Genomic DNA, 69,748 nt, shown 5'->3' with positions numbered 1-69,748 from the left:
CAAGCACTGACTTTTCTCCTGGAGAAGAACAAGGGGTGGAAGTCAGGCTTGAGCCAGGGCAGTAGCCTTGGCGCTCTATCGCCTGGCTGTTTGGGGCATGGGTCTTCTGCTGGCCCTCCACCCAGGAGGGAGGATGAGCTTCCAGATATTGATTTGTGAGGGGAGAAAACATGGCTCATCCACCAGCAGCATTTAGTGTGATTTCTGATCCTTTTAGGCCGGTTAATAAATTCCATCCGGGTCATCTGCCCCAGCTACGAAGATTACCAGGAGTGGCTCTACTGCCTGAAAACAGCCCAGTTTCGAAATGCAGAATCATCGCTCTCGGGATCAGAAAGCTTCTCAGGATCAAAGCTCCCCCACCTCGGGCAGGTAATAGGCATTGCAAGGCTGCATGGAGATCGATTTGTAATATCTCTTCCGGCCACACCTCGGTTGTTATGTGAGAATACCCTGAGGGACACGACTTTGCTTGGAGCAGCACCCAAAAGCAGGAGAGAAAAGTCTTTGATCACTGCAGATTAGATGCATATCCCTGTATAAATCTAGGGCTCTGTACTCAGAGTGGTCTTGGAAAGAGGGCAGCGTATGAAGTCGTGTCTCCCTCCCTCTGTCTTGAGGGAGGATAGGAGCCTGCTGTGGCCTGCAGCCAAAGGAGACCCTGGCCACAGGTTAGGATGCTTCTGTGCAATCGTCCTGCTGCAACAGCGCTGTGATGGGAATGGGGATTTGCAAAGGGAGACAAAAAATCCTAGCTCAGCATTTGTAGCGAGAATGTGCCAAGGCCTTGGAAACTGTCTGACTTGACTTCTTCCCTTGCTGAGTGTCTTTTACCTGCTGGATAAAAATCCTGGCCCAGCAGTAGGTGAACAAAAGTCTTTCGCAGCAATGAGTGGGCAGTGTCTAACATGCGCTGCGCTCGTGGGTCTTTGTCCAACTCCTGATGGCCTGTCACACAGACAGACATTGCTGCTGGCATAAGTGTGGCACTTCTGTTGGCATCCCTGGCAGAAGGTGATTGAATAGGCCATAGCTATTTAATTACTTTCCTGTCTCTAGAAGCTAGCTTCTCAGTCATGCAGGGTACATGCCATAGCCACGGCTGTGTGGACCTACTGGTGGCAGCACAAAGCTCAGTGCAGGATGGAAAACCTGCCTCAGAAGCTGAGTATTAAGCAGTGGACTGAGCTTTGTGGGGAAGCTGCTAGATTGCAGCCCCCAAGCTAGTGTCAGGGGGTCTGCTCTGCCTTGCAGTGACAGCGGTGCAGATGTACTCCCAGTCCGGTAGGTTTGACACCAGAGCCCATGCTGGCCCAGCTGTGTGCAGTGTACATGGCCACTGCCCCCCTGAGCATCCAACCCATTGCCTTTCCCCAGAACCATTTGCTGGGGCCTGAATAGTGCAGACAGCAATAACCCTGTGCCACCTGTGGGCATGGGATGTCCCTGGCCATGGGCGGTCTCTCTCAGGTCATGGGTAGGAGAGTAGGGAACAGGTCAGTCTGTGGATGTCACACTACTTCCCATTCGCTGTTTTTCTCCCCTACAAATGCTTCAGTTCCCAGGCAGTGGTAGGGGCTCATTCACCTCAGATGGCCGGACAAACTCCTGGACGTCGGGGGGGAAAGTCACCACCTTAACCCACCTCTCCCAGAACAGCGGCTCCCTCCCTGATGGAGGGCCCTTTCCCACGATGCCCGAAACCAGAGTGATTGAGGACTCCTTTTCTCCAGGCTATTCCCAGCCTCTGCATGTAAGTGGGGTCTCCTGAGGGCTGGGGCTAAGCATGGGGGTTGGCTTTGACCTGGCTTAGGAGCATGTGTGCTTGCCGAGCATGGGCAAGAAGAGCTGAATGGCAGTAACTCACCAATGCATGGCCCCGAGGTGGTATTTATAATAGAGCCCCAGTTCGATGGCTCCTGGTGGAAGGGGAGGCATTGAGCTAATGGGAATTGAGCACTTGGGTCATCAGGGCCCCTCATACACCACCATACACCATCCTGAAGCAGGTTCTCCTTTGGGATCGCGGTGGTGAATAGCGTCACAAGAAAGCACTTGGCATGAGTTGGAATTGGCACGTGTGTGTGACATTTTCAACGTACCACTACTTTCAAAGCCTGCCAAAGGCACAAATGGAGGGGTTCCAAGGTCAGGAGAAGCCAGGGTTAAATTGATTCCCCCCATTCACCCATAGGAGCTGAGGGTTGGCCCTTAATAACACAGCATGCTGTTTTTTAGCTCTGCCTCCCATAATGCCTAGGTGGGCCCACGTGCAGCTCTCAGGCAGGTTTCCTATCTCCACTAGTCCCCTAATACCGCCTCTGCATGCCATCCTGGGTGCAGGTCTGGAGGCATACTAGTATGTCATTAAGCAAACACTAGTTGGTTGGTAAAGAGCATCAGAGCACTAGTCCCCGATGCCCATCTCTTTATGACCTGAGCATCACTGTCCCATCAGTGCAGTCACCAGGGACTTACTCCACCTCGTTCTACATGACTTGAGCAATCGGGTTATCACTCCTTGCCATGGGCATGGGGTCTGCAGTCTGGCCAAGGCCACTGGATGTTGCAGTGGGCATGGGGAGGGACCTTGGTGAGCTCATGGGGCACGTGGGTGGCATGCGTCTGGAGCATGTTACAGCAGCTGACCCAAGCATTTGCCATCTGGTTGCAGTGCCTGGCGAACCCCAGCTGGTCAAAGCAAGAGCTGAAGAGGGGCGGCAGCACCCGCAAGTCCAAGGGCAAATGCGGCCCCTCCACACAGCAGCCCCCGCCATGCACGCAGGACGCAGAGGGGAATGCATGCCACCTTGCTGCTGAGAACCCCAAAGGCGAGCACTGGTCCCCTGTGTACAATGAGCCGTGCTCTTCATTGAGCTCCGAGCAGCGCCAGGCTCCCCCCCTGCGTCTGGACTTGAGCAGTGTAAGGGCTTGCGCTGCCCGGGAATCCGGATGGTCTGGGTGGGGAGGATTGTCTGGACCAAAGCGGCTCAGGCAGCTTTGGGCCAGCAAAACCAGCAGCTCCTGCCCTCCAGGCCAGCTCTGCAGTTAATGGGCTGGGTGTCTCTCGTGCCACAGCAGTAGTCGAAGAGTCAGGGGAGAGTCATGGGTGCCTTAACCTCTCCTGGCAGCCTGTACGATGGGGGCCTGGTCTTGGGAAGAGGGCAGTGGTGCGTTCTGGGTTGTGCATGAAGCCATGTCTTCCTCCCTCTGTCTTGAGGGAGGATAGTAGCCTGCTATGACTTACAGCCAAAGGAGCTGCCGTTAGCTCAGGCAGTTCCTGCTGGTGCTGAGGGTGGTGGTGGAAGGGTCCAGGCGCCCGTGGTGGGCAGTGACTGAGGCAGGGGTCTGTTAGTTCAAGTGGCAGGTGGAGTCCTACTTTGGGGAGAGCTCCACTCCCGCCTTTGCTAAGCGAGTCGCAACACGGGCAGCGGGACATGGCATTGACTTGGGGGCTCTTCCTTTCAGCTCACTCGCTGGAGCCTGGCCGAGAGTCAGCACTCCATGGCATCCAGCTCCTCGGAGAAGATGCCCCTGCCCAAGTCCCCACTGTATGCAGACCCCTACACCCCCAACTCTCCCACGGTACTGAGTCCTGCAGGCTCCGGCTTCCTGGAAGAGGTAAATGCATGCTCAGTGGTAGACCTGTGTGGGGCAAGGCACAAGGTCATGTCCATGACTCACCGCATGCAGCTTCTGCTCCGGTTACCCCTCATGGGGCAGGGGCAGGGGTCCTGCCCTCTCTTCTGTTCTGCTGCAATCCTGGGCTAGTCCCAGAGACCAGGGCATCTGGTGCCTAAATCTTTCTGTATACAGCCAAGTTCTCTGGCTGCTAAACCCAGGTCGAAAAAAGCCTGGGGCAGGTTTACTTTCTCCCAATGTGGGCTGACCCAAAAATGAGCAGGCATGGTCTGAGAGCTGGGGGAGAGCAGGCTGCCCCAAGACAGGCGTAGGTCAGCTCAGGAGACTGTTTTCTCCAAAACCCAGGCTTCAGGGTTGGTGCACGAGCCCATGTCGAGGAACCAGCCTGAGCTTCTGCACCTCTCCAGTGGGCAGGTGCTGTGCTGGAGCCTGCAGCTGCCTGCCACTGTCTTGCTGAGAAGCAGCAAGTTGTCTCTGACGCTTGAGGGTCTTCTGTGACACACTCAGGGCTTGGGTCCCTCTTGTCCTCAGCCAGCCCTTGCCTGGCCCTCTGGAAGCACGTGTTTTTTCATCCCCCTCAGGGGCCGAAGGCTGGCTGACCTGGGCTTGCTTCTTCTCCCCCATCTAAGGGCAGAGTGTGAGCCCGATGGGAGTGTGGTATAGACCCACAGCTTAATTGTGTGGCAGAGAAGTAGCTTTAGTGTTGGCAGCTTCCAAGACGGTGTTTGTTCTTCTCTTCAAGTTCCTCAGGTGTCACGGGCAGACCGGCTCAGAGCAGGTGAACGGCTGCCCGCCAGCCCCCGGTCTCCATCACCCACCACTCCAGCCTTTACGGAGCAGCCACTGGACAGAATCACCGGCAGCCCAGAGATACAGTGTCCCCGGCCCCTCCTGCAGCCCACTGCTGGGGCGGCCTCCCGACAACACCTTCTTCGCAAACGCGAGTGCCGACGGCAGGGTGAGGACCCGCGCTGGCTCCGAAAGTGCTGGGAACTCAGGGCGCGGGGCTGAGACCAGCGGGTTGTGGCCCTGGCTGTGGGGGAGCACTTTGCCCCCAGGGAACAGAGCTCACGAGCTATAGAAGCATCTTTTGGCATCACCCTCTCGTGTCCTGTAACGTGGGGTTGAGGGAGATGCTTTGTGGTGGCCGTGGCAGCCCTGGGCATGCAGATTGCTAGAGGCAGCATCCTTGCTATACATAGCAAAGTGGGCCTGGAGAAACAGGCTTCTGACCTTCATATGTGGGCATTGACATTGCAGTCCTTAAATAACCTCAGAATGGGTCTCCCCTCTTCCCCCATGGCAGCTGTGGGCACACCAGAGTCCAGAGACCTCAAGGAACTTGTCCAGCTCCCCCAGAGGCTGTGGCAGGACTGGGAACTGAGCCCTGGTCTGACTTCCAGGCCAGTGCAGCACTTTTCCCCTGAGACACTCCTAGAGAAGTCCATTTCACCAGCCCAGGTGTTGGGAAGGCTCGAGCGTGACCGAAACAGGATGCTGGGGGATCCAGGGGAGCCCCATCATGCCAGAAGGATGGTGACTACAGTGCAGGGCCTTAGGGGTGCAGCGGGACTGAGCCTGGGGCTATGGCTGGGTGCCCCCGACAGACGGGAGGGGGGAATCTGCTAGGACCGGGAGAACTGCTGCTTCCCACGGGGAAATATCCTGGCATAGACCCTTCATCACTGCATTTCTTTCTTCCCAGGTTCCCCCCCGGAGGGAAGAATACCTGGGATCTTCCCTGCAGCCCCCAGGTGAGCCCCAAGGAGGCAGAGGACCTGTCCTGTCCTATGCACGCACGTTCTCCTCTAGCTTGGCCTGGCCCAGCGTGGCCGTCTCCTCCTCCAGCTGTCCCGCTGCTGTCACTCAGCAGACTCCGAGCAGCTGCCGCGTGCTGCATAACCCAAGCCCGGAGCATAATGTCTGCTGCCTTCCGCTCACTCTCCCTGCCTGCCATCTGTCCGTCTCACGCGAGGCTTTGCGTTTGAGGCTGGTTTTCCAGAAAAGGCATTTAGCTATAGTTCCCCCAGAGTTGCCAAGACCCATGATCCCATCAGACCTCGCTTATCTGTTCCCAAGGAAGTTGCAGAGCTATGGCTGGGCGATCGCTGGGGGCAAGTACCCTCAGGGCAACACCTCCGCTATGTGTCACCTGGTGTCAAAAGCTGTAGGCACAGAGCATTGCTTTGGGAGGGAGCTAGTCTGTCTAGGGCAGGATCAGGGCTCTGGGGGGCATGCATCCTTGTCTCGATATCAGATACCAGATTTCTCGGTGCAGTTTCTGAATGTCCTTGGGAGGGGGGAGGTCAGGCTTATGGTATTAAGCCCACAAGAAACCAGGTCATCAGGTCAGTTTTCCTTTCCCAGGCGAAAATGCTGGCGTATATGACTTGCCTGGGAACAGGCACACGTGGCTCGACTCAGACTACCACGACTATGCCGAACTCCAGAGCTTCCAGAGCGAGCTCAGTTATGACAACCTCTGGGAGGCCGAGGCGAAGGACTTGCATGTCCGGCAGGGCCTGCCAGCGTCCGGCCCTCAGTACTATCATGTCTGAGAGCGGCACACCCCGGCCGTGCTCCTCGCCCCTCCACAGCCTGTTCTTCCCTGATCAGCTGGGACGATTCTGGGGTGCGTAAAGGGGGAGGAAGGGCCCCCGCTATGACTGTCCGTTTGTGCCGAGGCCTGTGGGCGCCGGGTTCTCCGATCCCGATGGAGGCCACGTTGAACTGTTCCGCCACATTTTAGTGTGAGGCCCACAAGCCTGTGGAAGAGACTCTGAATCCCAATGAAGAATGAAGTCCCTGCCTGCTTGCCAACATAAGCGCTGCACGCAGGATCCCTGGGGACCGGTGGCATCCTCAGGAAACCTGCTGTCCAAGCTACTGGAGGATCAGGGCCAAGGGACAGCCGTTCTTCTGTGCAGCAGAAAAACAGCCAAGGTGCTAGCTGAGTTGCATTGGATCAAAAAACAAATGTGCGCGTGGAAAGGTCAGTGACCCAAAGGCCATAGAAGAGGTTGCTGGCGTGGTGAGTGTCTGTGCAGTATTAGAGCTATGGAGCAGGACCCTGACTATCTGCCTTTTCAGTGGAGTCTTGGTTGGTGATTAGTATTACAGGGCACCTTCATACATTGAGCCCAGCCAACGAGCCGGATCACCTGCCTGGCTGCACCACGGCCTGTGCGAAGGGACATGGACGCGCGTGGTCTCCACACTCAGTGCTGCTGATGGCCGCGCTCCTCGCTCAGACTCAGGACAAGGGGGACAGCTAGCCATTGAGGTGCAAAGAATCCTTGAGCCCTGCTCGCGCTCGCCAAGGCAGTGCAAGGCATCTCCTCCCTGCTGGCTGCTGCTCCACCTTCCCTGTCAGCACTCACTTGGATGCCAGGGCATCGAAGGGCATCTAAGAAGGGCATCTAAGCACCTGGCAGACATTGAGAGAAGGACAAAGAGGAAACCTGTTGCCTGAAGCATGCTCGGGGATGCCACCCAGCCTTCCACCCTTCTGCCCATGACCAAACTGCATCCAACCCGTTCCTATGAACGGGCAGGGGGAAAGAGGAAATCCTCTTAAAGCAGAACTCAGCAGGACCCTTCTGGTGCTTAAACATCTTCAGCAAACTTCACATGCTGAACTCCTTCACCCTAGTCCGCCAGGGCCCTTGCGGGAAGGTGCCAACAGGCCTCGCTCCAGAGGGGATATAGAGTCTGATCACTCCCCAGCCTCTGCAGTGCAGATAGGCTCACCAGCAAACCAAAGGACTTTCCCTGAGGCCACACAGTCTATTGTTTGCTCCCCAGCAGCCTGTAGCATATTAAGGAACTCTTCTTTTCCCCCCTTTCACTGGTACCCATGAAACAAGCTAGGAGACTGTGGTACTTGAACTCTTTTACAAGGCATCGAACAAAGTTTACACATACGGTTTGAGTGGAATATTTGTATTTAATGTGTAAATGGAGGAGAGTTTCCAATCTATTTAATCTTGTAGCTCTGAACTGCAGCTCACAAGCCCATGCATCTGTGCCGGGTGAGATGGGTGGCTCTTCTAAGCGGTTTTGTTTTATTTCAGGTTCACTTTCATATTGGGAAGGTTTATGTCTAAGAATAACAGCCTGGAGAGGATCTATTTATTCAGAACAGATTTGCACTGGGGAATGTCAGAGCACATAGTTTTCTTATGTGCAGCTGCACTCTGGTTTCAGCAAACGTTAACACCTTGCAGAGACCATTTTTCCAATCTGGGTTGGGTTTTATTTTGGGGTTTTTTTTTTTTCCTTTTTGTACAGCAGAAATTGCCATGAGTTGAAATAACTTACTGTTGTCTTCTCTGGTTATTTTTCACAAGGTTGTACCATTCTAATAATATGCCTTCCTTCAGAAATGAGTCTCTCTCTTTATTTGTCCTTGCCTGGTTTAACAGAAGAATTGTTTTTTTACCCCTTTATGATGCCACCCCAGCACCTCAAGGACAAAATAGCTGTTCCTTCCATCCCAGACTGTGAATCACCGGGTAAAGGGAGGCTCTTCAAACTGCTGACAGTGTGGAGGGCTCAGGTTGGATCAGTGATTTGCAAACACATTATCTAGGAGCAAACTCTCTAGTGTATTCTTCGGGAGAGAGAGGCTGGAATTTGGAACTCCAAAGTTTATGGGCTGTTTTTTCCACTCCAATGTTTTTGGCTGAATGGGGCTTTGCAAGTAGCAGGCAAAGAATTGCTCAATAGATTTTCCTGAAGGACGTGACTTTGCCTGCCTGGGAAGCGTGCGGTTATGAGGCTGGGAGGGCCTGTGCTACCTGCACTCCAGCACCGTAGGGAAGTCACACTGGGTGATGTTCATCACTGAGCAGATGCCCAGCAAAAGGGCTGAGTGGGTCATGAGTTGTCCAGAGGTCTTTATCTGGGACTTTGTGCGGCGGTGAAAGTCACTCAAGATGTGCGTTCCCTTTCTCTCTCTCGTTCTCAATCAGCTCTAATACCCCTGAAGCTGCACCAAGCCAGCTTTTTGGCAGGGGAAAATAAAGACGTCAATGGAAGCAGTCCCACTAGAGATTTTCCTTTGAGTAAAATTAACGTCCCAGGCCCAGCTGGTGAGAGGGCTGCAAGGCAGGTACTTGGCTAACGATCAAGCTGGGTAGGCAAATGGTTTGTCTATGGACTCTACGACACATCTCAAGTCCTCAGGACAGGGCTGGTGACTTAGACCCAGCCTTGTTTGCAATTCATTTGGGAATAAGACTTTGCAAGATCAATTTGGTCCCCCTGCCTCCCTGATGTGCTGGTTCTTAGGGTAATTTCTCCTCCTCCTGTTGTACTTTCAACTTTGGTTCAGTTTTCCTTTCCTGTGGTTTTCTGTCTGCCCTTTAGCCGTTTGACCCTAAATAAATGTCACCTTTTTACCTTGTTCTCTTTACAGCGCGGAGGCGCTTCTGTGGGGAACAGAAGTGTGGGCCGGGGAGGGGGCTGCCTCCCAAACAGACTGCTCAGTGTTGAAAGAAAGGATGTATGTGCTGGGCGATTTCAGCACTGAAAATTAAGGGGGTTGCAATACTACAGGGCCTAATAGAAACCAGCTGACAAAGAAAGGGGTGAATTTGTGTCCTTCCAGTTACTAAGGTATTGAAAAGATTCACCAAACTGCACGATAGAGCCAGTTAATTGCTGATGGATAAGGAGCAAGTACCCCTGAAGTGGCTGCATTTCAGTGACAGGATGATCGCGAATGCCTACAACAGGCCCTAGCCTGGGGTTCAGTACCTTGCCCAACAGACAAAACCTCACATTAGGGATGATGGTTGAGAGGTGAGAGCCGCCCGGCAAGGGGCCCACGCGGGAACCGGATCCCCCCTCCCTCAATTCCCTCGTTCACCTCCTCTGCAAAGGTTGCTCTGGGCAGATTCTGCACTGGTAAAACTGGCTTGGGTGGAGGTGCAGTTGTTTTTTTATCTGAGCTATTTAAGTGGTACAAGTGGTATAATGGGAGTGCAGTAACCTGGTGCAGCTTGTTCCCTGTCCTGTATGGGAATACATTCGACCGGTAGAAGGATGTTTTATGTTAGTAAAATTTAGAGTGAGGGGGGGCTATGCTACTTGACCTACTCTGGTATAACTATGGTATTACAAAGCCTCGGTAGGTCCTTAAAATGGCTCCAAGACACCATTCCTTGACTTCGGGTAAAGTCAGAGCTATATCCCATCTTTACAACAAAGCCCACTCTCATGCCTCCAGTACTACTGGTGTCCCTGTAGGACCCTCCGAGCCCGGTAGTGACAGCCTGATGGTGGTTACCTGGCTGGAGCCACTACTGTAGGCTGCAGCTCCACTCACATCGTCCTGTCTTGTGACTGCAAACCCAGTGCTCTGGCTCTGGCTCTGACACATTTCTCAGTCAGTCCAAGGTTTATAAATAGCTAATTTCTTCGAAGGGATACTAGCTATCACCATGCAGAGGGCCCCTAAACTGAAAGCACAGGACCTTTGAAAACACTCCTACCTCCAATCCTACCATCCTCCAACCCTCCAGCCTGGGTTGCAACAGAGAAAAATGTCTTAAGGAGGTGACCCAGCAAACACAGTACAAGGGCAATAGATTTTGTAGCAAGCCTGCACATGTCCAACTGTTCTGGATCACCTTTTTTAATTTGATCTTGCAATAGTCAGCCTGAGCAAAGGTGGAGCTGTGATTACAGTTGGAAAATATTTGCAGCCAATAATTTATTATGGGACCAAGGCAATCAAAGACATGAGTCCTGGCCCAGCTCCCCAAGCAATCATGAGATTGGGCTGGAAGAACAGGAGTTATTTTTTCTTTTAAACGCATTGGGGTTCTTTCCTTTGACGTGGGGTTTCTGAGCTTTATAAATTGCACTCTGCTTCTACTTTTCAAGGTTTCCTTCCAACAGCCATGAGAAATGGAAACTTACCCCTTTTACCAAGTGGAGATGGTCACATAATCACATGACTCCGGGAGCACAGGCTTTAAAGACAAAACATCGAACATCAGGAGATTCAGGCTCTGATCATTAGAGTTGGCAGCACTGAAACAACACCCCTGCCCTCTTTCCTGGGTGGTATGCAGCTGGGACCTGCCTCTGAGAGATTTATTTCTTATAAATGTATTTGTGTCTTTTGAAGGTTTTAGGAAAAAATTTATGCAAATACATTTTAGCCTTTTGGTTGCTGGCAAACTTCAGCTCTGGCTTCTAATAGTGCTCTTTGTGCTCTGTAATTGGTCAGCCACAATTTACGTTGTCACGTCTCCGTTCTGATTGGATGGTTCCCCAATCCACCAAGACTGCTCTGTTGGGCTATGTGAACTCTCGCTGCGGGCAGATGTGTGCGAGTGCTCACTCGCACGATCCACGTGCCCTGCTCCCATTCTGACAGCCAATGTGCTCTGAATCGCACTCTCGCCTGAATGCCCCTGGAGGGTGAATGAAAGGGCCTGGTGAACGCTGTCAAAACCCATGTGCGGCTTTAATTGAAGGGAAGCTCGCCGGCTCGTTTCTGCCGGGGTCCCCCAGGTCTCGTTACAGTCTGCATGGCCTGTCAGGCTGCAGTGCACTATATTACCTTCCTATGGAGAGCTCGGGAGGTTTCTCACGGAGCTACTGTATTTTAGGGGTGTGTGGCGGGGAGGAAGCATGATCAGGCACTTACAGGGACTGGGAAAACAGGGCTCCCGGGTTTTGTTTCTAGCTTGGCTACAAACTCCTTGTGATGCTTCAAGTCAGTTCAACTCCTCGCGCCTTCTTCATGGGCAAAGCAGGGATGTCTCATTTGGTAGCAGCTAGGGGATTAGGTAATGCCTGTAAGAGGCTCTAAGACCCTCGGTGGCTGGAACTGCAAGGAATAATGCAGAGAGCCCCTTTGCACTGTGTGGTAGAGCCCCTTACCTGCACCCAAGGCAGCGACCGCCAGTTGTGCCACCGGTGCTATTGCTGTAAAGAATGCAAAGCCCACACGCAGCCCTCGGGCTGGGGAGGAGTCCGCTGTGCTGGTGCCAGGAAGGAGGGAATCGGCATGGATGTGAAGGGAAGTTGCTTGCTTTCCTTGGACAGTGGGCCCTGACTGTGTGAAGCAGGACTAAGAACTGGGCCTTGCCCTCACTCCCAAGCAGCTCCAAGAACTAGGTTGCTGTGACACTGTTGAGATGCCCATTGCTACTGGAGCACATCCCTTTAACTGCACCCATGGCTGATGGGGCTCCATCAGTGGTTCTTTGTCTTTTTAGACCTGAGGCCCCTTGCAATAGGCCTGGCAGATGCAGCTCTTAGTTTTCACTCCACTTGTGACTACAGAAAAAATAGAGCAATTCCTTTGTTGCAAAGACCACTGCAGATCAGAATGTCTTTCCTCGCCCTAGACTCCTAGTTGATATCTGCTTTTATCATGGGAATCATGTCTGCACGGTGCTATAATTGCACGGTACCCTTGGAAGGATCTTGAGGCATCCTGGTTGAAAATCACCGGGCTAAATCTGCCCCCACCATGAGCACCCTGTCCCGTAGCACTTTGATATGTGCAGCTCACTCCAGGTTGGCTGGAGGAACCCACTGTGCGGATCGCTCTCTTTGGACAAGGCACCCAGGGGATGAAAGGACCTGCAGAACTACCTCATGATAGTGCTAGAAGGTAACAGTAAAAGCCACCCGTTTTCTGTAGGCAAAGGCTATGGTCAGTGCTCCCCCTGCTGCCCTTTGTAGACCAGGCCTGGAAATCACTGAAGAGCGTGGCTTGTCTAATGGCTGCAAAGCCTCCTGGAATAGGCGGGTGACTCTGAGTGACCTGGCAGCCGTCTCTGCTGGCACCTCTGCTCTGATCCTATTACAGGGAGATTAAATGATAACGAAGAGGCCATTGCTTGGGCCGTTTCTCGCAGGCAGCTTGGTTGGAATATTGATTGCTGCAGCATGGACCATTCCTGGACGGAGGAGAAAATGAGGATCTATTCTCATCCAGCGATTGAGTGTTACATTGGATGCCTGAGCCCTTCTGAGCAGGGGCAGGCAGATGAAATACGGAGGTAATTACTGAGCGTGCACCTGTCTGACTTTTTCATGTGCTTGGCAAGATGAGGCATCAGATGAGAGTGCGACGTGTTAGGTTAGGAGGCAGCGTGGGGTCACATGTCTCCCCCGCTCCAGCCAGAGGCACTCTCCTTGGCAGTCACACCGATGCAGCAAGGCCTGGATACGCTGCAAAGGTCATTTCTATTGTGGTGGCTCTCCCTACTGCAGGAGATGGTCGCTTCTGGCTCCATGCTTTAGGATATTAGGGATGTGACTGATCAGTGGAATGGGAGGAAACAGATTAAAGAGTTTAAAAGGTCAGTGATTAAACCAAGCATTAAAATTACAAGCAAGTCCAGGCAGGCGCTCCCTTGGGACGCTGCAGAGACTGCGGCTCTACGAAGCATAACAAAAGCTTCCCAGGACTTTTCCCTACATCCCCATCTCCAGCAGTGGGATTGGTACCATGAAAGGGAGCTCATTTCCCCTTGCATTCGCCACAGGCCTGTAGCTATTTCTCTTCTAAGATATTTATTCCATCCCTCTGCCTTTTCCTGGAGAGAACCAAAGGAGCAGGAAATGCAGGTTCAAGCCAACTAGATCAGCTCTTAAGCTCCTGGCTTGTTCTACAGCACCCTTCAGGCAGAGAAGCCGTCGTGCTTTGTGGATTAAGACCAGGTCCTGCAGCATTGAGGTGCTGATTTCACAGGGAGCAAGGCACCTAAATACCTGTAGGGGTGTGAGCCTTAGCGCCTCATCCAAAGCCTAGTAATGCAAAGCACTTATAACCACTTAGCGTGACCTCCTGAGTTTCTGGTGCCCAGAGAAGCTTACCCATTGGACTCTGTGATGAGCAGGATTTCGCCCAGTAACTGTGCAGAGAGCTTGTGATATGGCTAATGCTATTTTTTTGCTCAGAAATACATCCCAGCTTGACTTAACAACTTCAGATGGACTTCAAACCCACTCCATCCCTGTTCCAAGAGTAAATGACCTGCGACAGGTACAACCTGCGCCCTCTATTTACAACCCTGCTTGGAAGACTCCTCTTGACTGCAGTGGGGTTTGGTTCCAGCCTTGAAGGAGCTACCAATTGCTTTTGCTGCCAGAGGAATGGTATCATCTCTGGACTCAAGCCCAGGGACCGTTTGCCATCTCACAGCAACACTGATTAGAAACGGCAGCACAAAGAACGCGTACCATGCTCTGTCATTGTGACGGAGGGAACTCAGGTGGGCACAGCGTAGTGAACTGACTTAAACACTGTTTAGCTGAGCGGTCTTGCTCTTGCAAAGAATTGCATCTCCTCACTGTTCTCCATCCTAGCCCCTCTCTCTTGTTTTTAAGCCCCAGTCTCTGCATTGTATCAGCTCTGCAAGGTGAGGCCCATGCTTTTTCTTTGAAGAGTTTTGCATGCTGGCTTGGGATTTTCAAAGCTGACTAGGAGACTTAGGAACAACTCCTATGCATTTCAAGAGGTAACATGGGGCTCCACCAACATGTTTTGAATAGTTTCATAGTTGGTCGGGTCGGAAGGGACCTGAGCAGATCATCAAGTCTGACCCCCTGCCATGGCAGGACAGAGTACTGCGGGTCAAACGACCCCAGCGAGGTGATTGTCAAGCCTTGTCTTAAAGTCCCCCAGGGTAGGAGCCAGCACCACTTTGCTTGGAAGTTGGTTCCAGATCATAGCTGCCCTGACAGTGAAGTTGCGCCTCCTGTTGTCTAGTCTGAAGCTACCCTCTGCCAGCGATGATCGCTGTCGCCCAGGTGGTCGAGCACCCGCAGCCCCCTCACCAGGTCGTCGCCCGTGGCCAGCACCAGGTCCAACAAGGCATCTCCCCTGGTGGGGCTGGGCACCTCCTGGGTTAGACGGAGGTCCTGCATTTGGGCTAGGAACCTACATGAGCGGTCAGACCTGGCTGACTGCTCTTCCCAGCGGATGTCTGGACAGTTCAGGTCCCCCATGATGACCACGTCCTTTGACCTGTGAGCCGACTTAAGAATTCCCGGTCTAGCTCTCCCCCTTGGTTGGGTGGTCTGTAGTAGACCCCCACCGATAAGTCTCTTTCCTCTCGACTGCCTTGTATCCTAACCCAGAGCACTTCCGTGTGCCCCTCCTCTGGCTCTGTGCTACCTGGTGAGGATGTGTATTCCTCCTTAATGTAGAGCGCCACATCCCCGCCTTTTCTGCCTGTCCTGTACAGCCTATAGCCCTTGATATTCACCACCCAGTTGTGCGTTGGGTCCTACCATGTTTCAGTGAGCCCCACTATGTCTGGGTTGGTGTCAGCTAGCAGGAGGGTAAATTCCTCCTGCTTGTTACCCATACTACGAGCATTTGTGTAGAGGCATTTGAGGTGTCCTGAGGATGTGTACACTAATAGGAAAAGGAGCTGGTTCTGAATAGCTCAGATAATAAGAATCAGTGGGCACGTCTACATGTGTGCATTTACTGTGCAGTAACCGATATTACTGCGCAGTAAATATGGTGACTTACACTGACTTGAGCATAAATTTGATACCTTCATCATGCAGGTATCAAATTTATGCTTGATTAGTTACTGCGCAGTAATGCATGTGTAAATGCCTTACTGCCTGGTAACACTGTGTGTGTGGACTGACTTGGGTTACTGGGAGTAACTTTAGTCCCAAGTCAGGCCACACACAGGGCTAATGTGTTTTTATGCCTGCACATGTAGATGCTGGTCTATTCCTGCTTACTGCACAGTAAATTTAAGCCGGCATAAATGCATGTGTAGACATGCCCAGTAAGAACAAGGAGAAGCGGTGCAGATTACATAGAGCCAGGCTGCTGGTTTTATGGCCCATATGAAAGCCTGCTACTTTATAGCCACCCACTCATGGACTCTGTATCCTAGCTGAGTGGGAAGCCTAAGTGGCACCTAAGGTTTAATACTGCACCACCTTGAGCCTTGTGTCATGCAGACTGAGTGTGCAATGCTGGTGAATCCATGGTGTCAGCCCAGGTGTGACTGGTGATACCCGAGGTCCAGTCGGGTCCCTGAAATTCTCCTGGGATGTTTCCCATTTGAATCCACCCAGCCCTTTTTCACGTAAGACAGCAGATAACACTTTGGCAGGGGTCAGGAGCCCTGAAGAAGCTGTTCACAAAACCTTTGGAAAAGGGAAGTGGAGAAGCAAACGGGTCACTTTCTAGAGTCACGCAGCAAAAGGCTGAGCCATGCATCAAACCCAAAGTCCTCAGGTCTGAACTGAACTGACTGAGCTCATTCATTGATCACAAGGCCCCAAAAACAGGGGGTGGAGCAGACAGCATCTGCGGTTCCAAGCCAGTCCATGCAATTCTGGCTCATTGTGAGTGGCTTGGAATAGTGTCCTTTTTGAAGGCCTGTATTACATGAGAGTCCAGCTCAGGTAGGAGACTAGGGTAGGAGCAACCAGACCCACATGGTTAAAACTAGACTCTGCACAGCCGGCCTCCCACGTATTGTAGCTCAGCCCAGCCCAAACCTGCTTTGAAAGGTCTGAGGATTACATGCCTTTTCTTTTTTTCTCAATGCCTGGGATCTGGACAGGAGGCTCAAAAAACCGGGTGTGAGAAGAACCCCGTGGTCCAGTGAGACCTTCCCTCTGGCTTCGCTTCAGAGAAGCATCCACATTTCAGCCCCAGACCTAAGCCTACATCTTTGGCATTTCTCCATCTTAAATTAGGGTCTGGTTCACAGACTTATTCATTTATGTATTGTGGACAGCTGAGCAGTGTTTGCTAGCAAGAGTAGCTAGCTCTACAGCTTAGGGCAAAAATCAACTGAGTCTCACCCTTGGAAGGAAGGAAATGATGGATTCCCTTTAGGTTTAGGTTAAAAACAGAGGAGCCAGCAGAGATTATTTTTGCATTAATTGCTGTCCCTGCACAAGCTTCCAGGGCTAAGTGTGGATGTGAGCGCAGGAGCCAAAACAGATACTGGAGACTCTGCTCCATCGAAATGAGCTGCCTCCTCTGCTTTGATTGTTTAAATCAGTGTTATTTACTGGCTCCCAGGAAAGCCTGGGATAATGAAGTAGTCTGATTCCTCCAGCTGTTCCTCCATTACCCACCCACCATGCAGAGGCCTCCATATTCCCACCTGCCACAGTGAATGTGCAGCACAGTTAATGGATTATGGCTGGGTAAACAGTAACCCTACTCACGGCTGAATGTTTGAACTCCCTCAGTGCTGCACTGCGCTTGCTCCTTGCTGGGTAGGGGCGAAATTTGTCTGTACAGTTAATCAAGGCTGGAAGCTAGCTTTGCAGCCTTGGTGCTGCAGCAGACCAGGGGACCCCAGGAGCAGAGCTGAGCAGCTGGCGGGGAGTGGGGAGGGCAAGGGTTCCCTGGGGTGTCTGCTCCTCTTCTGCTGTGTCACATGCACCCACCCCAGAGGCTTCCCTACTAGGGCCAATTAGCAGCAGGGCAGCTCCAAGCACAGCCTGGCTCTGTCTTCTGCAAGGGGATGCAGGTGCAGGCTGGAGGAGGGTGGCCCTAGCAACGTAGCCAGGGTGCAGGGGGGTGGAGGGGCAGCAAGTCTCCCCTTGTGGCACCTGTGGTCCAGCCTCACCCAAGCACAGCCCCTAAGGGTGCTGCAGCAGTGCCAAGGTGCCCCTGGGTGCTAAGGAGATGGGGTGACCCTGGTCCAGTCTGCACCCAGAGCCCAGCTGCCCCCTCCGATGGGCATGCTGGGCCACCCTGCTCAGAGCAGGGAAGCATCCTGTGTGCTATTGCAGTGTCCCCAGTGGCACTTGCCTTGAACACATTATCTTTCTACGCTGCAGACTTTAGTGTCTTTTCCCCCACAGTTCCCCCTTAGGAGAGTGCTTCTACTCCCATGTTACAGGTGGGAAAACTGAAGCTCAGAGGGGCTCAGGGCTCGATGTTCACCTGGTGTGTTGTTCAAGGTTTGGTGCGTGAATGACTAGAAAATATCTGCAGCACCACGGGAATAAATACACAACGGGGTGAAATGGGATAGAAACCGTGTGGGAAGCTGCCAACACCTTTACTCCATTCTCCTTGGCCATTAAACTCCTTTTATTTATTTGATATATACAATTAACAGACTCTATATACAGCACGTACCCATGGCATTCTCTTTATTTACTGGTAGGCTTCTTGTTGTACCTAAATATCCTGTTGCTTTTAGCATATCCAGTACAGACACCCACACAGACACACACACACGCCCCACATTAAACCTGCATTATGCCACGTATTACAAAGAAATATCCAGACAGGATAAGACAGGTAAAGGAACCGTCTCCAAAGAGATGGCTCATCAGCATTAATACATCAGTTATATTCCCCAGAGGTGAGATGGGGGCAGGTTGGACACTGCACATTTGAAGGGCCTGAGTGTGATGGCTGCACCCAGCCTGCTTCCTAGTGACTTTAAGATCACATTGTGAATGTCCTTAAGTCTAACACCGCCGGCTGTTTTTGGGAGTCTGGGCTTGGATTGTGAGAGATGATTTAGAAGAGTGACCAATCGGCATGTGCTTTTATAGAAGGAAACATCGATTAGAGGTGGGGAAAATGAATTAGGTCACCTAGGTCAGGGATGGTGACCCAGGGTGGCAGACATGTCACATATTAGCTCCATACCTTCCCCAAGTGCCACTTCAGTTCCCTTCCCCTGCCTGACCTGTTGCTCTGCTTTTTAACTCCTGCTCTGTGCTCCCCGCCCAATGTCCCACTCTGCTTCCTGCACCGAGCCCCATGCCTGATCTCCTGCTTCGCTTTCTGCCTCCTTCCCTATCTGCTGCTATGTTGCTTGTCCCCTCCCTGCTCTGCTGTGTGCCACACACAGAGTCTGCTCGTGATGCAGATTGGCAACCCCTGACCCGAGTTATGAACAATATTGGGACTGAGCAGTTAGCACGGCTGCAGAGGGAGCTCACACTGCACTGCTCATTTAATGTTTAATCCACAACAGGAATAGATAAGGGATGATGGTTGGGCAGAGCAGCAATAAACTGGCCTAATTTAGGAAGCACCTGAAAAAAATCCAAGACATTTCCTGTTGCCTGTCTGTCCCCTGAGGACAGGACTGGGCTTTATGATATAATTAATGAACTATTCAGCCTGGCTTTGAACAGCTGCTGCACCTGATGGACCAAGGGGGGCTGTGGGGGCTGGGTCTCTTAGCTCTGGAAGTCTTGAGCTCAGTCCCTCGACTGTGGTGGGGAAAGAAAAGAAATGCCGCCTGACCCCCCTATTCAAAGTTCAAGCAGGAACAAAGTCTGAAGCTTGGCATCAGCTTAGAAGGACGGCATCTGCAACAGCGCCTTTTCTCAGCCGTGGTAAGGAGAAGCGGGCTCACACATGCCTCCTCTCCTTGGGCAGAGAGCCTCCGTTCCTGAGTGCTTGGTGGTCCATTAGGAGGGGGCAGCCATACCCTGTGACCTCCCAGTGGGGCTGGGTGGATTAATGTGACTAACCCGCGGCACTCAGAGCCTTCCCTCTTCTTTGCCTTGTCTTGACTACTTCCATCCTCCTCTGAACCTTTGGTTCTCCCTTGTGTTGCCGCCAGCCTACGTTTTGAAGACCTTTTCTACCCCGACAGGGCAAAAAGGCCTGAGCCTCTCAGTCAGCGAACAAGGGAGCTGCTGGGGAAATGGAGGGGAAAGAAATGGGTGATATTTCCTGCCTGTTCCTTATTCCTACCAGGTCTCATTGCCTTCCAGACAGCCCCTCTCCCACATAGCTGGACAATGGACATCGCCTTTCTCAGTCTCCATCCTGCTCACTTGTTTCAGTACGTCCTGCTGCGGTGGTCACAGCAGAAGGGCTCTCCAACCCTTTGTCTTTGCTCTGGTCAGCCCCGAGGGCTGTGTTACCTATCTGAAAGCCTATGCCTGAACGCTATTTATACCCACAGAATTAAATTAAAGCAATGTGTTTTTGCAAAAATCTAGTTGGTCTAATAAAAGATATCACCTCTACCATGAGTTCTGATTCATTTATGCCCACAGCTGTTTAGTATCTTCCCTTCCTTCCGGGTCTCTGGTGTTTCTCCAACACAGCCTCAAACCTCTCCTAACTGGAGACCACTCCTCCCTCCAGCCCCTTGATGTGCTGTTTCTGCAGCCCCAATCCATGCAGCATAAAAGAGCTAAATACTACCTTCCCTTTCAGGACACCTATAGCACCTATAGCAGCTGCACTTTAGCTGTCTGAATAGTGCTAAGCCCTTCTGCACCCACCGCACTTCACAGCCCCGATGCGTCAGGGACTGGGAGACCTCAGGCAGTGAGGTCAGTTAGCACGAGGCTCTAGAGACCCTTCTGTGCTTCCCTGAAATGCACCCTTGGAATAAACACTGTGACTTTTAGCAGTGAAATCCAAGGGGCTGAGCTCCCTGCCACTCCCGGGAAGGCTCAGCTCTGCTGCGCAGCTGCCCTGCTAGGCTCACTTGGATGCAGTCCTGATTTCTCAGCCTGAGCCTGGCCAGGGTTTAATAACCAATGTGAAATCTGCTACCAAGGACCTGTTTAGATGGAGATTCTGTCCTTCCCAGCCCCTCTCCCCATCTCAGACAGATTTTCCCTGCAACAGAAACCCCATTTCTTTTGCTATCTTCACTGCTGCCAGTCCCCACTTTTTAGCCAGGGAGGACACAGATCCTCTTGAGCATGGCTGGTGTGTGTGTGCAGCGACTTAAAAAATCATGGAAGATAGTATGGCTGTGCAAGAGATGTCCTTGGAGAGAAAGCAGAACAGAGCCAGCATTCGCTAGGCCTGATTCTTCTCAGTGCGGCTACGTAATGCCTGTAACATCAGCAGATGAAATGGCAGGTTTCACTGGAAGGATCCTGCTTCCCAGAGCAGTCTACTCCAGCTTGCCAGTGCGTCCAGTGGAGACGTGGTACTGGGATCCAGGCTGCCAGCAGTCTTCTTGCTAAGAATGGGGTACAGGGAGCAACTTCTCTCGGGATCTTCCTTACCTGCCCATGGAGGGGTGTCTCTGGCTGCAAGTGCATTTAGGTTCTCGGCTCCTTTTCCACACCCTGCCGTCTGAAATAGCGGATGGCGGAGAGGGTACCGAAGCTGGCCAGGAACACTGCAAAAGTCCCCACATTGGCAAAGTGAATTCACAAGCTTTTCCCAAAACCCCCGGTTAAGAATTTCTTACAGCAAACTTGTTTCCAAACCAGAGTTTCAGGACACAGGCGTCTGCAGGTTGTGCTCTCTCCGCCCCACCGCAGCCATCATTTCTGTCTGGTTGTGTCTTGCGGTCATAGCTATTTACTCATTACTCTGCATTGTGATGGCATTTTCAGCGACAGATTGCAGGGCAACAAGTTCACCGATCCTCCTAAACTCTTTCTGTGGCAGGCAAAAATACCTCTTTTGGGGAATACGAAGGAGAGAGCAGAGGGCAATGACTTCTTTGAGGTCGCTGCTGACTTACGTGGGCACATAGGAGAAGCAGGGGTGCGGGGGTTGAGGGGTGGACACCACCCCTATAGAGTTAATGACAGAGGAGAGCCAAGAATGAAACAGCTAGCCTTGCCTAGCCATTTGCTCCAAGTGCCCAGCACTGCTCTCAGCCCCAGCTGAAGGGCTGGGTTTGTTTTGAACAAATGGCAAGAGGACAAAAGGCTCATTTGTAGGAGATGAGTGTAATTCTGATTTCAGGTATGCTGGCGAAAGATGGGATTACTGTCCATGCTGTGTTTACCCTGTAGCCCTCGAGCACTGCGTGACTAGTAAGGCTAAGAGCTTAGCAGAACCTAGAAAAGGGACTGTGTATTTATATTTAAAAAATAAATAACACTGTGCACAGTTAGTCTAGGAAAGATAAACATCGATGAAGGAACAGAAACCCTCATGCTTCAGGACATAAGCCAGCTATTAGCTGTGGGGTGTCTTCTTGGGCAGGCTATTCCTTAATCCTCCTGTTTTCTCCAAACTCCATTAAAGTCAACAGGAGCGATGTGGTGAGGATGGAGAAAAGGGAAAAGGGGTAGGGGGATGGGGTACGTGAAATAAGAATTGGGTGGTTTATATTTTTGTTGGCATTAGAGATTATTAGAAGCCATTGGTGATCGTTTGGGAGAACAGGAAGGTGACCGAAGGGTGAATTAGGGAGAGACCGCTCATAGGCTGTATGCTTGTATTTTATATTCTGACACTGTCTAAGCCGCATCCACCTGCAAATCTCCACAGGTCTCTGCCCCAACTGCTTTGCCCCTCCTACACGGGCATTGTACATACCAGTCTTCCAGGCATCTGGAGCCTGCAGGTTGGAGGTCTTCAGGGCCCAGGATGCGAAGGCAACGAAGACCAGGCACATGTCCTTCTGTGTAAGCGCTAACTGGGGATGGGGCCTTGCTGCAGAGATAACAACACGCACAGTCATGAAGCCGAGATGAAATACTGGTGTTTGTACTCTCCAACAGCCAGGGCAGGCAAGAGTCTTTCTGGCATGCTGGAGCTTTTAAATTCTTCTTAATTTCTTTTACCCCCTCCCCTCTGACTAAGGCTTTCACAAGGCAAGGGAGCTGCATGGATCTTTTTCTCTCCTCCGCGGTTTGGTTTGTGGGGAAGAGGGGAGACCTAATCTGAGGTTATTTCATGTTGAGGAAATTGGTCCCTGTAATCTTTCACTTCATCCAGTTGTTTTTTTTTTAAAGGCCTTGTGACAAATGGACTTGGGAGCTTGCAAGCAGCTTCCAATCAGTTCATCAAATCATAGAAGATGAGCGTTGGGAGGGATCTCAAGAGGTCACATCTAGTCCAGCCCCTTCTCAAAGCAGGACTGGCCCGAACTAGATCAGTTCAGAGAAGGGAACCAGCTGTGGGCTAACAGAGTCACAGATGTGTCTGTTTGAGGTCCTTGCCCAGTCCCCTTTAATACATTATCCAACTGCCCCACAACTCTCCCGCTTAGGGCAGTGCACTCCCCCCTTTTACAGGTGGAAAAACTGAGGCTCAGAGAAGCTAGGTGACATGCCCAGGATGTCACAAGCGGTCTGTGACATGCACGCTAGCCTCCACCAAGTGCCTTAACATTGGGCCATCCACTCCGGAAGGAGAGGGTCCAGTGAAGAGAGCTGGAGCTGGGGTGTCCTGGCTTTGCTACTGATGTACAGCCCAAAGCAAGTCTCTCAGAGCTAGTTTCACCATCTATAAAATAAGGTAACAGTGGTTCAGCTTTGTAAAGCTCTTTGAGATCAGTGGATGAACAACATCCTGCAAGAGCTACGCCTTGTTGTTGTTAATTTTGTCAGAAACATGGGTTCCCCCAGGACCATTTCCGCTCCCCAAGTGCTCTCCAGGGCTTTCAGTAAAGGTCTCTGAGACTCTCCCTCCACTTCGCCTCTGCTGGAGGCCCAATCTAGCAACCTTCAAGGGGCTGTCACCAGCCGGCTTATTTTTGTGAGCTTGTTTATTTGATCAGGCCTTGAATTGAAGGAGGTTTATTAATTAGTTACTACCAAGATTAACGGTCCCTCTCCTGCCCCGCTTCTTGTTCTCTGTGCAAATAAAGAAGAAGCAACTTTGCTGAGTCACTAAGGGATGGGACTCAGCATTAACGATGAGGCGCCAAGGCTCTAAGCCGGGTATATGCTTTTAAATAAACAAGATTGCGGTCCGAACGGTTCATATTTCCTCTCCTTTTATTTCTGTCCTCTCTCTCCTTCACCTGCCTGCCTTAATAAGCAAGGCCTGAGTCACCTTTGAGGAGGGAGCTTATTAAATTAATGCTAGTTCTCACATCTTCTTCATCTGTTCCAGTTAAAAAGCCTGCACAGCTTTCCCACTGGGAGCTGGGGGAAGGGCCCAGTTTGCCTTTTATTTCCCTGCTGGCGCTGTACCCATTAACAACCCCGTCTGGCCAGGTAGACCATAGCTTAGCAACCATTGCCCTGTCTCAGGGGTGCGTGTCCTTTGTATACAAGCCTTTCCAGCTGCTGCTATCTATATATAGAAAATTTGGGCTGGAAGGGACCTCAGGAGGTCACATCTAGTCCAACCCACTGCTGCAAGCAAGACCAGCCCCAACTAGATCATCCCAGCCAAGGCTTTATCTATCCAGGTCTTAAAAACCTTCAAGGATGGAGACTCCACAACTCCTCTAGATAACCTGTTTCAGTGCTTTGCTAGCTAGTGAGAAAGTTGTTCCTACCATCTGATATCTAACCTATACTTCCCTTGCTGCAACCTGAGACCATTGCTCCTTGTTTTGTCAGCAAAACCCCAGCTGCACAGTTCTCTGGTTTGGGCTACAGTATTGTCATGTGGAAAATTGGGACGAGGAACACCCTTGAAGCCAGTCCAGGGTTGAATTTATATGTGCTCATTACTAGCAGGGTTCAAGTCTGGGTTCCTCAGCCTGTGTGAGGAAGGCGAAGTCTCATCCCCATCCTAAATTGCTACGTGGCTGGTGTGGGGAGGGCTCAGCTTCAGTCCCTGTGTGTGTGTGCTGTCATGGGAGGCATCCCAAGACGGCACCATTACATGCGGTCTTCCAAGCTCGCTGTCTTTTATGAGAAGGTGTTTGTTGCCTCGTGGTGGGGTTGATACAGTAGGTGCGGTGCAGAGAGGGCTGTGTGAGTGCAAGCAGCTAGTTCTTTGCTTTAGGCTTTGATAGGCATCTATTTGGGAGGCAGGGCAGATCCCTGGATACTGGGCCTTGGAGCTGGGCTAAGATTCATGGGAGAAGGTGTCTGCATGAAGCTTGTGACCATCTCTGCTTCAGGACTGGTGTATTTGCATAAATCCAGAAAATCACTCACAGAATATACCCAGGCTTGATATCACAGGATTGCCAGAAAGTAGGGATGGAAGGGGCCTCACAGGGTCAGCTAGTCCAGCCCCCTGCTTGAAGCAAAATCATCCCTGACAAAACCATCCCAGCCAAGTCTCTGTCTAACCTACTCCTGAAAAACTTCTCCAGGTGGCTTGGTCCAATGCTTGACTGCCCTCGCAGTCAGAAAATTCCTCCTAATTCCCAGCCTAAATTGACTTTGTTCTGGTATGAGGCCATTGGTCCTAGTCCTGCCATCTCCATCCTCTTTATAAGTGCCCTTGGGGAATTTGAAGACTTATCCAATCTCCCCTCAGATATCACTGATTTTCTTTCATTGGGAAGCAAACTTGTAAGGCCAGGGCTTGCTCTGCAAAGGGGCAATACTGCTGTCAGCAGAAGAGGCAACCCAACAAAGCAGCCTGGTGTTGCAGCACTAGTGGCATTAAATTGTGTTCGGCAGTGAGGAACCAAATGCAAAATCCAACCATGGCAAGAAAACATGGCGACAGCTTGGTTTAAACCCAGCTGCATGTAACCAAGTTGTGTTTTAAGGAGACTGAGGGACTTTTGGCTATAAGGGTACCCTCCAACATGGCTGAAATTAAAGCGAGGCTGGGACTTTTGAGCAACTCAGGGCTGGCACAGCCTGGTTAGTGTGAGTTGTGCAAAATGAGGGAGGCACTGGCACTACCTCTGCGCAGCAGCACTTGGAAATTTAGGGTAATGATGATGATTCGGAGGGAATGGGCATGTGGGGCTGGGTCTCGGCAATGGAGAAATGAGCACAGGATAACCTGATGGAGAAGGTGGTGCTCATTCTGGACAAGCAGCCCAGGGCAGTGGAGGTGAGGGCAGAGACACTGCGGAGCTCATGGGAAAGGGGCATTGGGCATGGTTGTGGGGCAGGACCCTGTGGGACACTGTGGGGTTTGCTTCCATGTGTAGCCAACCCGCCTGTGTGCAGAAAGGGGCACCCCTGGCCCAGGCATAGGGCAGGGGGAAGGGACATGCATATGCACAAGAATCGGGCATTTACCTGCAAGATCAAGGGCCTTCTCCAGGTCCTCTGGCATGGCCTGGCCTCTCCCCAGCAGCTGCAGTGGGAGCAGGGGCAAATTTTCCTGGGGGCTTCTCTCTGCTGGAGCCCCGGGGTCAGGGGGCCAGCCTCTGACCAGATGCACTGGCTTCCCCAGGAGGGATTTCAAAGCCCTGATGGCTTCTCTGGCTTTAGAGTCTGGCACACGCAGGGACATCCCCTTCCAGCTCTTCCTTTCCCCAGCTCCATTGGCAAAGAAATGTTCATAAGCCTCAGGGACGGAGAAGACTGGGGCCTCCCCTGAGGCTTCCCCTGGGTCCCCCTCGTCATCATGGGGTGATGCTTGGTCCCAGATGATGCACCGTGCTGACTCCGAGGCTTCACCTTTGCTTCCCCACCCGCCGCTCCCGCTCCTGTCGGGGTCGGCAAAGAAGTACTCGTACATCTCTGGCCCGTACATCTCGGGCACTGGCTGCTCCTGCTCTGAGGAGGCCGTGGGCATCCCCTCCCCTTCCTCGCCCCAGTGGTAATCCCCCCTCTCCTGGCCCTCCTCGTCGCAGAAGAAGTAGTCATAAATCTCCGGCCAGGTCAGGGCAGGTGCGTCGCCCTCCCCAGACTCCTCGGCTGCTGCACAAGGCACATGCTCCTCTCTCTCCACGACGGCACCTGGGGGCTCACTTCCACCAACTTCCAGCCCTGCGGCCTGTGCTGGCCTCCTGGGCCTCACTGACTTCAGTCCTGCTGCAGGCTGCGCTGCAGACCGTGCTGGCCGCTGCACCCCCTGCCCCGAACCCTGCATTTCTGCCCTCGCGACACCATGGAGCGGGATCCTGCCTGTCCTTGCTTCCTCCTGGCTCCCAGGACCTGGTGTGTTCACCACCTCCTTCTCCTTTGTCTCTGGAAGTGGGACCGAGGGGGTTAAACCATCCTTGGCGGGACCCGGGCTGTCCTGTGCCTCGGTGCCAGAAGGCCCCTGGAGCAAAGGTGTCGCCTTGACTGCAGATGCTGCAAGGTGCTTGTGGCTCTTTCCCTGCCTCGCTGGCCCTCGGGGGTGGACGACCTCCTGGGAGGTGCCGGAGGACGGCGCGTCAGCCCAGGCTCCCCCATGATCCAGACACTGCTGGGATGCTCTGGAGCACGCTGGCACGGGGGTCTCTGCGGCTGGGCTCTGGGGCACGTTGCTGTGTGGGTCCCATCGTGTGGACTCTGAGCAGAGGGGCCTGCTAGCGGTGTCTCCGCCTGGTGTGTCCGTGACCCGTGCCAGGGGGCTCAGGTCTGCCGTGTGAACAGGCTGTTGGGGCTTTGCCACCCCAGCACGGATGTGGGGCTCTTCTCCCTCCGGGTCGTGGGTGGCCCCCCGAGACACGTCCCCCGGTGCCTCTGCAGCCTGACCCCTCCTTGCAGCTCCTTCCCCTGCTGCTGTCCCTTCGCCCTCTGCTGCCTGGCTCGAAGCCCCATGCGGGATGCCTTGGGGCTGGAGCGGCTGTGCGGCAACACCGTTAGCTGCGCCAGGAGCTTCAGCCCCGGCGGGAGAGAGGAGCTGGCTTTCCTGGGCCCTCGGCATGGACGCAGCGCGCCGGGGGCACCCGGGCTGGTTGCTTTCCCACAGAAACCTGCTGACCAAGCCCAGATCCGTCTCGTCCTCACTGCCTGACAAAACCTCCTCCGGGGCCAAATGCCCACGAGCAGGCTGGGAGGGGAGGGCATCTCTGGTGTCCCCGCATGGGGGGTGGCTTCCTCTGCCCGGCAGAGGCGTACAGCACACCCTTATAGTGACCGGCTTGCTCGTGCCAGCTCCGCAGTCCGCGCCGGGCACAGTGTCCCCTTGCTCAATGTCACTGAGCCCTGGATCGTCCGCCGTGGCCAGGGCAGCCTGGATTAAGTTGCATTCTTCGGAGGCCAAGTAGAAATCTGCCCAGTCCCTGTCGCTCAGCTGGATGCTGTACTCAAAATTATCCATCTCTGCCGTGGCAAAGCAACAGGGCAGTAGTGAGACTGTGGGCCCCGGCAGGGAGGGGAGAGGCAGGGAGGGGAGAGGCCAAGGTGCTGCTCAGCCCGTCTCCGAGCTCTTGGTGTGTTCAGTTAACCCCGTCTGCTCGGGTCCCTGCACTGCTGCCATCCGCATTCACTTCCCGTTGAAGTCGGTGCAGGGGAGGACATCTCCGGGCATAGTCAGCAGGGCTGGCGTGTCTTATACAGACACCTCGGGCCATCCAGAAGCAGGGCAGGGCCACTTGGGACGCCCCTACACCTGGCTCCTCTATGCACGAGACAGGTGCCTTCTACCTGCACATCCCATTGGGGGACAAGGGGCTTTAACAGTGGCACATGCCGCAGTGAGCTGCTGCCAAACAGACTCGAAGAAGCACTTTCTTGGACAGTCTCTTAAATGGCATTATGGCGGCCGAGGATTTCTCCTGCTGCACCTGAGTTAGGCTGGGGGCGCACCTTGTGGAGCAGAGAGACGCCCGGCCAGATGCAGAGATTAATCTGTTTTGCGTCTAGCTTGGGCCTCTTGGTTCCTTCCACGGGGCAGCACACGGATTACACCTCATCTACTGTCCGTCCAGGATCAGCCTTTGCGATTGACCCTGATGGTACCTGACCCACTCCCCCCCCTGCACATTGTACACCAACTAGAGCTCCTTGGGTCAGCTCCCCAGCACTTCCCCTCAACCTCCATTTACACCATGGGAGCTCTGGCCCCTGGAGCTGCCTGCGTCTTCCTGCTTGGCACAACAAGGTGCCAAAAACGTGACTCCAAACACAGCTCCACCAGCAGAGGCTTTGCAAAACAACAAGTCGCCTCCCCAGTCCTGTCCTGATCCTTTGTCAAGCCTTTCGCACCAAGCCTCTGGGGAATGTGGCTGGGGGGCGTGAGGAAGCAGCCGCCGGGACGCAGAGCCTGCAGACCGTCCTACCTTGGAAGCGATGGATGCTGAGAGCAGTGCAGTGAAGTCCCCCCGGCACGACACGGTGCTGTCCTCTTGATGAGGGCATGGTGAGCCAAGCCTCCAGTGAGGCCCCATTCACAGGCCCAAAATAGCCTCCCCCCCGCCCGCCGCCTGTCATATGAAACGCTCTAAATGTGCAGGGCACCGGGAGGGCAGCGCCATAAATAGACGGTGGGCGAGAGTCTGGGGGCTTGCCAGCCAATGGGTTTCCATCTCTTCCCCTCGTTTTCCTGCTGACCTGTGGGGCTCATTTCAGCTCTGGATTTGGAGCACGGCTGGGACGATGGGCAGTGGGCCAGGAGGGGGTGGGTGCAAGATCCCGGGGAGAGCTTGCTGCCCCGAGCGCCACCCAGAAGCCCCAGAGCATGGATAGGAGTTTCCCAGGATGCCAACCCCTGCCCTGTAGAAGCAACAGGCAGCAGCTGGGCACCTGTCTGAGGCAAACAGCACCGCGAGTTGCTAAGAGGAGACATTTCTAGGAGAGCCGTCACCAGGCCTCGGAGCCCTCCTGCTCTGGGGTGTAATGTCCCCATCTATGGGGCCTTTCTGAGGTGCTTGCTGCTATTGAAGAGCAAAGCTTGACCTCAGCAAGTGACTCTGGGGGTTAGGGATGACTCCCTCCAACAGCAGCATCACATAAAGGGGCACACAATGGCAGTGCCCCCTGGTTCTCTGGAGCGCGTGGCATTGGGTGCTGACAGAGGAGATGCTGGACTGGGGCAGTGGTCACACAGCAGGGCAGTGGCAGTGCCAGCAGGTCTCCTGATGCCCAGTGCCTTCTCCTCCCTACCACTTCCTACTGTTCCTGCAGCAAATGCACGGCAGGAAATGCCAGAGATGCCCAAATTGACTGCATGCTCCATGCCCCAGCGGCCCAGGACTCATGCACAGTTTGGTCCCTGGTCCCCTGGCAAGAAGAAACACTGCCCTGGCTGCTGGAAGGATGCTTGGTTGGAGTGGAAGAAGGCCCGGGGAACGCCCTGCTGCAAGAGTGCTGCATGATATGGACACAGTCCCTGGCTCCGAAGTCCCTAAGAAACGGTCCACAAGCCATATATGCCATGATCCTAGGCTGCCTGGGGCAGATAAAGAAGCTGGACTCCACCCTGCAGGAAAAGCTCAGCTGGCTGCTCCTTTTCTGGGAATTTGGCACAGGAAAGAGGCTCCCTCTTGCGACTAAATGCAATTGCTACAGGCCCAGGGAACCCGGAGGCGGTGCGTTCCTGGGAGTCTGGACTGGCTGCTCAGCACTGGGCAAATACTGGCCAGAGCTCTCTTCCTCCGCTGCCCTGAGGGCTGGCACGTGCTGGGGGGGTTGTCAAGCCAAGACCATGTGGGAGAAAGCAGGTCTGATGTCTCTTCCCATCTCATTTTTATCGGGCTACATCCTCCCTCCCACCCCCACTCGCGTGGATGCAGAAAGGAAACGACTGGCTTCCTTTCCTTGGCTGCAGCCAGCTTCCTTCCTTCGACTCCCGCCGCCCGGGGTTGCGTCAGCGGACCCTTCAGACCGTGCCTTGCAAACCACAGCACAGGACATAAAAGAGCCGGGCTCAGCGAGACGGAAGCGAAAGCCAAAAGCGGGCTGGCAGGCCGCATTATCAGTGTCACATTGAAAACCGACGCCGGGGCAGCCGCACGCCAAACCCGACAGGAACTGCACGCCCCAGCGCGTCTCCCACCCGGGGCTTCGAGACGCAAACAAGTCTCGGCTCAAGAAGCATCCAAGTATGTATTTAGCTGTCCGGGGTTGAGCCCACACACCGTCCTGGGGGAAATGACGCATCTGTTAGCACTTCTTTGGTTTCCTCCAGCCTGACCATAAAAGAATAGCAGAGGACTTCAAGGACAAGACTCCCCAACGTGCTGCTGCCCATAGCCACATGCCGGCTGCAGAGGGGGCGTTGTGTGGCTTGTGAAGGCAGTCCAGCAGCTCCAGCCACGAGGGGATATCATATTGCCTTGCGGTGGGTGGGATGTGGCGCTGTCCTTTCTGAAGCAGACAGTTCTTCCAGGCCCGGTAGGTCACCCGTCCGACTAGGGCGACCACTGCTTAGCAGCGGGGTTTACTCTTACAGGGGCCCCAGGCAGAGGCTCAGTTTTACTACCTAGCACATGCACCTGCAGAACCACCATGCAACCCCCAGCCAGCTCCCAGCCCCATGAGGGCACAGGGTTTTCACTACCCTGGTATTGCCTGTGCTGAAACAGCCAGACCGCTGTAGGTAACCAGAAAGCAATGCACTTAGTGCTAGCTAGCGAGTGCCACCTGCTGAGAAAAGAGTGGTCCTGCTTCTCTCTATCCCTGCCGTGGAGCCCGACCTCTGTTGAGCATGGGGACTTTGGTGTTAAGGACATGCGTATAAATAGCCATCACGTAAACATGTCATTAGAGATGGGACTGAAATAAAACCAGAGATCAGGGCGCTCTGAGCCAGACCCTGGGGAAAACAACGTGGGACAAAGACCAGGAATGTAGGATGCACTGATGCATTTCTGCAAGGAGACTCCAATGGCTGTGGGTGGAAGATGGGCCTGGGGGATCTCAGGCTTGCAAAACCTTTTTGTTTGCTCCTGGTGCAAATGTATTTCAAATGTAGAAGGGAGGGGAAACGCCACCAGACAGCTGCAGAATATGATTTCTAAGCAACCCTGAGCAATGGTCTTCAAAATGAGCTGTACTGGAGAGCAATGCCTGGGCTCAGGGGGTTGGGAGCAGTGAGAACCAAGATTTGGTAGACAAAGCTGCTGGGGATTTAGGATTCAAGCAAAGACGGAGGCAAACTGTGAAAGTGGGGTCTCTTTAGGCAGCCTCCCCTCCACACACTGATCTAGGGCCGGCTCCAGATGGCTGCAGTGCAGGGAAGGGGGTTAATGGATTTGCAGTGCAAAGGATGAGGAAGACCCATGCCCACATCTCCTAGAGCTGGCGTGCTACCAGGGCCGGGAAATTCAGACCTGACAGTGCCTTGCCTAGCGGCGCGCCCTCTACATCTTGCCTTAGGCCTGGGCTCCCAGTGCTACTGTGTCTGTGTGTGCCAGCCTTTGCATTTATGTGCTCCTGTCATCCAACCGCCATGACAATGTAACACCCCGGCTGCCATCAGCTCCCTCTTGATTTTGACTAGATCTTTATTCTCAAAAAAGCCCAGGTTGCAACAGAGCCATCCATCTGATGGCTGCACTGGCTTTGGGAATATTTCTGGGCAAGCCTTCTTCTTTCCTGCTTACATGCAGCAGTGAAGACTCAAGAGAGCAGCATCCCACAGGGATCAGGCTGTGGCTTTCCTCTGGGTCTCACCTGAGGTACTTCTCTCCAAGAAGCCTTTTTTTTTTTTTTGGATGGCTGCAGGGATTAAACCTGTGGCCCCGGTAGCTCAGACACTGAAACCTTGGCAGCTTTTCAGCCACAGAGCTTATCAGCTCAAATCAAGCGTAGTCTATGCTTACCTGGCAAGGGAAACACTGTGACCATGGAGGTGGTCTTCCTAGTTGCACCGCTCTCTCGGCACGAGGACAGTACCTGCCAGGGTAATGTATAGTAAACCTCCCACTTAGCTGCTGGAGTGAGAAGGTCTTGACTCTAAGCCGGCTTTATGGAAATGGGATAGTCCTCCCTGGCTTGCCCCTGGGGCCTTACAGCTGAGGGTGAGCAACACTCAGGGGCCTCCGGGCTTGCGCCTGCAAGAAGATGCCTGCCTAAGGTTTTGGAGACATCTGAAGCCCCAGATGCAGGTGGAGGATGTTTGCTGGTAGTCGGGCCACTTGTGGTTCTGGGCTGACTCACGGATTTGGAATTGGATTTGGCAAATTTGGCTTGGAATACAGAATGAGCCCCCCTCTCTTCCCCACGCTAAGACCCGAAAAAAAGCCTCCCCAGCTGGGAGCTCCAATGTGGCCAGACCTTCAGTGGCTCTGACACGGCGCTGGATCTGAATCCCATGCTGTCTAGCAGGTTAAATGTGCACTGAAACTCCAAGTGAAGTGAGCTGAAACCACCCATCTGGTTTTGCTTGTTTGGGGGAAGGTGGGTCACTGGGAAAGATCACCCCTAACCACAGAGGTTTGTATTGTTTCTGCCCAGATCCATCAACCGGCTCTATCTTCACTTGACATTCAGTCCCCAAGCTCTCTTAACATTCAGACCCACGTTCCCTGACAAGTCTGCAGTGGGCTCGCACAAAGGTCAGCCCCAGCTGACTTGAAACGCAGCCCAGACTTGCCTGACACGCAGCCAACTTCTTCCGACAGGCTTGCAAACCTGGCCCGAGTTTCGGGTTGCTAATCCAAATCTTGCTGGGTTTCAAGTTTCCTTGCAAGGCTTTGGCTCTGCTCTTTCCATAAGTGCAGCCTAGGGCTGTGTTTGGGTCGATTGGCTGAACCCTGCTATGGCAAGCAGAAAATCCGTGGCTCCCGGGAGCAGCGGAGGATGAACTGGGACAGGCAGGCCACACCGAGAGGTCAGGCTTCTCGGTCGATGCCTTAAATGCAGAGTCCATTGAGGAGCGGTTCCTAGGGAGCTCTGGTATCCTTGTCCCCTGGATCCCTCCGTCATAGATGAACTTATTCTGATCCAGGAGAGCAAAGGGGCCCGGGGGACCTTGGCTTTTTCCCCACTGCTCGCGGTGGGACAAACTAATTGCAGTGCTCCTGCTAAATTCTCAAGCTGCCGGTTGCTGGGAAGGTGCAGACAGAAGTTCATGGGGTGAAGTCCTGGCCCTGCGAGATGGAAGGGTGTTTCACCACTAACTCGAGCGCCTTTCCCTCATGCAATTGATTTCCACTAGGTGTCACTTAAGGCCAAAAAGTTATCATGTTCCACGCCGGTGATTTATTTAACTCCCCTCCCCTTGATTATGGATCTTATCCCGCTCCCAAAGAAGGGGGATAAGTGGCCACAGGTGTTTGGCTCTTAGGCTCTTTTCCATCCCTGGCTTGTATTGTTCACACCTGATGATATGCCAGGCTTTTCTAGCTTGTCAAAATTGTTTTGTGGGGAAAAGTAACATCCCAAGCTGTTATTCTTCAAAGAGGAGGTTGCGATGCTCCATTGTAAGGTCACGGGGAGTCATTTAACAGCAAGGTTATGGTTTTTTCTTGCTAATGTTTATGTGTGGCTCTAACCACTTTGGGGTAGGACCCCTCTTTTTTGTGTTGTATTTGTACAGCACCTAGCGCTGTGGGGGGCTGGCTGGGATTGGGGCTGCTGGGTGCTACTTTCCCACAAAAAGACAGCGATGGCAACACAGAATGGGGATCAAAGCACATGAAGGGGTCGGGGCTAGCCGAGCTGCTTGCATCAGGTCACCTTAGCACATCAGAGCTAAAGTGCTTGGGCTGCTGCAGGGCAGAGACTCTACTGATGCCTCCTAAAACCTAAGTCACGTGCCATGCCTGTGGCAGGTCTTTCAGGCCAGGCCTGAGTCTGGGATGCCACAGGCCCATTCTTTTGGCAAGTCCATGGATCACCCCAGAGTCCTGCTGAGCAGAGCTCCTTGACACCACCCCCAGGCATTTGTTCAGGCCCTGCCTGCAAGGCTCCATTTTATTCTTTAAAGACAAAACCGAGAGCAGTAGACAGCTTTGCCTTGACCCAAGCCCGCTGCAGGAGACCAGATCCATGTCTCCTCATGCCTGTCCCACCTGCCATGTCTCGGCGCTGGCTGCAAGAGCCACCCCCTTGCCTGCTGCTCTCTGCAGCGGAGACACTTAGTGGCCTTTATAATCACTTGATCAACCTCAGATGGGAGGTAGCTAACCATTGGGAATCTGCCCATCTTCTTTAAAGGGACAGCACTCTGCCTAGGGATCCTCTTGTTGCGTTTGGGGGAACCCCCCCCATCCCACTTCCTTTCTATGCACCCCCCTCGTTCAGTGTCTTTCATGCTGGCCGGTCCTGCTTGCCCACCACAGAGGTGGCTGCATTTTGTGTGTGGTTCAGGCTGTGTACGGGGTGTCTGTAATGCGTACTTGTTTGGCTCATGGGCTACAGCGCTAGATTCCTTTTATCAGAAGAAGCCTGGGCATGTTTCTCAGTCCTGTGATATAGGTATGCATCAGGGTGAAACCCATGCGGTGCAGGAGGCTGAATCCCAAGTTTAGTCACCTTGGTGGGGAAGGGCGTGCCCATCCGCTCCCGTGGGCTCTGGGGATGCCTCCCCTGTGGGGCTTGCTGGGAGGGTTGGCGGAGAGGGCAGAGGAAGATGCTGGCTCCAATCCAGCCAGTCGTGTCGAGGCCTCATTGTCACGCTTGGCTGTGCTCAGTGGAAATCACGATGGAGCCAGCGACGTAGCAGGCCATCACACTGCTCTTCTCTCTCAGTCGGGATCTCTGTTCTGCCTTCCTTTTGCTCTAGCAGCCCCCAGCCACTCACCTGGGCCACGCTGTCACATCTCCCCTTCTAGCTCCTAAAAGAGTCATCGCTGAAATGAGTGCTGAGTTTTGGGGCTCGTACCCCATCAGGTGAGTGAGCTGAAGGGAAGTTCATATCCTCACTGCTGTCAGGCTGCCTGGACTGGGACATAAGCACCTCCATTCCTCCTAATTCACATAGGGGACCTTTGCTTGCAAGCAGGATTAGATACTTTTTTTTTGTCCTTATCTTTTTTTTTAACATAAAGTAGAGTTTGGGTGATCTGGATGTGACCCTGTAAACACATGGATAGAGTTGGATCCAGCTCACATGTGACACCCTCAGCATAGACGGCGTGCGCGCTACTGCCATGCGCCGGCAGCAGCTCTCGTCATTCTGCCACGAGTCTGGTCGATCTGTTCCTCTTCACAAAGCTCCCGGATTCCTGCAATTAGAGGAAAATCTCAGCTCTCATGGGTTTTTTTTTAGCAGGAGCGAGTTTCTATCCCTCAGGGCTGCAGAGGAAATCTTGGGGCCGGGGGTGGGTGGAAAAGTGCCACCAAGCATAACCTTCAAAGGCTCCAATACAAGAAGACAGACGGAAGGGAACTCCCAGTGCATTTTACTGAATCTCTTGAGTTTCGAGTCAGGGTCCTGCCGCCTGTCTGTGCAAGGTGGCTTGTGCTGAGCCTGTGTTACACACTTGCTGCTCGACAGGTCTGAACATTTTTGTGGCTCCATCCAAGTGGGCAGAAGTCACGGCCCTTGCCAGAGGGAGCTGCACGTGTAAGGTGGAGAGAGGAGCAGGGGTGGCGGTCTCCTCGAGGGAATGGGCATGGGCGTGCGTGAGAGGTGGGAGCCAGGAGGTTTGGAGGGAAGCACTTGTGTGCACGCTTCTCCTTATTTCCATTTCCCCCTTCCTGCCGTGAGGTGTGAGAGGTGGCAGAGAGGGGGGCAGTGCCAGGAGGTGGGTTTATAGTTTGCAAGGATGCTCCAGATGCTGGGAGAAGGGAAGAGCTGGTGGATAAGGCTGGGGACCCTGGCTGCCTTTGTGCCCTGTCTGAGCCGCTGATTCACTTAGTTCTTGGCTGAAACTGCCTGACCCCTTCCCCGCCCCAAACACAAGCTGCTCCACATCCGCAGGATTCAATTAGTCCTTGAAGTCCCAGTAGCTGGCCCCCTCTCCACCGGCCCTGCCAAGCAGAATCGCATTCCCAGCTGAACCGGGCAGCCGGGATGTGTTATTCTAAGTCTGGGCGGATCTGCTGCTGCGCCAATCTCAGCCCACCCACTGTCAGCAGCTTCAAAGAGCAGGGGAGAGGTCAGGTTGCAGGCACAACAGACACCGGTAGCTCCCTCTGCACCGCCGCCTGCCTCCCTCCTTCCCCAGGGCCACAGGGTGCAGCAACAGAGACAGGGTCTGGAGAGGCTGCAGTCTGCGGAAACCCAATCTGCCTCCAATTCAGTCAGCACTAGAGAGCTGAGCACCGGACCCGTGCAGCGCTGGGGGCGCACGCTCATCCTGGCCACTAAAGGGAACGGTTTCTACCCCCGGGATCCCCTTTTAAAAAGCGCTTACGGGCGCTTCTGCGCTGCCAAACACAGCGCAGTGCCACATAGAGGTAACAGAGCCACCTGCAGAAGAGCTCACGCGGGTGCTGGCAGCAGTACATCCATGTTTAGGGCCGGCTTGGGTACTTTGGCCACGTCCCCGAAGTGACCCGAGAGCCCGCAGTCAGTTTTCAAAGGGGCCAAAACCTTCTAAAAGCCAAAGGGTTTGACAGGCCTAAGTCACCTTTGAAAAAATAGCAGTTGGGGTCCTAAATCACAACAAAAATATCACCTTTGGTCTCCATGGAGTTAATCTCCGACCACATTTTTTAGCTGATATGTTTCCTTATTTTGGAACACAAAAGCCCTCCTGAGAATCACAGCCAAGAGAATAACAACAAATGGCCCTTATCGCCTTAGGTTGGAGATTATAAGGGAGGTTTAGGAGGTAAAACTAGGATTAGAATTGGGCCGATCCCAAAACAATATTCCTCGATTATTCACTTGAATGCCTCAGGCCTTCTGTATACTTGGAATTCAGCCAGCAATGGGTGTAGTGCATCAGTGCAAAGCCCAGGCACAGACAAAGAAACTATTATTATTGACATGCCAGTACCACCTAGAGCTCTCAGCTGAGATCAGGGCCTTTTTCCCACTGCATGATGGTCAGACACATAGCCAGAGACAGGCCCTGCTCTGAGGATTGTATAGAGACACACATGAAGGATGGGCGGAGAAAGAGAAGCACCGAGAGGGGATATGACTTGCCTCTGGTTGTGGAATAAATGGGTGATGGTGCCAGGCTTCGAATTTGGATCTTCCAACTCCTTATCTGATGCTTAAACCATGAGATGGTGCATTTTGCAGCTACAGCCTCAGTCATGGCTGGAAGGATTTGCACAATATTTTTGTGCTTATTCGAATCAGTGGGTGTTCCCCGGTGAGATACCTTTTGCATTCGCCCGGTCGGGGAGCAAAACCAACTCTGATTTATCTGGCTGGTCAGAACTGTTCAGTGATACGGCAGCAGCAGCAAGTCACAGGGAGCGGCTCGCTTTTGCTTCTGATCACAGTAACGCTGGGAGGAAGTGGGGAAGAGTGTGGTAAGGAACTTTTGGGTATACCAACAAATAAAGATGAGGAGGCTGTGGTCTGGTTCCAACTCCATCAGAAGGAAAAGAAGCTCTGGACAAATAATATATATTGGAAAATCGTTGCTAATTTCATCTTATTATTGCACTTTGCAACGTGGCATGGGCTCAGCACTTCAGATCCTGAGTTGTTTCCAAGCATACCCCAAATTTAAGGGGGGTGAGAGGTTCAAGCCCCAAAGACACACAAGCTGAGAGGTGCCAAACGGCAGAGAATTTGCTTCTGTTTGGAACTAGGTAGCACAGACCAAACACTAGAAACTGTGATGGGGAATAATGTTATTCCGGCCAAGGGCTCTTGGTGGAAAGGCCTTTCCAGCTCTAACGGTGTAGCCAGGCCATCTGTTTTGCTGAGAAACGTGTAATGTCGTGCCGTTCAAACATGGCTCTGTCTCACAGTGCAGAAGGGGCCTAACCATCGGCCTCACACCTTGGTTGCTCTCACAGCCCAGGTGACAGGTCCACAACAAGGGCTTAGGTGTTCAAGTTAAGGTAAGAGATAGCTTGGGTGTGAGTGAACTAGTTTGTCTCCTTGGTTAACTGGGTCCGGCTGCTCCCACCTACAGCATCTTGTAGGGTAAGGGGGATGCTTGCAGAACTGGACAACACACCTCATGTCTTGCTCTCTTCCATCTCCTTTGCTACCTTCTGGTTGCTCCATCACTCTCTAGCTTTTTTTCATAGATTCATAGATTTTAGGGTCAGAAGGGACCTTTTAGATCATTGAGTCCGACCTCCTGCCCTGGGCAGGAACGGGTGCTGGGGTCAGATGACCCCAGCCAGGTGTTTGTCCAAGCTCCTCTTAAATACCTCCAAGGAAGGGGATAGCACCACCTCTAATGGAGGGAAATTCCCCTGCTCTTTATGGAAAGGCCCTGTACATAACCATCATGGCATTGTTTAACCACAGCCCTGCTCTGTTCCATGATCTGTCAGAAATGAGGTGAAGATGCAGTCAGGAGCTCCTAGTCAACAGGCCCTTATACAAAATGCCACTGAGACCGATGCTGGCAATCTCAGGAGAAGCAAAGGAATGAATGGACCATGGAGACTAATTTTCTCAGCCCTTGTGCTGACCCCCCCCCAGTCCAGGTTGGCAGAGCTTGCACACTGCTGCTCATGCTAGCTCGAAACCTATTCTGTGCCAGAAGTCTTCTGGGTTACCACCCTGGCACCCCCTTGGCAGCACTGTGCTTGCTTTGTATCTGCACAGTCCCATCCACACATGCATACACCCATTTACCTCAAAGCCTCTGGTTCATAAGCCCAAAATGCCTTCACCCTATGCACACATATGGAGGATGCGCTAGCTGCTGGCTGCAGATCAATCCAAACAAACCACATCTCTTTATCAAGCTATTGTCTTTTGAGGAAACGCCATTGTTTCATTCTTTGAAACAAAGCTTGAGCAAAGCCCCTTCTGAAGCAGCAATTTCATCCCATCTTCCTGCATCCCCCGTGAACTTTCAGCCTTGTGAGGACGCCCTGGCCAAGATGGGAGCCTCTTGCGTCTAAATGCAAACTCTTTCCTTTCCCTTTAAGGGAAGAAAGCACATCGATGCAGTTTGCACTTGTATTTGCATGTCAAGGATACTAGCTTCCCTGTTTTACAGGATATTTGAGTGTCTTCTGAGCCACTCATCTCCTGCCCAAGCTGCAAAAATCCTGGTGGTCAGAGACTGGTTCTCAAAAGCTGTTTTGGGTGGTGATGTCTTGCTGCCAAATGCCAGCTCTGGCAGATGGGGAAGACTGTTTATCAGCCTCAGCCGTGCTTGTTGCTAGCAAAAACACAGAGAGGCAATTGTTGTGTGGCTGGGGCACGGGACTGTGACTCACAGCTAGGATGGACTTCCAGCCCTGCCACCAACTTCCTGTGTGACCTAGTACAAGTCACTTAATGTCTCTGAGCTTCGCTTTGCCCTCAGTGACACCGGGACGCAATGCCTTCTTTTGTTTGTGTGAGGTCTCTGAGGCATGGGCTGGCGCAGGGCACAGCTGCCTCGACTGGGACGTCTGGGCACGACCAAAACATTCAGGCTAACCCACATCACAGCCCGCATGCACTGTGCTGACAATTCCTGTGTTATCTGGAGCTGGTAGCAATTTATCTCAAAGCGCTGAGTTAGCAGCTGGGACAAGACCGCAGAGACTGGAATGACTGTGGGGACCAGCCCAGGTACCAGAATTATGGCTGGGGAGAGCTGAGAGGTTGAGAATGGGCAGGTTTATCCCTTCATTTCCTGTAACAGCTTGTAGGCTTCGCTGTTGCTTCGGTTGCTAGGAGGATCACCGGTGCACAGCCCTCACCACGCTGGTTCAGACTTGTCTGCAGCCGGAGCCCTGACCCCAGCAATCCTGCTACCTGCCTGCTCAGGGCAGGGCAGAAAGGCCCATTTTAGGCATTGGACCCGGTGCACAAAATCCCCCCGGGGCTTAAGTGAAAAGAAAAGTGGGAGTGGGAAAGCCTTGCCCCTTCCCTGAATGCCTGACTTGATGGACGTGCACTGAGCTGCCCTCCTGGTTTTGGCTCATGAAAGAGCCCACCGCACCTGCACACTCAGTACCTGTGGCCCTCATCTAGCAGGCTTTTCCTTCTCCCCGTCCCTTGCTAAAGTGCAGCAGGAAAATATCAGTGTGCTCAGCCCTGCTGGAGGGGACGGAGCTACCCATTTGGCTAGGGAGCCTCGGCCTGGCTAATCAGCCTGGCAGCAGGGCAGGCGGAGGTAATTGCCCAGGCTGCAGCCTGGCGCTGGGGGAGCGGACGGCAGGTTGGTTGCAGTCGGCGGCTGAAACACGTCAGTCAGCGGCGACTGTTTTAATGCCCCTTTTTATGTCTCCCCTTGGGGGTCGCGGCTCAGACCGTCCCCGTGCGGGTCCGGCGCGCCCCTCTTCTGGCACCTTAACAAGCAGCAGCTGCAGGAGTCAGATAGCAGGAGGGAAGAAAAAGCCCCTCGCACTAATTAAAGGTCACAGGGCCATTCGGGAGACTTCCCAATTACCTTGTGAAGAGTGTCGCTAATGTGAGATAATGATGTCATACGGCCACTAATGAGGCAGGTTAGCCAAACCCCGGGACCCCCTGTGGCCTTCTCTCCCCAAGAGGAGGTCTCACCAGCAGACAAGCAGGAGATAAAATGGTCCCTCTTCTGTCCCTCCCCTACCCCGCACCCCCTCCTTCTCTAATCATGCGGGCCAGTGTTGGACAATGGAGAGAAGACAAGGGGGAAAGCAGAGGTGCCGCGCTGGTCTGGAGATGTTTCCAGAAGTCCCGCTCCGCTCCTGCTCTGTGAACAACTCCTTCAAGCAATGGCAACAGGATATTGTTAAATCTGAGCCCTGTCCTGTGCTGCTTACTACCTAATGGGCCTGCATCGGGTCATCTACTGCTAAAAAACCTGCCCCTGGACCGCTAATATGGAGCTCTCAACCCTTTTCCCCCCATCCCCATCCCTTCCTCCATGTAGCACATCTTGGGATGAGCCCATTTCTAAGGAGAGATGCACTGTCGGCCTTGGTCTCATTTAGCAGGGGTCACACGGCTCTTTAGTCGTGGGCAACACAGCCTCTTTAATGCTGTATCAGGATGGGGAGGGGGCTCTTCTGGGAGGAAGGCTGCCGTCTTGGGAGCATCCTGGTCTTCATCTCCCCCCTAGATACCCGCCACCCCCGTCTCCGTCCCCGGGATCCGCTCTGTGAAAAGTTGATTTGTCTGGTAAAACTTTGACTAAAGCAGCCATGCAGGGGTCTTGGGTCAATATTGGTTTTGGGGACAGCTGGAAAAAATGTTGAAATGTTCAGTTCTCTTTGCCCTCTGCTGTGCTGTTTGTCTCTGGCCTCAATGCCTGGGCAGTCCATTAGTGTAAACACCTCTTTGTCTTACAGCTCAGGCACCAGGCAGGAGGTAAAGAGACAAAACGCTGTAACAGAGATTAAAGTAAGCCCACAAAATGGAAAAAAGCCACAGGGTCCCAAACTCCCTGAATGGGGAGAAGGGAGCTGGGAGGTGGGGAGGGGAAGGGAAGGAAGGGAAGGGAAGAAGCCACAGAACTATAACAAAAGATACTTAAATCTAAAGTCCAGAGAGCAGGGAAGTTACACATCAAGGAAAAAGCAACAGCAGTGGAAAGGAGGGCTGGATAGCTCCAGGGGACTGTACAGACAGTCTTTCCCCTCTCAGTCACCCAGCTGTGGTCCTGACACCCAGTACCGCCGCGATCCTGTCTTTGCGGGGCATTCGTGCCATAAAGCATGATGCTCCACATAAGGTGCAAGTTCTCTGGGGCTCCCAGGTATCTAGCTTGTACCAGGTTGGTCTAAAAAGGCAGAAGCAGGCACAACTCTTGTGCTAGAAGTGATATCCCAGAGTTTCAGTGTGAACAGGCTGCTGCAGAAGTGATGTGCAGTGGGCGGAGGGGACTCGGACATCCCGTGCTACTCTTAGGGGGCAGCAAGAGGCCTCCACTCCCAACAGTTCTCATTAGCTCCAGCCCCTCTAGCTTTCCCTTTTGCCTCTCTGGCTACACACTCAGCCCTTGGCAGCTTTTGGAGTGGCAATGCGCTGCACCCCCTATGTAAACCCTGTTCCTTGGAGGTCTTTTTGCCTTCCCATCTCATTTTGCTTCTAGCTCAAGCAGTTATTTCTAATGGACTCTATGGTCACGAAAAACAGAGGCAGAGGGGAACCAAGGCTGATAGAGATGCAGTTGTTTGTGCGCTGAGTCTCAACAGTGGACAGAGCTATTGGCATGGACTGGAGTGAAACTAAGTCTGAACCTCCTGCTTGGGAAAGCAGAATCAGCGGTGGCTGCAAAAGGGTGGTTCTCCCCAGGCGGTTGAGAGACCTGCCACCTCTTGCAGCCGTAAGGAGAAGATGCTCTTTGATCTTGCAGAATTTCAGTACTTGGAAAAATCCACTGCTGCCTGGGGAATTGCTGGGTAATGGGACTGCATCCTGCGCTGGGAGAGCTGCTAAGCCACCCCCGCTCAACCCTTCTTTGCTCCCCCCACCCGCAAGCAGACACACAAAAGATGAGCCACAGCTTTCGGAGCAGAAGCTGCCAACTGCAATTCGTCAGGCAGTGAGAACCGCCAGCACATGACTGGAAGTGGAAGCGTGTCTCGGGGGGAGGCAGGGGTGGAGAGCAGGAAGCCCGGAGCTTTACCAGGAAGACTGAGCCTGAAGTGTTTGGGTTATTATCTCCTGCTTTCATGCCTCCCACGTTCTGCAAGGGAACAAGGTTGTCGGGACGAAGCAATGAGGCGGGGGAGAGAACAGTGGGAGGAGATGAAAAGAATAAAGGCGGTGAGAGGTGGAGAGGGTGGGAACCTGGAGTCATGCGGCCTCCTCTACACTAAGCCGGGTGCGTGCCAGGACCAGCCGGCCTCCGTGGGGAGGTGCCTGTGAGACTGGTGCAGCTCTTCTGCCTCTATAGCTTGTATGAATTTCTTTAAGCCAGGGGTGTCAAACGTGAGGTCCGTGGACCAGATCTGGCCGATGGAGCTGTATGATGTGGTCTGTGGGTCTTGGACTGACATGCCGTGTATTGGGTACACGGGCTGAACTTTGCACGGGGCAAAGGGGGCTGGCATGCGGCACATGCTGCGTGCAATGCCCTGCTGGACTGTGCTTGCGTGCTGGCTCTGGCACGGCCCAATCTGGCCTGCAGACTGGCTCAAAGAGACCCTCATCCAGGCCACGGGGCTGGATGAGTTTGACAGCCCTGCTCTAAGCTATGAAGTCTTTTTGCCAGCATAAGTGCACCTGTACTAGGGTTTTTGCTGGCCAAGCCTTGTCAGTAGGGGTGGGGGGGAGGTTGGTTTTTTTTTTTTTTTTACACTGCTAACAGAGCCCTGACTGAAAAGCTTTCATGTCTGGCCCAGGCCTCAGGGGAGGAAAGAGAGGGGGAGAAGTTAGATAGTCATTCATGTGTGAGGTGTTCAGACACTACGCTGGGAGGAGGATTGATTCCAGCATGGCTTAGTGACGGGAACACTGCGCCAGGACTGGGGAGAGCTGGGCTCTGGCTCTCCCTCTGGCACTGGCCTGCTGGGTGACCCTGGGCAAATGGCTACACCCACCTGCCCCTGGTTTCCCTGTTGGTAAAATGGGAATGCTAGTACTGAGCTACTGGCTGGGGAGATACCATAATGATGTTTTTTGATCCAGGTGGTTTTACTGACCTGGCCGAGGAAAGATCCCCTCCTTTTCGGCCTTGAATGACTTGGTATAGTTAAGCGTGGAGACCTGCCCATTGCGCTGCAGGCAGGTCTCCCCTGCAAGCTTCACAGAGTCATAGATGTTAGTGGCTGGAACAGACCTCACAAGATCATCGAGTCTGCCCCCCTGCCATAGGCAGGAAGTCTGCTGGGGGCAAATGACCCCACAAGAAAAGCATCCAAACACCATTTAAATGAGGCCAGAGTAGGTGCTTGCACTATCCCTGGGGGAGTCTGTTCCAGACCTCGGACACTTGGACTGTAAAGAAGTTTTTCCTTATGTCCAGTCTAAATCGGCCTTCCAGAAGTTTGTGGCTGTTAGACCTTGTTATCTTTTGGGGAGCCCTGCCGAACAACTGTTTTCCCAGATCCTGGTACACTGCCCTTATGTACACAGGCAGCCACCAAGTCCCCCCTGAGCCTTCTCTTCTCCAGGCTGAAGAGTCCCATGTTTGCTCTCTTGGCCTTTGATCACGCGGGTTGCTGTCCTCTGGACTCTCTCAAGCTTATCCATGTCCCTCCTGAAGTGAGGGGCCCCAAACTGGACACAGTACTCCAGCTGTAGCCTCACTAAGGCCAAGTAAAGTGGGAGGATAACGTCCCTGGTTTTGCTTGAGATGCGCCGGTGGATGCATGCCAGAGTTTGGTTTGCTTTGGCAGTCACGGCATTGCATTGGGCGCCTATGGTCATTTTGTGGTCAGTCAAGACCCCCGAGTCTCTTTTGGTCACGGTGCTAGCGAGCATAGCACTGCCAAGCCCATAAGTATGATGCTGGTTTTTCCTCCCAAGGTGGAGCACCCTGCACTTCTCTGCATTAAATGCCATCAGGTTTTGGTCTGCCCACCTTGCGAGCCTGTCCAGATTGGCCTGTATCCCCAACCTGTTGTCCAGTGTGACCACCTTCCCCCAAAGTTTAGTGTCATCCACAAACTTTGCCAGTCTGCATCTGATGCCTGAATCCAGGTAATTAATTAAAACGTTGAAGAGGACTGGCCCAAGTACTGAGCCCTGAGGGACACCACTAGTCACCTCGTGCCATGTTGATTTGCTCCCATCAACCAGTGCTCTTTGGGTCCAACCCCAGAGCCAGTTCCCCAGCCATCGGACCATGAGATGGGCAAGGCCGCAGTTTTCCAGCTTAGCCATGAGGGTATCATGGGTGATCAAGTCAAAGGCCTTCTTGAAATCCAGGTATATGACATCAACCGCGTCTCCCTTGTCCAGGTAATGTGTCACTGTGTCATAGAAGGAGATTTGGTTGGTCAGGCAAGACCTTCCAGCAGCAAAGCCATGTTGGCTGGCACTCAGAAAGTTGCCTTCCATTAGCCTGTTGCTGATGGACTCCTTGATAATTTTCTCCAGGACCTTTCCAGGGATGGATATCAGAGTGATTGGTCTGTAATTCCCCGGGTCTTCTTTCCTTCCTTTCTTGAAGATTGGGACCACATTGGCTCTTTTCCAGTCCTCTGATACCTCTCCCGAGCACCATGAGTTCTCAAATACCTTTGCCATAGGGTGTGCTATGATGTCCACCAGCTCCTTCAGGACTCTTGGGTGCATACTGTGTGGGCCTGTGGACTTGTGGATGTTGAGTCTTTGGAGGCGTTCCCTCACTTGATCTACATCAATTGTAGGCCCATCTCCCACCCCCTGGATGCTTTGCATCCTATCTGACAGGGTGAGCCCTTTGGGTGGGTGGAAGACCACCGCAAAGTAATCATCTAATAAGAGTCTACCAAAGCCCCCGATAGGAGGATCTCAGCTCCACAATTTATAGTTTCATAGTTTCTAGAGTCAGAAGGGACCTGAGTAGATCATCTAGTCCGAACTCCTGCCATGGCAGGAAAGAGTGCTGCGGTCAAATGACCCCATATGGCAATGGGGGATTGCTCTTGGGCTTTCCCTCTAGCTTGCTCCTTCGGCCTTTTGGCTAGGGGCAAGTGAGACTAAGGGGCACCTGAACTCCAAGACCTCCGGGCTTGGGGCTTGCAAGTAGGTTGCCTGCCATGGATTTGGGAATATCTGAAGCCTGAGGCTGAAAAGTCTGGGAGGTAGGATACTTGCCAGTGGTAACGCCACAGACTCGAACGATTGAGCTCTGCTCTGTCAACAGAATTCGGAACTGAGCTGGCTGATTTGGCCTGAGACATGAAAATATATACATAAAAAAAAGCTGCAGTGGGAAGCACTGCTGAGATGTGTTGCTGGAAAGCGCTGCATGGAGGGGCGAGATTTTAGAGGGAATGCTCCTGAATTCACTTCCAAACCAGAGTGATGCATTATGCTCACCAAGCAAATGCTTTAAGAGGGTCCTTAGAGCTGTGATCTTTTCCAGGGATCCCGGGATCGGGATCCGGTTTCTGGCTCATGCTGCCTGGTCCCAGGTATCTGTCCTGACGGGTAATGCAAATACAGGCTATCAGGCAGCAGTTATATGCAAAACCATTCCCACTTTGTGGCATGATACAAAACAATTCCCAGCCAAGAAATAAATAGACAACTGCAAAGATGAGTACCACCTGCATGCAAATCTAGCCCCGAGCTCCCCGCCACTCTTCCTCTGGTCCCCAGAAAGGGTTGGTAACAGACACTGAGCCTCCTGGTGTTTTCGGTTAGGAACATTGCTGTCTGGATGCATGTTTATCTGTCTACAAACTCATATGCCACTTGTGGCAGTGAAGGGGCACAAGGGAGGAATTTATAGTATAAACATGAGGTGGATGGGACTGGCTTAGAAACTGCTGATCCAAGCCTTGTTCTGATGGGGCCCTCCACATCTAGGGAGAAAAATCAAGGACCTTCTTATTATCCCCATTATATTGGCATTACAATAGCTGCCCCTGGATTCTTGCAGCTAAGGGTGGGGCTTCAATATGCTGAATGGCAGCCCCTGCCTCAGGGATTTTTATATAGCAGTAGGATGGGGAGTGGGTTTGTGGAGAGGAATTGAGGTGCAGGGACTTGCCCAAGGCTCACAGAGCAGAACGGTGGCAGAGCTGAGTTGAGACCCAAGCCTCCTGGCCCTCCGTCCGGTGCCCCCATTTGCTGAACACATGGGAATTCAAGTGCCCTTGGCAGCCTGAGCTCTCATGTCAGGGGGAGGTTTGGGTCTGTGGGCTTTAGAGGGGGGCCTTTCCACACAGCAAAAAAAGCTGTATTTTAGCCCGTGGGTGGCTGTCTTCATGCTGGGTTTTTCCACCAGACGGAGCGCTGGTCTCTGGCAATTAACTGGGACAGGCTCTTTTGGGTGAATGTGGCTCCTAGCCTGATGGTAAATCTGGGGATAGATGCTTCTCTTTGAAACCGGTAACAGGCTTTTTAGGCAGAGAATGAGCAGGGGATCTGTGGCTGCTGGGCTCTGTGGGGAGTTTAGAGGCTGCAAGTGTGAAAAAGTTAATTGCTTCACACTGAGTTAATCACCCTGGGGCTAAAACAGCTAACCTGGGGGACTCTTTGGAGAGGCGCTCCTCTGACAGCAGCCAGGACGACTTCTAACTATGCTTGTGCACAGGAAGGACCAAGCTGAGGCTGAGTTACCTCTGACAGGGATGAGCAACCTGGAGAAAGCCTGGGCATTTCTTGGGAGCCTGTGATAGATTTTGGCAAACGAAGGGTGAGAAAAGCACCCATGTCTGCATCCACGCCCCAGACTCCCATGGCCGTGATGACGTGCCGGGCCTAAGTGCTTCCCAAGCCATGTGAGTCCAAGGACCTGGAAGGGACCAGTTGTTGCTGGGTGAATTATTCCTCCAGCCTGCAGCTCTCGTGGGGACCCTGAGTGCGGAGCAAGGTCCTTCGTGCCCAAGGGACTGTGCGGGAGAGAGAAGCTGACAAGCCTCGGTCTGAAATCCGGGAATCAGGGGGCCCTTTGTCATGCAGCATCTCTGGGAGAAAGGGCTTGTTGTTGTTTGGTTCTGTTTCCTGTTAAGCAGCAGCTAATGGGATCCATGTGTCTCTGCTCTCATTCCTCTCCAAGCTGCTCCTACAGATCCCAGCAGCGCTGTCAGAGGACCCGCGCCTGCAGCTTAGGACTCTCAGGGAGGCCCTGGCTGCCAGGTGGTCAGACGCCAGGCACGCAGGCCCCAGCAGCGACACCTTCCCAGGCACGCGGGGCGTCGGTGCCCTTCTGTGCGGTGCGAAGGAGTCGGCACGCTGCTACCGCTGCTCCCGGGTGGGACTGGTAGTTCCCGGAGGAGCCCCGCTGTGGCTGGAAGCCACCAACGCCTTGTTCTTTTGAAGTTCCTTTTTCCATTGCGCTCGTGCAGAGCTGTGCACGCGCCTGGGGTAGGGAGAGAGAGAGCAGGCACTGCGGGATTTCTAATGACTGAGGATGGGCCTGTGGAGGAGGCGGGGGTGGGAGGGAAGGGAGGTGGAGGAGATGCTGCTGCCAGCCTCCAGAAGAAGATGCGTCTGCTTTCTAACGGGATCTACAAAGCCCTTTTGTACGGTGCTGTGGAGATGCCGGCACTGTCTTGCCCGTAGGGAGGGCCTGATGCAAAGCCCAGTGGGAGTTTTTCTGGTGCCTTCAGCACTTGTGGATTAAGCCTCAACTGTTTTTTAGAAAGAGAGAGCCACTCTGATCCATCCTCAGCCCAAGGGAGCCAGTCCCTGGAGAACAAGGCCTCGTCCCCACTGCCCCTCCACAGCCTCGTGCTGTGCTCTGCTTTGCTCCCACTGGCATAATGGGCTTGCTGGACTCCTGGAGCCCAGCTGCCCTTGTCACAGGACTTTTCTGACGTGTAGCTCCCCTAAGTAGGGGATGCAAGGAAAGTGGGGCAGCCCTGGTATCTGGCTGTGGGGGAACCTCTCTGGCTCCATCCCAGTCTCACTGGATGACCTGGCAAGTCCCACCGGCCGTGATTTCCACCCACCTCTCAATGAGAGCCAGGCACCCACTTGTTCCCTTAGGGCCCTTTGAGAATCACGGCCTTAATCTCTCCAGGCCTCCCTTTCTCAGCAGTGAGACCCGGTTCGTAGCCCTTTTCCCACATGCTCCATCTGTCAGGCTGATTTAGGTGGTTAAGGGCTTGTCTCTTCTGAGACGTTGGTCCAGCGCTTAGCCCGGTGGGGTGCAGATCTTGCTGGAGTCTGTGGGTCCCTCCAGAATACAAGCAGAAATGCAATTCGTGGGGGCTGCAGGATGGGCAGCGAGTCAGAGGGGATTAGCTGAGATGGAGCTGGCCAGGGGGCTCACATCCTGCTAGTTGCTAAGCTTCTTTAGTTTCATTTAGCTTGAGGAGGTGTTGAGGGTGTTTAGTGCTGGGGAGAACAAGTCCAACACAGTGCTAAGGGCAGATGTCTCTATTGACGAAGATGCAAATTTAATGTCCAGAGGATTTGAGGACATAAAAGATCCGCAGTGTATTATAGGGACTATCTGATTCTCGTTACTAGGTCATCAGAGGGCTGCATGAGTTGATATCTGCCTCCTCACTGCATTGCCCTGCAGTAAAGTAGTGTTAGCCTCAAGGAACAGACTGTGGCAGACCTGGGACTTGAAATAAGGTCTGTGTCCAGCACACTAACCACGAAAGCATTCACTTTTCATGAGAGGTGAAGTGCTTGGCGCAGCGCCCTGACCAGATTGCAGTCCATAGGTCTACATTCATCTCTAAAGGACTCTTCAGAGCTTTGGCCAGCCACAGGAGTCACCTTTACGCAGCATGGCATTTCTCTGTTCTGCTAATTGCCCACCACAGTTCACCCAGAGGTGTCTACACCTTAGGGGAGCAGTAAGAGGATTTCTATCTAGTTAGGTAGCAAAATGTTGAGGATGGATTGAGATAAGATCATCTAATTGACCATTGTCATTTAAGCTTCCCAAAATACGCAAGGCTCTTGTGTCACAAGAAAGATCTGACACCATCTACAAGAACAGCACCCTGGTCCCTAGGCTGGGGAGTCTGGGGCAGAGATTTCTAACCCTTTCAAGAGATACCCTATTGTTTATGGGGGGGGAGAAGAGACAGTCTGGGAAGGTGAGAATTCATCTTATTGCAATTCCAGGGAACTCCTGCAGCCACGAGTGTTGCTGAAGTGACAGAGCCCGAGTGTGTCTTGGCAGGTTCGGGCATGACCCACCCCAGGGGGTGATGGAGTAGGGGGAAAGGCTGAACTCGGGAGTTGATACCAGGGGTCTGCTTGGTTCTTTCTATCCCTCTCTGACCCACTGGAAAGCTCACAGGCAGGAGTGGGTCTATGCATCAAGTGTAGAGAGAGTTTTCTGCATTTTAGGAAAAGTGTGCCGCTACCCTTTTCAGCTGAAAAGTTTGGAGTGGGCAAAAGAATTAGAGGAAGATCCCAAGGGCTTGTTCATTATCTGTGTTCTCTGTATTGTGGGCCTGGTCCCCAGCACTGTATGTGAAATGCAGAACAGAGAGGGCCTGTGACACAGGGGGTGTACCATGTAGGTGCCTGCCTATGGAAGGTATGTGGGAGTGACTGACCATCAGGTGTGAAACCAAATCCATGCAAACTCAGTGGCCAGTCTAAAAGCAGGCTGAATCTGACTTCCATCCGGTTAGCAAGCACCTGGTAGAGTCCCGCAGCTTGGTGTATACACCAGAGATAACCATTGGGAGGGATTAAGATCCAGTCTCTTAGTGACCATTTAGCATTCAAGGTTCCCGGGGTGCTCATATCACAAGACACAGAAGAGCCTGTCCAGCAGAAAGATCCTGCCTCAGCTCTCCTGTTTGCTTAAGGCTGGTCTCTTTGCAGCGTGAGCACAGCCCTTCTTCCTAGCTGATCTGAGCTGGAGCACCACAAGCTGGGTATACAGGGAGCTGAGAGCATCCACGCAGCCCCTTGCACTGGTTCTGGCTTTTGTTGCATTGTGGAGGGGGCTCGTCCCCAAGGTTTGGGGGTCTTCCCAGGACCTGACTGCAAATGGGCAAGCCCTGGATCATGCATCTCTCCCGCCAAACCAGAGCCTTTCCTTGACAGAGCCCTGGGCTTTGAGGTGGGGGGCACTGTTCTACTTGGCTTCTCCTTCCTGTCTGGCACCTTCCCCAAGCAGCCCAGCACTTCGTGGTCACTTGTGAATGTTTATCCCCCTCTTAGGCAGAGTGTGAAACGCTAATTGCTGTTGACACTTGCCATTCCCGCCCATTCCTCCCTCCTTCCACCTTTGCCCTTTCCTTGAAGCTCCAATGTCCAGTGAATATATCAGTCCCCAAGAAAGGGACCAGCCTTTTCCCTCTGCTCCCTTTTCAGTGATGTGCTCATGCCACAGGTCTACTTGACTTCACCTGGCTGGAGGGACTAGAGGCAGCACCCCTAATGGGTCCTTCCATTAGCTCACACGTGAAATAGCTGCCATCTCCCCTCTTCCCCTGCTACCCAGATTGGGCAATGGATAAAAGCAGTGTGGTCTATATATCCGACCATGCAGCTTTCCTCACCCGCCTGCCCTGCGTTTGTTGGTGTCTTGTATTGGCCTCTTCCCTTCATTCTCAGGGCTCCTCCCCTCTCCCCTAGCCCTACGCCCTTAGTCTTGCTAGCACTAGGAGACACCAGAGGTCTTTGTATCCGAGCTACCTCGCCTTCAATTTGCTCTTCCCAGGCTTTCACTATGACAGGCATGGCAAAAGCATGCCTTGGCCCCTGGTCCGTCTGCCTCCCCCAGGTTGGAAGTAGCACATTATACAGTCAAGCAGCTGCAAAGCCATTCTGCTTTGCATACGTTAGTGCTTTTTAGCCCCGGCCCATCCACCCCCCCTTTACAAAGGTCCCTGCCTGTGTTTTGCATGTATAGTCGTTCTATTTTGGACACAAGGTTTCTCTGATCAAAAGAAAGATCTATTTGGGGATGGAGAGGAAGGAGCAAATAGTTCAGGGGGTTAGTGATGGGATGCATGGAGCCTTGTACAGCTCTCATCCCTCTCAGATACCAAGTCATCAGGCCCTGATGTGACCCTTGCGTCCAGCATACACTGAGTCGGCAGGTGGGTCCTATAGCATAGAAAACTTTTTCTAATGTATGTTTCCAATGTCCAAATCAAAGAACCATGCCTACAAATACCCATGGGCCATACAACTTCAAACGGGACAGTATCCCACCTCCCAGACCCACAGGTCTGAGAGCCCCTATCCTCGCAAGTATCCTATGTGCAAGTCCCAGGCCCAGAGGTCTAGTCACTCTTGGTCTAAGCCAAAAGGCTGAGAAATGATTGCACATGGCACAGAAAACACCTTCAGGAGGGCGCTAATCTCGTTGGCCTCCCTGCCGAGACAGCCAGAGATGGACCAAGGGGACTGTGCTACCCTCTTGCCCGTAGAGTCTGTCCTCCTGAGCACCACTCACCATCAGCAGCTCCATGGCTGGGGCTACAAGACCCTGTTTCACTGTATGAGCAAATGAAAGGCTGTTGGCTTGTGGGGGGTACAACTCCCAGAGCGGCAGCCACCTGATGATGCGTGGTTATTGAAAGTCCCATTGCCTTTTGGTTTCCATTGTTGCTGCTGTAACTGTCTTCTGCCTCCTTACTTTCCCCCACACATTTGTTTTAACATGGCTCTGTATTTTTCTTCATGCCTTATCCTAAGCCAAGGCATAACATCGTTACATGGCAGCCACACTCCTTCCCAAAGGGGGACACTTTACAGTGATAAGCGCAATGGTACAGATAGTCTGATCAGCACTTTGGCACCTTCAGAGATGAACAAGGCCTCCTTATTCACCCTCTTATTCTGCCCAAGTACTGGAGAAAGGGCTTTCTGGGAAGGGCTTGGCCTTCATATTGTAACCCTCCTTCCATAACCACAAGGCTTTAGATCTTGTCCTGCTGTTGCTTTTACCTCTGAAATGCATTGGTTGGGAGGGATTGGTTTATAACCCAGCCCCATTTACCAAAGAGAAATTGCTTGCGGAGTCAGGTGATAGGAAAGTAGGGCTGGAAGGAGCCTCACAAGGTCATCTAGTCCAGCCCCCTGCTCAAGGCAGGAACAGCCCTGATTAAAGCATCGCAGCCAAGTGTCTGTCTAACCCACTCTTGAAAATTTCCAGGGATGGAGATCCCACAACCTCTCTAGGTAGATCACTCCAATGCTGGACCATCCTCCTAGCCAGAAACTTCCTCTGAAGATCTTTAATGGGTTTGGGGTGTAGGAACTCCTGGTGATGGGGCTATGCCTAGAGCCCAAAGATGGGCAATTCTTGTTCATATTTATAGCAGGAATAGAAATGAACTTGAACCAGAAGATCAAGTCCATGCAGAACAGACACTTGATATACAGTGAGGAAGTGAGGTCTGGAGATTAAGGCACTGGAGAAGTAGGCCTGGTGTGAACTTGGGTAAGCCAAGCTGAAGGCAGCCATAGCCAGAGTAAGTAGCATCAGGGCCCAGATGGCTGGAGCACTGTCTGGCAGCTGCTTGTAAGGAAGTGCAAGGAGTGAGACTTCTCGTGGGCCTGGAGAGGCAGGAGATCCCCAGCTGCAGGGTCCCACGGAGCCAAGAGAGGAAAGGCGGGGTGCGTTGGTGTGCTGGTCATAGTTTCATAGTTTCTACGGTCGGAAGGGACCTGAGCAGATCATCTAATCCAACAAGGTTCTTTGGGTAAATCCGGTATTTTTTATTAGACCAGCTCAAATAGTTGGAAAGAATTCTTCTTTGCAGACTTTCAGGCACAAACACCCTTTGTCAGGCTGAGGAAGCATCTGCAGTTTGTGTGTGCTCTTCTGGGATGGTATGAATAGTAAGGAAACCAGAAGCTGGGCTGCATGCAAGAAAGCCAGTCAGTGACAAAGTAAGCTGGTGAGCTGGTGGCATCTGAGGTGGTGAGCTGGTGGCATTTCTGCTGTAACAAGGGAGACGGGCAGAGAGCCCACTTCAGGCGCTGACTTCCAGAGCATTCCTGATCCGGGACCAAAAGGGCTGCAAAGTGCGGTGCGTAGCTAGTCGGCTAGAGAGCAGAGCCCATGTGGGAGCCAGGAGTCCTGGCCCTTATGTGCTGTGAGACCGAGGGGCGCATCCATCCCAGCACGGCGCCCCAGTTTCCCCCGCTTTCTGACACGGTGCTTGCCGCCCATCAGGGCTGCTGCTTTAAGCCGTCAGCTCACGGGTGTCAGCACAGCGCTTGCCGATGAAAGATGCCTTGAGAATACGGCCTATTCTAAACAAACCGCGTGCGTGTGTGCCGGGGAGGAAGGGGGACTCCTGGGAACCGAGGCAGCCTTGTCAAAGGATGACGCACGCACAGGGAGCTGGTGGAAGGATGCCAGGGGCTCTGGAAAACAGGTTGTCCGGAAATACACCCTCTTGCTTCATGCTGGCTGATGCGGGTGGGGGCAGGGCGCTGAAGTTCCCTGCCTCCCTGGCTTGGGCTGAGGATGCCGTTCAGGCTGCCCCGGAGGTCCGCGCCTGGCCGGCGTGTGGAGGGATCCTGCTGGGGAAGCCAAACAAGCCAGCAAGCAGGAGAGTGAGAAACAACTTTAACAGGCCCTCGCCAGCAAGATGTGCTTCCTTGCTCCTGGCCCCTTCCCCTCCTCTCTGCACAGAAGTGGGAAGGAAGCAGAGCCCCTTCCCCCTGGCCAGTGCCCTTAGTGCCGAGGTGCAAATACCCAGGTCCTTGCCGAAACCTTGGAACGAGGACCGTAATGACTCTTCCTTCCTTCCCACTATTGTCTCCCTGAGCCAGGCTGGGGAAGTCTTTGCCCTAAAGGATGCTTCTCTTTATGGGGGTGACTTTTTTTTTGTTTTTCGTGAATCCTCTTCAGTGCTGAAGAGAGATGGGAGGAGTCAGGAAGGGATGGAGCTGGGCAGGTGCCCTGTCTCCATATGTAGAATAGCCTGGTACATCTCTCTGCCTGCACAGAACCCATTAACAAGCAATCACAAGCGACAGCCCAGAAGGTAGGGGAGGGTGACAACTCGGAGACTAACTAGTTAATCTTCTCCTACCCCATTAAATCTCTACCTAACCACTTCATCTCCAGGTGCCTGACTTCAGATTAACACAGTTATCCACTTCTGCTCCATAAGACACATACAGAAGTTTGCTTTGCTCAGTTTGGGGGCAGCAAGAGAAGTCACACTGGCCCAGAGCTGTGATCTAGCTAGTCCTAGACCTGGTTGCTGACAGCGTCCAGCACCAAAGTGTTTAAGGAAGGGACAAGAACTCCTGCAGTAGTCAGGGATGGCATAGCAGGCTTTGGCACATATTGGAGACTGGCTCTCCTGGGTATGCTTGGTCAGCATGGATATTTTGAAGCAGGAAATCTGACTTAGCACACTTTGGGGCCCTGCTTGTTACACACACACACACACACGCACACACACACACACACACACACACACACACAGAGTAAGATGACTGCACAGACACTGCTCCACCCACCACTGAGATGCAGATGCCTCTGGGGTTGCAATGGAGTAGGTGTTTGACAAGACAGCGTATGTCTGACACTCCTCAGGAATTTGATGGTGGCACCTGGGGACGTGTCTCCTGCTGGGAAGTCGGTTGCCTCAATTCTTGTCAAGGAGAGACAGCCGCTGTCGGGTGCCAGCCAGAGGATGAGAGGAGCCAGGTTGTGACTTGCCCCTTTGAAGGAGGCTACATTTTCTGGTGGAGGACTCTCAGGAGGCCTTGGGTTGATCCTCAGGTTTGGTTCAGTGCATAGTCTTTTCTGGCTCTCAGTTCCCCACTCTTAAAAAATGAGGATCAGTCTTTTCTAAATCTAAGCTCTCCTGGATGGGGGCTGTCCAAGACCAATCTTCCTCTCTTCCCAAACGCAGGAATGCTCTTCTCACCCTGCCCTGAGGTCCTGCACCCAATATGCTTCCCTTCACCTCTGATGCCAGACAGCCATCACTGTGTTTTTTGGTTACTCATTGTTATTTAATGAGGACATTAAAAGGCAGTGTTTGGCCATGGTCTGTGCATTCAACAGTTCTTTAGGGAGTAATTGCTCCTAGACAGGGAGGCTTGATGTATTAACCTTGGCAATCCTCACAAACACTGTCATGCCAATGAAGTTGTAGAGGCTGAGATGGAATTGAACTGGAAGGGTGGGTGAGACAGCAGGAGTGGATTGATGGAGGTGGGGCAGCAGCAAGGCTCTGGTGTGGTCCCCTGTGTTATTCAGATGACTCTGTGGCTTCAGGTCTTAGAAGGAAAGCTCCTTCTCCACCCTTGGACAGGCTGCGGTGCCTGGAGTGTCTTGACTAGCAATAGAGCAGCAGCAAAGGCCTTCCGCAGCAAGGAGGAGCTGCCAATGTGCTATGATTTTCACTGGAAATATGCAAAATATTTCTGAGTCATAGCTGAGGCGGATCGTAGGTGCTAAAGCAGCAAGGAGCCAGGCACTAACTTACCCATTACCCGCTGCCATGCCAGGCCCTCGGAGACAGTCCAGCAGGAAAGCTGCCCAGAAGAGTTGCCCCCCACAACACTGCTCAGGGGCTGAGGGGCTGATGCCAACAGTGGGAAAATGAATCCTCCCTCACACGCATCTTGTGAGTCTCAGGCTTTGCAAGTGCAGATTATGCAGTTAGACACATTAGGGGCATCCTCGCTTCTGCAGGCTGGGCTCACTGCAAGCACCAGGGGCTCTGTGTCCCTCCAGTCCCCCTTCCCTTGCCTTGAGGGCTCCCCCACCTGCCTGCTCTCCTGCCAGGGGCTGGGGGTGCCCCTATTCTTCTATATCAGAGCCCTCCAATTGCCTTCCCATCAGGACTTACATGTGCCTCCACTGGTGCAGTGCTCCTTATAGCAGGAGCTGTGTGTTCCCTAAGCACCCTATTACTCCTCCACTGCTTGCCATGCTTGGGGCTGTGTGTGCTCACCTCACCCTTTCCCCCCCATCTCTCCCCTGCCATTCCTCTTTCTGTCTGAGAGATAAGCTGTGCAGAGTGCCAGCAAGTTAAACTCTGTGGAGAGGCCAAGCCAAGCCAAGATAGGGTCATTGTTATGCTGGCAGGTGTGAATGGGCGTCTGGGTCTGGTTCTTTGATCTAGAGAGGATTGCAGAGGTGATTGAAACTACGGTTTGCTAAGTGTCCCCTCCCTTCTCCACCCAGCCTTCCCCAGAATCAATAGGATCTGCCCCACTGCTCAGATTATTGCCTGAGCTTTTGGGATGGATTCAAAAGTTAAGGCCCTAAGGACAAAGAACAGCTCTCAGGGTGAGGGGAAAGCCACAGAGGCCTGGATACAGGCATGTTCATGAGTAAGTAAAGCAGCAATGCCAGCACTGAGCCCAGCTGCTCGGGGGTTAACTGGACCAAGGACCCTACCCCACTTTTGCTGTTGGCATGGAAGCAGCAGTTGCTATGTAGCTGCTGCTTTATGGGCACTACTTACCCTGCAAGATACCCCAGGTGGTGCAACAGGGGTTTCAAAGCATTAATACTCTTCCCCTGCCCCTTCCCTGAGCCACGCTGCACAGCTGGCGCTCAGGTGGCATTGCTCCCGCTCTTGTTATTCTCCAACAGCGCGGTAATGGAGGCCATGCCTCTCTCCGCTTTGACACAGCAAGGAGAGGGCTGGCCCAAGGCTGCTGTTGATCTTGGCCTTCCCTGGTGCCCACAGTATTTTCTCAGCTGTAGGGTTTGGGATTTTCTGTTTTTTCCAAGCGAGATCGCTATCACATCTTGTTATTCTGCATATGCAGCCTCAGCCGCATGCACACAGCCCCGGGCTCCAAAGGCAACAGCGCATACACCCAGCAGAACACCAAGCCAAGCCCGGCGTGCGCAGGAGCTGGGGGCGGGAGCCGAGCGGAGGGAACACAGGGGCACCCTCACCTTCTGCCTCTGGGCACACGCGCACACACTGCTTCCGCTCCATAAGAAAGCAGCCTGCAAGGCTGTCCTGCATGGGAGGGGTGTGTGCATGTGTGTGTGCACGTGTCTATCGTGCACGAAGGTCTTGCTTATGCCCCTTCCGACCCTACGTCTACGAATCTATCATTTGGGACACCGTGTGTGTGTGTGTGTGTGTGTGTGTGTGTGTGTGTGTGTTATGAGTCTATATCCATACCAGTGGTGCCCAACATTTGGGACACCGTGTGTGTGTGTGTGTGTGTGTGTGTGTGTGTGTGTTAAGAGTCTATCCATACCAGTGGTGCCCAACCTTTTTGCCCTGCGGGTTGGATGAGCGGTGTTAGGTCGGTCCAGGGACTGGATCCAGTCCACAGGCCTGATGCACCGCACGGTATTGGCCCAACTGGGGCCCAATCCAGCCACGTGGGAATGGCCCGGCCTGAGCACATCCAGTCACAGAGGGCCAGGGCCCAATGAGGCTGCGTGGGAATGGCCCAGTGCAGACAGAGCCCAGTCGCTCTGGTGGGGCAGCTTGGCCAAAGCTGATCCAGTCATGCTGGGCTTGGCAGTGAGAGTGGTGTCAGTGTTAATTGCCACCGATTCCCTGTTGCCCATTTCCAGACCCGTGGGGAGCCCCACAGGCCAGATTACATGACTCTGCCGGCTGGATCTGGCACATGGGCGGGAGGCTGAGCACCCCTGGTCTATACGGGTACTTGGGGTGAACCTTGAGGTCATCCCCAACCAGCCCAAAACCAACAAGCCACGTTCCCATCGGTCCCACCTTACAGTTCACACCAAAGCTGCCCACATCCTGCTGCTTATTGGCAAAGAAGGGCAGAAGTGGCACTGCGCTGTGTCCTTGTCCACCTTTCCAGACTTGCATGCACTTAGGGGCGGTCACGAGGGCTGGGAGTCAGGAGCAGGGAGCTCTGGGCTTGCTCTTGGCGTCTCTCACGTGCCCAGATGAGTTCCTGACATGCTGCAAGGAGGGGCAGCTTGGGTCGGCCTCTTACCCAGCAGGTCAGGGCTGGGCTGGGTTGCAGTTTGAGTGGAGAGTGCAAATACTTGGCAGATGCTGGCTTGGTGGGGGGACATGAAGGTTGGCACTTGGTGTCAATGCAGACACTCCCAAAGTGCCCGTACGGCAGCTCGCACGTCTGGGTGCCAGCCCTGCTTCTACAGACCTTGTGACACAGCCACCAGGTCTGCAGCTGGAGCTGAATGTGGGTGTCAGAGAAGGGGGCTACGTCCTCTAGTTTTGCAGCTATTACTGCTTGTTGCTTGCTAGCTGCTTTGCTTTGCCCTGCCCTAGCACTGCGTTCGGTGACTGTCGTTCCTCCACACCCCACTGGAGAATTCAGGCCTGCCTTCCCCCTGGGAACGGCTTGGGGAAGAGGACTGCTGCAGCGGGGAAGCTCTTGGGGTGAAAGCAGTTTCCCTGGAGGCAACGCTTTCTCTCCGTCTGGCAGGCCCCCTCATCCCAGCCCTGTGAGTTAGGGACGTGTCTTCCCCTCCGGGCTGCTGCGAGGTCTGAGCCAGGAAATCTCGGTGTGATGCAACGCCTCAGAGCCGACTCCTGCTCCCCGAAGGAGGAGCACCCGGGTCACTTCAGCACGGCCGCCTCCGCTTGCCTCCCTGCTTGGCAACCTGTCCCACGGCATGCCAATTACAATAAATTAGCAACACCTGGCGCAGTGCCCCGGGCGGGCGCAGCACCCCATCGCAGGGTGGAGCACCCGCAGACAATGCTGCCTCTATTTGTCCACCCTGCTGCTTTGTCTCCAGGCCAAGGGTGGGTCTTGATGAGCCACATGTGGGCTTTCAAGGCAGCCTCCCCGACCACAGCCCTGGGTGGAATCACACGCCTCAGTGAAGAAATGCTGAACTGAGCTCAAGCCCAGCGAGTGCAGAGGAGGCTTTCCAGTGACTTCTGCATCTCGAAGTGAGGCCTGTGAGGCATGATTTGGCCTGTCGGGTGGTTGACTCTCGCCCGGTGGAAGAGAAGTGGTGTGTGGTGTTAGGCATGGAGTTTACCCCTCGCTGCAGGTGGGAACTAGAGGCAAGCTCGATCCAGACTCCTGGATCACATTATCCCAGCAAGCCAGGTCTGGCCCCACATGCTCTCCGTAGGTTGAAGCTACTTATTTGGGTTTGTAGAGGCTTGGGTAGTCAGGACACTAAAGGGAGAGGGAAAGGCCAGTGAATGGGAAGAGGAGGCTGTCGGGATGGGGCTGATTTTCGAGGGACGGGAGCTCATTCGTGACTCCTGCTGGAACATCAGTGGATCCTGCGTGATTTTGACACTGGAACCAGGTGAGACTTAGAGGCTTGTGCTGAGGTTCACTTGGAGGGCTTGGCCCCCCTTAGGAGGTGGAGGGGACTCAGGCCCACGTGGCAGGGACCAAAAGGAGAGGACCTCTGGTCCTCTTGGCTAAAACTTCTCTGCTGCTCCTGTAGGTTGTCATGTCTCTAGGCTGGGGCAGATAGAAGTCCTCAGTGTGGTCTCCTGGCCTGGGCTGGGATGCTTGGACAAGAGATGGCACCTGCTGACCATGTTTGGAAAATCCCACCAAGGATGGGGGATTTCTGTTGCATTTCGAGGGATCCCACGCTTACCGGCAGCCCTAGAAATCTTTGGCGCCTGAGGCCCCAGCTGGTGTCTCCCCTCAGCATCAATTTATTTTTCATGAGAAAACAATCACTCCAATGGAGAACACGTGTAGAGGATCAACCCTTAAGGGTCATGGGGAAAAAGGGTGTTTAATGCCTGCACGAGCACCACCGTGCTGCGCAAAGCCTCACCTGCGTGGGAACGTGACTCGCTTCTGCAACTGTCGCAACCGGGCGTGCAAGCCGTGTGCACGTGTGTGTGCCTGTGTCCTGTCCCCGTGCTGAAAATCAGGCCCAGCCTGCCTTCAGCCTGCTGGGACTGACTGGCTGCGAGGCCACCCTTGTGTGCCAGCCACGCTCCTGGGTCACCATGACAAAAAATCCTTTGCTTTAGGCCTCCGGGAGTTAAGCAGGTGGATTTTTTTCCCCCCTCTTCCCACAGAGCTAAGCCTGGGGTTAGGCAATATCAAGTCAGATAGGCTTGCTGATAAGAGACATACCATAAAATCTGCTAAAGGCTTCCACATACTTGACTTCTGGAGCCAGCATCTTTGCCTTCTCCCCCTCCCGCTCCTGCCTCGTATAATCCATTAACCTGCGCGGCTGGGCCAAGCCCCAGGACAGAGATTATGGATGGCGGTAAGTCAAGGGGGTGGAGAGTTCCCACACTGCGGCTTGTCTCTCTTGCAGGTGAGGGCTGACAGCCACAATGGAGACGTGAAATTCCTCTGCGCTGCGTGACAGGTGCCTCCGCCAGCCCCGGGTTAAGCACACAGGTGTAGCCCAGCAAGAAACCATTTGATTTCTCCTAGTAGCGACTGTTTCCCCTGCCAAGCCATTGTCTGCGAGGAAGACCGCTCCCCTGGCATAGGTCAGCCAAGCTGCCTGGAAAAAAGCAGCTTTGTTTCAAGAGATACCGGATGCTAGAAAGGCCCTTTTCTACACTCCCCCAGAGCACAAATTGGTTCCCTCCCCAAGCAGCATGACGAGGAGACCTGATGAGAGAGGGGGCCGTTTCTGAATGAGCCAGGTCAGGCAGATCCATTGTAGAACGCCCCTATTCCTGTGTACGATACATTTGCTTCTTCCAGGAGTTAATATCCAAGACAATGGTAACTACGGCAACAATAATACTCCTCTTTCCTGTGTGGAAGCTCCATTCCCATGGTCTCAACATCCCTTAAAAACCCCTCATCCCTGTTGCTTCACAACCCCACAAATTTACATTGCCCCCATTTTACAGATGGGGGAAACTGAGGCACCAAGCAGTGAAATGGCTTGCTCAAGGCCTCCTAAGAATGGGGGGGTGGGATTAACATGGAGCCCGAGGGTCTAGATGTATCTAGCTGTCGCTGAGAGCTTCAGAGGGGATGCACCATACAAAACCTGGGAGGCCTCCTTCTCTCTCCTTCGCACCTTAAGTTGCCAAAACCAGACAGGGGACAAAGAAGCGCAGAATTAAGCCCAGCAGGGTACACAGCCATGCCCTGAAAATAGAGACATCCCGGTCTGGTAACAGAAGACTGTGCTGAAGCTCCTCATTATTATTATCAATCAAGGAGGCTGCCAGGATCTGCCTGTCTCTGTGCCTGGTTTTGCCCAGGGCTCTGAGCAGGCAGGAGTGGCTCACATATCAGCAAGGATCCTGGTTTTCTCTGATTTAAAAAAAAATCCAGTTTTTGGATTAATAAAAGTAACCCCAAATCCATATTTTTCCACAATTAAAATGAAACACTGTGCTACATCTATCTATCCATCTATCTACAGACACATACATACATATGTATTTATTTATTTATTTATTAGTGGTGTTTCATTTTAATAACAGAAAAATGTGGATTCAGGATTACTTTTTTAAACCTGAAAATTGGGTTTTTTTTTTTAAAATCAGAGAAAGCCAGGATCCCTGCCTACCAGGACCTGCCTCCCGACAGCTTTGGAGAGGGGCTGGTCACACTCCCTTGCCTCCGGGGAGGGTGGTGATGCCAGACAGGTCTTTGCCCAGCACCCACCGAGGGCGCGGCTTGACTTGCCGCCCTCAACCTCCCTCCTGCAGCTTGCTCACGAGCCAGTGACCTGTTCGTGGCAGAGCGCTGCAGGCCGAGCGGGTGGTCATGCCGCGTGCATCTGAGTATCAGCAGCCTGCCGTGGTTTTGGCAGGCAGCCAGGTCTGAATGCGATAGCACGTGGGCAGTCCTACCCTGGCACAAAACCTCAAACACACCAGGGCCCTGGGCTGTTGACAGAAACTACCCCCGTGTGCTCCAGCCTGAAGCACAGCACTGGAGCTTAGCTACAGCAATGTTTGTCTGGGGCTTAGAACAAATAGCAGTATCCTCTGAAACAATATAAAAGTACTTACATTATAAAAATATAACCACTCTCTCTCTCCAAATATAAACACACTTGTTTAGCGGCAGCAGGTTTTGTATGCTGTATAAATACGAATGCGTATCGTTTATGTTTTACATTTATTATATCTTCGCACACACATTTATTTAGACACACACACACGTATCAGAGGAGCAGGAAAAAAAAGAAGATCCCAGCTCAGGAAAGCTCTTTAAGAACATGCTCAAAGGTAAACATGGGCTTAAATGTTTTTCTTGAACCTAAAAGCACCAAAGCAGGTGCTTCAGTCCTCCCATAAAGGATGCTTTTCAGAAGTGGGGACAAACTGCAGAGCTAGCAGAGGGAAAGCACTGTGTTAATGCACATCCTGCATTATTTATTGTCGTTGAACTCAGAAGCTTTCCCCGGCTTCAGCGTCTCAGAGGCCAGAACAATAGTTCTCAGAATTCCTGAGGATGTCAAAGCCTTTTGCATCTTTTTTATAAGCCTCCCAGTCCCAGCCATAGCCCCAATCCCAATTATCGACAGCTTTGCCAGGTTAATTCATCTGGAAGCATTGGCTAAAAGGAAAAATTGAGCCTTCAAAATGTTATTGCAGGTGTCCCTTCACAACCCCATGTTTCTAGGAGGCCAGCAAGGCAGGAGGTTCCTGGGCTACAGGTTTCCTTCGTGTCCTCGCCAGAGGTTTCCCCCAGCGACTTGCTAGCTACTCTGCTGGTGTCTGGATAAGATCATGCCCAGCTGGAAACATCTTCAAGGAGCCTGGTTTCCAGAGGGCATGGAGCTCTCCTACCATGAAAAAAGCATGTGTCCTTTTGATCCACCAGCAGAACGGGACAGTTCAACTGACCTCTGTGGTCGAGCACTTGTGAAAAATGCTGAACGGCCCTGGATCAGCACTGAGTCTTGTGGCCGTTCGGTGTCTCAAGCTGGGCACCTACCAACTGAAGCATCCCCCATCCCTAGCTGCTTTTGAATCTCTCTCAGCTGTGCTATCATTTCTTTTTCTGAAGGACACTGGAAAGGGAGCAATTTGCAGAGAGCTGGCTGTATGCAGGCGAAGGACTGAACCCTGGCTGGGGCGATTAGGTTTCCCCCTGCTTATGTTTTCCCAGCAGAGCCTCACTGATGGACACCCAGTAAGCTACCTGGCCCTGAGCCTTGCTCTATTAATGCTTCTGTTGAATTAGATCAGCCAGGGATACGTAAGGATGAGAGAATACCAATGACAATCAGGTCTCTGCTTTTGAAGAACCAGATCCAGAGGTGGTGTAATATAAACTGGCTAAACTCCAGATTGACATCCTTTGAGGAGCTAAGCCCTTGCTTTTTGTCACGTCTGGTTTTCTTCCACCACTTTCCTGGGGGATTTTCTTTCACGAACTAATGGGCAAGCCAATGTCCTGATAGCCAGGCCTTATTCTACCCTCCTTCTTTTGTAACTCCAAAGCTGAAGGTGAGGAGCCTGGGGCAGTCTCTTTCCCAGTCTCATGCTGGTAGGCCTGCCATGTCACTCCTCTGCTTGGAAGTGGAGGATGACTGGTCTTGGCTCCGAGTATGAGGGCACTGGGCAAGGCAGGAGTGCTTTGCAAAGCCTCCAATCTCAGAAAAGCAATCAGCAAACAAGTGGAGAATGGTGGGTTTGGTCCCCATCCCCACCTTCCTCCTCCTGAGCCAGAAGTCACTCCCCATGTTGTGATGTTGGCTTTGAAAGCGTGCAGGCCATAAAGCCATTGCTGGGGCAGCCAGGAGCACTCTAAAGTCAACAGGGCTTATCAGACCCAAACCTTGGTAAACAGCTCCACAATTGCTCTCCTTGTGCTTTTATCCTGGGAGTAGGTTGGAAGCCAACAGACTGGATAAACCTACCTGTAAGGAAGAAGTCTCCGACTTCTTCCCTGCCTGCCCTCTCGGCTTGGTGCACAAGCCACCTTCACTTCCTTCCCCCTCCAGTGGTATCATCTCAGCTTGGCATTACTGGGATATAACACAGCACGACTTGCCCCCTCCCCCTGCCCTCCCTGCTTGGAGAAAGGAAGGAACCCAACGCCCAGGAGCATCCTAACGGGGGTGCAGGGGAAGGCAGAGGGGTGCAAGCAGGGAGCAGCGATGGGGAAGATGGGGCAGAGGCAAGGGGAGCTGATTGAGCCCTGCAGGCTGGGTGAGGGCTGTGACCCACTAGGGATCACTTGCATGCAGCAGCTTCAGTAGCGGGCAGGGGGATGGAGTGGCAGGGTTTGTAGCCCCTGTCCCAATGGCTAGGCCATGCCCAGACGTCTGAGTCACTACTGATGCTCTGGCTAGTGAGGGTGAGTAATGAAGGCTCGTGCTGTGACACAGGGAGCCCCGAGATTTATTTGGGCCACGGCTACTCTCATGGCCTAGGACGAGGCTTGCTCCTGAATGAGGTTGCCTGTGCCCAGCCCCACTCCCAGCTACCTGCATGAGGAAGGGAGGGGAAGGGGACTTATTTGGACAGCAGTAGGAGCTAGAGGCCCTATCTCTATGCATTGGACCATGCTGCCTTGCCTCTGCCACCTAGGGAGTAGCTACAGAAATCTCCCCCCACCCTCCCCAACAGCCAGACAGTGCAAAGTGATTTTGGGCCAGCTTTTCTTACCCAGTGGAGAACACAGCACCTTGATGAGGTGCACCTGGTGTTGGTATCCTATCAGGGCTAACGTGCCCCAAGCAGGGGCATGAGGAAGGGGGAGAAGGGAGAAGGGATGCTAAAATGGATAGGGCTCCCCCAGAGGCTGGGGAAGGGCTGGGGCAGGGAGGCTGTGCTGTCCTGCCGGGCTAAGCCAGCTTTGTCTGATGCATGGAGAAAGGCACACCCCTGAGGGGAGCGTGGTGCCAGGCCCAGCGGCAGGGCCAGGGCGGTTGTTTTGCTAAGAGGGCTCTTCTTGCAGACCAATGCGCACCAGAGCTGGAGAAGAAAGCTGGCTTTATGGCTGGGCAGACGCAGCACGTGCTGCACCCATCTTACCTGGGAGGATCCAGGCAGACAGCCGGGGGCCTTTCCCAGGCTGGCTTCCAGCTTCCAAAGGGGTGAGAGCTCTGTTATATTGGTTGCATTGTGTGTTTTTCTGCAGAGGCTCTGAGCGTTTGGGCCAGGCGTCCTGCTTCTGGCCAGCAGGCATCTGGGCTTTGCTTTACCTTACTGGCACTGGCAAGAGAACAGGGCCTGCATTTAAGTCCTCGGGCTCCTAAGTCTTCTTCAAGAGCAGGGCACCAGGAGGGAAGTGATGAGCAAGGGGGGTGATAGGAACCTCTGTTCTTCCCAGCAGCTTTCTGCTGTGCTGCCCCGGGAGACTGGAGAGATGTCCTTGGGGAAAAGATGACCAGCTGCCCACCTCTGCCTCTCCAAGCATTTTGTAGTACATGAGAGAGCCTCACTGAGCTCTTCCCACCCCACCTCTGTGCACTAACGACCAGCATCACGTTAGATCCCCGGTTTCACAACAGGATATTGGGACTGGCTCACAACTCATCACCGGGTACATGCAGAGCTCGGACTGAGTGTGAGACAGCTACCCAATCCTAGTTTTTTTTTTATTAGCTGAGACTGACTTCAACACTGGAGAGGAGGGCTGGGTGGATGGAGGTGGTGAATGAGACCTGCTGCCTACTCAGGCTGTAGGGAGGAAGAGTTTGTTTGTGTGCTCAGCTCTCTGGGCAAAAGCTCCTGAGATATTTGCCTGTGCTGTATGTAGCCGGATGGGACCTTGCACTCTCTCTGGGGTGGCTAGATGGTAGCACAATAAGAACAATATGTCTTTTTTATTATCAAAACATAAAATCTCACAACTTTCTACTTCATACATACCCTACACTCAGTTTTCACTAAGTGAAACATGTTCAGTTATACATGCAATAAGAACAATATTTAGCCAGTTACCTAATTCCCCAGCTCCATGCATCACTATTTCAGCTATAGGAGACTGCAATGCTAAGGATATTATTTAACCCTCCTAGTCCAATAATAAACTCACCCATTAATAATAAATTCACCCATTCCTTACAACCCCGCAGCTTTGTACTGATGCAGAAAATAGCCACATTTACTATTACAACATTCGTACAAAAGAATTCACTTGCACTTTCCTTGTGACAGCAGGAACGTGCTCGGGTACCTTTCTCCGCCATTGATGCCTGCTATCCCTGAGGTTTGTAAAGACAGACAGTTTGCTGCATAACAAGCTCACGTCCTTAGGTTCCTGCTGTATTTAGAAACAGGATCATCATCACCTCGGCCTGCGTGGTACTTTGTGATGGTTTAAGTGAGGCTGATAGCAACTCCATAGCTTTTGGTTATTTCAGGTTGGCTGGAGGAATGGGACTGATGGACATGCTCACTGAGAATGATGTGGGCCATGGGGAAATGGCTGGGACCTTGGGGCTCCTCAGCTTCTTGCTGAGAAATCCCTAGGTACTTTATGGATAATAAATGCCAGAAACCCAGTACTCTTAAAATACGGTATACATGATACAAGGAGTCACAAGGCAAGGTAGATCCTACTGGGGTGGAGCCACAAATGATGTCTCCTTTGCTACTGTCACTCACATTCTGTATTTGAAGGTCACTGCATGCAAACTGAACCGAGTTTCCAGCCCACCTTCCTTCTCACCTATTTATAGCCCGTCTCCTCTTGCTGCGGAAATGAGGGCAGTGCAAGGGAGACGTAGAAGGGGATGGAGGGGAAGGCAAGCAACTGTTGCCTCAGTCAGCAGAGGAATTGCTTGCTTCCATCGGAAGTGAGGGCAGATATATGAGCTCTTTTAGGCCCCTGTAGTGTAGGGCCTGGGAGACTGCAATGTCGTTATGGGTCAAAGGAGCCAGTTACTACGGGCGAATGAGCATATAGTAACCAGGGAGGGAGGTAACAGGATGGCGGCGAGAGGCAAAATCTTGCAGAGACTGTGCAAGCCTGAAAATAAAGATGCAGCTTTGCTTCTCCCACCAGCTTCCAGAGCAATTGCTATTGGGGATGAATATGAGAAGGGAAGAGGTGGGGGAAGGTTGTCTACACTAGGGCTTGTGTTTTTGCCACTGGGGGGGGTTCGTACTGACAAAAACCCCTGCCCAATTTTTTTTTGTGGCTGGGAGAAGCCAGGAGCTAAACGTTCAGGTTTGCTGCCTGTACCTGTGATCCCTGCCTAAAGCGAGGCTGGGCCGCTGCTCTCCCAGACTGGGGTCCCAAGCCTCGATCGTGGAAATCAGCTTTGGTGGCAGCTTCTGTGAGCAGGTTGGGGGACCTCAGGGTCCAGGCAGAGGGGAGCCGTCAGCAGCCACCCGGCCTGAGCTCCATGCCTCTGCGCGGACAGCGGGAAGGACTGCTCAGGTCCCGACTGCTTGAGAGAGTTTAGCTGTTTCAGGTGCAATGCTCAACCTACCCCCTCCAGCACCACAATATACGATCACGAGAGAGAACATGCGTTGTATTCACCCAGGCAGGAAGCTGCCTCATTCCTGACATTCGCACAGCCCCAAAGAGCACAGCTGGTAATAATTAAATAAAAAGCAGCTCTGTGGGTCCGCTTTCATCCCAGCAATGTTAGCTGGCTACATTTTTTTCAGCCTCCCTTGCCCTCAGGTACCTGACTGCTGAGGATAAGAGATGTGTTGTCTGGGTGGCTGCAGCTCCTGGGAGCGAATGTTATCTTGGGAAGGATTTTCCTTGAAGCGTTTTTGGGGGCTTTTGTAAAAGAAACAATGGCGCTAACCATACGGATCCTGCAATACGCTGCACTAAAGGCCCCAGGCTTTGTCATTAGACCGCTTAGTGCCCACTCAAACGAGGCAAGGACTGTACCTGCTGCTTTTCAGCGTGCAATGCAAAATGTCACTTATTTTTTATGTCATACAGGTATTTACTGTAAAGAAATGCATGCACGCACATACACACACACACACACGCTGCAAAGCATCCACTGTGCACCAGTTATCACAGCCTTGAGAGACAAAAACGTTCGATTCCTAGTCATGCCTCTTACTCACTGTGAGTCACTTCCCCTCCGTCTCCCAGGCTTTCCATGTGTAAACGGGACTTGATAACTGCAGGTGTGCCCAAGAGAGCGAGCTCGGAGAGAGCGTGAAGCACAGCGAGAGACTCAGAGATGGAAGACAACGTGCCGGCAGGGTGTTGTTGGGGCACATCACCCACCCCCACCAGACCTAACTGGGGAGTCTTCCCTGCTTTGCATTTCTAGGGCTTTTTTTTAGGAAGTTGCAATAAAAGTGCTCCAAGGGGGAGACCGAGGCATGTCCGTCTCATGACTAGGGGCATCCCGTGGCTGGCCAGGTGAAACGGCGTTGCTAGAGAGGGGGCCTCTCACTGGGCTTCCTTCCCCATCTTGAGTCACCAGAGCTGCATTTGGGGATGTCCTGCAGATGTCCTGCTCCCTCTCCCAGAAAACAACCTTGGCTTCTGCCACCTGCTTCCCAAGCTTTCTGTGCCCCAGGCCCGTTCTGCCTCTAGGCAATGGGCACCCTTTAGAGCCAGGCTGCCCCATCCACCCAAGTGGCAAACAACTCATTCCTCTTCTCAGCTCACTGCTTTCAGCCTGGCTTTATGACTCCCCCCTCCCCCCGGGACCTCTGCCACAGTCCTGCTTGCAAGGATGCTCCCTGCATGTCTCAGTGCATCTCCTGTCCTTGCTCGAGGGCTGCGCTTCCTTCAGGAGCTTGGGTATTTCTCCAGAAAAAAAGAGCCAGGAAGGAAGCTCTTGGAGGAGGGGAGCCCGGTTTCACCTGTAACTCGGGTGATTAATTATTTGGACAGCAGCAGGAGCTAGAGGCCCTATCTCTATTCGCTGGACCATGCTGCCAACTCAGTAGGAGCTAGAGAAATCTCCACCCCCCTCCAACAGCCAGACCTTGCAGGGTGCGTTTGGGCCAGCTTTTCTTACCCAGCGGGGAACACAGCACCTCTGTTAGGTGCACCTGGTGTTGGTATCCCATCGGGGCCAATTTGCCGGGGAGCAGGGGCAGATCCCCTCCCCTCGGGAGAAAGAGGCAGAGAAAGCTGATGCTTATGAACAAGAATCTGAATGCCGCTCCCCAAATAAAGCCAAGGTTGTGTGCAGGGTCCAGGCCAGGCGGGAAGGCTTCTTCCCCTCTCCTCTGCGGCTCAGTGTCTCTCTCCCAGCCTCGCCGGTGTCTGCCTGCTGACTGAAGCTGTCATTATCAGCTCAATAAATCTCTGGCGCTGGTTTTATTGAATCACCGCCTGAGGGGGAACAAGCCTGTAAAGGTTGAGGAGAGCAGAGCTTTCCCACGCCTAGGACACGCTGCCTGAGCTCTCCCCGCGCATTCCCGGGCT

At 53.1% G+C, this 69,748-nt stretch overlaps 2 protein-coding genes across 2 annotated transcripts in view; one reads left to right on the top strand and one right to left on the bottom strand.

Annotated features, from left to right (window-relative positions):
* PLEKHN1 (pleckstrin homology domain containing N1) overlaps window positions 1-8,027 on the top strand; it is a 41,340-nt gene extending 33,313 nt beyond the window's left edge. Inside the window, exons 10-16 of the mRNA XM_019541618.1 lie at window positions 218-372; window positions 1,559-1,753; window positions 2,675-2,923; window positions 3,469-3,621; window positions 4,385-4,582; window positions 5,348-5,396; window positions 6,010-8,027. Coding sequence (XP_019397163.1) covers window positions 218-372; window positions 1,559-1,753; window positions 2,675-2,923; window positions 3,469-3,621; window positions 4,385-4,582; window positions 5,348-5,396; window positions 6,010-6,200 — 1,190 coding nt within the window. The 3' untranslated portion in view covers window positions 6,201-8,027. The remainder of the gene's footprint in view (window positions 1-217; window positions 373-1,558; window positions 1,754-2,674; window positions 2,924-3,468; window positions 3,622-4,384; window positions 4,583-5,347; window positions 5,397-6,009) is intronic.
* Window positions 8,028-17,692: 9,665 nt separating this feature from the next.
* Window positions 17,693-27,430, bottom strand: PERM1 (PPARGC1 and ESRR induced regulator, muscle 1). The gene is made up of 4 exons (XM_019541741.1): window positions 27,236-27,430; window positions 25,471-26,443; window positions 21,896-22,012; window positions 17,693-20,738 (listed from the first exon to the last, which is right to left on the bottom strand). Exons 1-4 carry the CDS (start codon window positions 27,428-27,430, stop codon window positions 20,659-20,661), a joined length of 1,365 nt encoding a protein of 454 aa, XP_019397286.1. The 3' UTR covers window positions 17,693-20,658.
* Window positions 27,431-69,748: the final 42,318 nt, after the last annotated feature.

The sequence above is a fragment of the Crocodylus porosus genome, unplaced genomic scaffold, assembly GCF_001723895.1.
Source record: "Crocodylus porosus isolate Cpor-Errol unplaced genomic scaffold, CroPor_comp1, whole genome shotgun sequence".
NCBI lineage: Eukaryota > Metazoa > Chordata > Crocodylia > Crocodylidae > Crocodylus > Crocodylus porosus.
Note: the sequence above shows the minus strand (reverse complement) of the source record. Positions and strands in the feature narration are given on the sequence as shown.

What these genes read in the sequence shown, in the direction of transcription:
- PERM1 (XM_019541741.1), bottom strand. Translation starts at nt 27,430, where the DNA reads ATGGATAATTTTGAGTACAGCATCCAGCTGAGCGACAGGGACTGGGCA. An exon ending in GCAAGCCGGTCACTATAAGG is followed by an intron (nt 26,444 to 27,235) that starts GTGTGCTGTACG and finishes CCTTTGCTCCAG; the next exon opens with GGGCCTTCTGGCACCGAGGC. An exon ending in GAAGGCCCTTGATCTTGCAG is followed by an intron (nt 22,013 to 25,470) that starts GTAAATGCCCGA and finishes TTATCTCTGCAG; the next exon opens with CAAGGCCCCATCCCCAGTTA.